At 33.6% G+C, this 59041-nt stretch overlaps 5 protein-coding genes across 12 annotated transcripts; 3 read left to right on the forward strand and 2 right to left on the reverse strand.

The window, feature by feature from the left end:
- Nucleotides 1–4113: 4113 nt before the first annotated feature.
- Nucleotides 4114–6783, reverse strand: LOC112734913 (probable serine/threonine-protein kinase PIX13). Its single transcript, XM_025784437.3, has 6 exons — nucleotides 6470–6783; nucleotides 6009–6388; nucleotides 5757–5892; nucleotides 5534–5673; nucleotides 5186–5309; nucleotides 4114–5100 (listed from the first exon to the last, which is right to left on the reverse strand). Exons 1-6 carry the CDS (start codon nucleotides 6558–6560, stop codon nucleotides 4700–4702), a joined length of 1272 nt encoding a protein of 423 aa, XP_025640222.1. The 5' UTR covers nucleotides 6561–6783; the 3' UTR covers nucleotides 4114–4699.
- An 11252-nt stretch (nucleotides 6784–18035) lies between these two features.
- Nucleotides 18036–28881, forward strand: LOC112734915 (uncharacterized). Of its 5 annotated transcripts, none has more exons than XM_072233746.1 (16): nucleotides 18088–18220; nucleotides 18816–18977; nucleotides 19703–19762; nucleotides 20280–20455; nucleotides 20688–21888; nucleotides 22148–22357; nucleotides 22494–22720; nucleotides 24004–24078; nucleotides 24894–24965; nucleotides 25043–25141; nucleotides 25217–25288; nucleotides 25369–25483; nucleotides 26526–26594; nucleotides 26811–27165; nucleotides 27661–27790; nucleotides 28042–28881. In XM_072233746.1, the coding sequence occupies exons 4-16, from the start codon at nucleotides 20315–20317 to the stop codon at nucleotides 28471–28473; spliced, it is 3198 nt and encodes a 1065-aa protein (XP_072089847.1). In that variant the 5' UTR covers nucleotides 18088–18220; nucleotides 18816–18977; nucleotides 19703–19762; nucleotides 20280–20314; the 3' UTR covers nucleotides 28474–28881. The 5 variants fall into 5 exon arrangements, with proteins under 5 accessions (XP_025640225.1, XP_025640224.1, XP_072089847.1 ...); XM_072233745.1 differs by having other exon boundaries at nucleotides 18094–18220; nucleotides 18847–18977; XM_072233747.1 differs by having other exon boundaries at nucleotides 18160–18743; nucleotides 18847–18977.
- A 651-nt stretch (nucleotides 28882–29532) lies between these two features.
- On the forward strand, nucleotides 29533–33414 carry LOC112734916 (glutamate receptor 3.2). The gene is made up of 6 exons (XM_025784441.3): nucleotides 29533–30134; nucleotides 30257–31584; nucleotides 31681–31958; nucleotides 32080–32111; nucleotides 32209–32603; nucleotides 32680–33414. The coding sequence occupies exons 1-6, from the start codon at nucleotides 29867–29869 to the stop codon at nucleotides 33220–33222; spliced, it is 2844 nt and encodes a 947-aa protein (XP_025640226.1). The 5' UTR covers nucleotides 29533–29866; the 3' UTR covers nucleotides 33223–33414.
- Nucleotides 33415–34349: 935 nt separating this feature from the next.
- LOC112734917 (monosaccharide-sensing protein 2) lies at nucleotides 34350–38034 on the reverse strand. The gene is made up of 5 exons (XM_025784442.3): nucleotides 37478–38034; nucleotides 36820–37386; nucleotides 35620–36560; nucleotides 35208–35395; nucleotides 34350–35122 (listed from the first exon to the last, which is right to left on the reverse strand). The coding sequence occupies exons 1-5, from the start codon at nucleotides 37554–37556 to the stop codon at nucleotides 34678–34680; spliced, it is 2220 nt and encodes a 739-aa protein (XP_025640227.1). The 5' UTR covers nucleotides 37557–38034; the 3' UTR covers nucleotides 34350–34677.
- A 4710-nt stretch (nucleotides 38035–42744) lies between these two features.
- On the forward strand, nucleotides 42745–49081 carry LOC112734920 (calcium-dependent protein kinase 26). 4 transcript variants are annotated; one of them, XM_072233749.1, is made up of 9 exons: nucleotides 42745–43072; nucleotides 43214–44073; nucleotides 44415–44558; nucleotides 44666–44818; nucleotides 45492–45607; nucleotides 46072–46239; nucleotides 46356–46580; nucleotides 47111–47242; nucleotides 48094–49081. In XM_072233749.1, exons 2-8 carry the CDS (start codon nucleotides 43317–43319, stop codon nucleotides 47225–47227), a joined length of 1680 nt encoding a protein of 559 aa, XP_072089850.1. In that variant the 5' UTR covers nucleotides 42745–43072; nucleotides 43214–43316; the 3' UTR covers nucleotides 47228–47242; nucleotides 48094–49081. The 4 variants fall into 4 exon arrangements, with proteins under 4 accessions (XP_072089850.1, XP_025640230.1, XP_072089849.1 ...); XM_025784445.3 differs by having other exon boundaries at nucleotides 48644–49081; XM_072233748.1 differs by having other exon boundaries at nucleotides 42769–43015; nucleotides 48644–49081.
- Nucleotides 49082–59041: the final 9960 nt, after the last annotated feature.

Genomic DNA, 59041 nt, shown 5'->3' on the forward strand with positions numbered 1-59041 from the left:
GCACTATTTATTGACAAAAATATATACATGTCCAACGTTTATTATCTTAAAATATTTAATTGGTATTTTTTTTTCTTTGAGAGTTAATTAATCCCAAAGTCAACATCTTGAGTTTGAGGATGTAGTTATCACTTTACTCATAATTAAATTAGTAGCTCGTTCTCAAAATTAGTTTCTGCAATTTTTTAATTAATTTTAAGTCATCTTAGTCTTTTCATTTATGTTATTAATAGTGTCAACATTTATTGATGTAACACGTTCATTACAACAAATATTTAGTATTTTTAATTGACGGCCAACATAGTAAATTTATAAAATTAGATCAAATTAACTTTAAATTAAGGAATTTCAATGCCTCAAATTTTTGTCACAATTAGGTTTTGATTTGATCTAATTTCATAAATTTATCATACTAATAATCAATTAAAACTCTTATATGTGTTATAGTATCATATTAACAAAATTTGGTACCATCAATAAAGAAAATGACAGAAGGATTCATGCGTTTAATTTAAAATCTTTGAAAAGAAAATTTGATTAAAAAATTTTGTTGAGAACTAATTTAAAAAATAAGTGATCTTTTTAGAATATAATTAGGATCAATTAACATTATTTAGCATATTTGAATATTTATTATAGGATATTACGTCTTTATTATTACAATTCTCTTAACACCTATAAATACCCTGATATATTGTATCATTTTAAACAACTTGAATACATTCAATAACACACAAATATTTTCTCCATTTTAGTCTCTTATTTCTAACGATACTGAAAATCTGAAATCCCATCTAAAAAGAAATTAAATTTATTATTTTGTATGTAGGTTCTTTGTTTTTAATAAAACTATATTTGAGTATCCATTGATCTTTATTTAAGGTAGTCCTTGATTTTTAAATAATTAAATTAATTTTTAAATTTATAAATCATAAATCTTTATTCATTCATAATTTGATTTAACTGTTATTAATAAAGTGTTGACATATAAAGTTAGGAGACGACTTTAATAAAGACACTAAAAATGTCTTTTTTTAAAGACGTTCACACATGTCATGTTATTATTGGACATCCTTATTAAATTGGTTAATAATTTATTTTTTATTATTATAAACTAGAACAAAATTGGTTTATTATAGCAATAATAATAAACCCAATTGTCTGCATTATAATTATTAGACTCGATTTGATCTGATCGAATTATACCATCTAAAACGAATATCTTTAAATTTTTTGATAAAAAGACAATTATATCCCTGACTTTTTGTTTTTCGGACATTTAAATTCCTAAAAATTTAAAAATACAATTAAATCCCTAAAAAATTGGGTTTATTGTTATTGTTATAAAAAAATATCAATTTTATTCTAATTTGTTAAGAAATTCAAAAATAACCGATTCATTAATACGTTCAATAATAATACGACATATAAATATCTTTATAGAAAGACGTTTTACGCATCTTTATGGGAGCATTCCCCGTAAAGTTATAGACTTATAGTACTAATATGACAGTACTAAAAAGATATGGCTAAGACTTATTAATTAATTGTATTTTGAGTAAAATATTGTTTTTGTTCCTAATATTTTGGGTAAGTTTTATTTGTGTCTTTAACGTTTAAATCGTTCTATTTGTATTTTTAACATTTGTAAAAATAATTCATTGTTATGATGCCGTCAATTACACATTATAAACTTTAATTAGAGTTATGAAAAATCTCTTTTTGAAGTTAGAATACAAATATCTATAACAGAACGATGATCTACTCCAAATAATAGCTCATCAAAAGTTGAATTAATTCTTGCAGCATTTACATAATTAACTTTTTTAGGGACATAATTGAACCTAACATAAATAGTAGATACAATATTAAAATCGAATACATCCAAGTGAGACCTAATTGAAAATAAATACATCCAAGTGAAAATAATTGAAAAATACAATCTGATCTGTTATTATAATTGACGGCACATTGAATTACTTTTATAAACATTATAGATATAAATAAAACGATTTAAACGTTAGAGATATAAATAGAATTTATCCTAAACATTAGGAACAAAAATAATATTTTACTCTTAATATAAAATTAAAGTGAATGCTTATGTATTATTGTTTTAATGTGAAGTTCACCGTTTAAAGACATTAGATAATAATTTGGTCAAATATATCAAATTATCTAACAATTTTTAATTAATATCTTCACATAAAGACAACTGCATGTGAATTATCATCCAAAATTAGTTAACCAAAATAAGTTTAATTAACAAATTTATAATATTTGTTTGATCATATTAAAAGACCAATTAGAGATATCACACTGGCATTAAATACTATATTTCAATGCTTTTTAATAATAGTTGAATTAAAAACAAATACAGATGTATAATTTATAAATTTTAAAATTAATTTAGTTATTTCCAAAAGTTTAAAACGTTTTTTATGAGTGTTGGACATTATTTCATTGGTTTTTTTTTTTTTTATCTAAATTTAGATTCTCTCAAATAATAAAAATAATAAAATGATAAAATGAAGAATAAATCATTATTAATTTATAATTTCCATGAAATATATATTCACTATTTTAATTTAAGAGCAATTAATTTTTTACTTTTATCATTTTATCAACTTTTTTATTTTAAAAGATCTCAATCCCTTTTATATTGATCTATACATATAGTTTTTAACAAAAGAGGATGATTCCATGCTACTAACAAAAATGATGCAAAGAAGTAAGCACTATATAATGCTAAATTAGTATTCCAAAATATGGAAATACCCTTAATTGGCAAAAGTTAGTTATAAGTTATTTATCTATTTTTCTATAACTTGTTAGTTCTTACTTTTAGTAATACATAATACTTTTTACTTTTATCATTTTATCAACTTTTTTATTTTAAAAGATCTCAATCCCTTTTATATTGATCTATACATATAGTTTTTAACAAAAGAGGATGATTCCATGCTACTAACAAAAATGATGCAAAGAAGTAAGCACTATATAATGCTAAATTAGTATTCCAAAATATGGAAATACCCTTAATTGGCAAAAGTTAGTTATAAGTTATTTATCTATTTTTCTATAACTTGTTAGTTCTTACTTTTAGTAATACATAATACTACCTTCATGCACCCCAACATAGTTTAAATGATTAAATTGCATTGAATAACTTAAATTATCAGAACTTAATACACCACACAGTAAAACTATAAAAGTATCGTCTGTATATCAATGAGTTAGAGGATACAAAGGGTGTCTTTGTTCACAAAAAAAAAATATTAAAATATAAATACAAAGACATAAAATTGTATTTAACATGTGAGATATTAATAGATATATTATATCTTAAAATACTAGAGTAGTATATTTTATATTTTTTATTAGAAAAAACAAAAAAACACTTAACAAAAATATAACTTTTTTTTTTATTATCACAATTAAATTTTTATAATTATATTTTGAACAAAGTATTATTTTCATATTTTGGTTCCAAATGTTTGAGCCGAATCCTAATTTGATTTCAAACGTTATATTTTAATTTCAAAAACTTTCAAATATTCTATTTCAATCAAAAAAATTTTGAAACGGATTCAAAGTTATGTTACCATTAAATTTAACACAAACAAGAGAAAGCTTAGGAATAAATACTTTTATTAAAATTTGGCCAACAATTAACCAGTAAAAAAAATGAATAATTTCACACCATTAGATGTAATTTCATACTATTAGAAACATTAATGATAAACTAATTGATGGCTATAAATTACAAAACTTGCTAGTCCCCTAGCATTCATCTACAAACAATTTGCATATTGAAAAGCCGATTTCAGTATGTAAGTAAAATCAAATCACCAACAATCACTAGTATAAAAAATTTTCCTTTGATTTTAGAGCATTGACGATTGATTGTTATGATTTGAATTTTTATACGAAAAGGAAATTAAAGAAAAGGGTGTAGACAAAAAAAATAGCCGGAACTTTCCTTATTTAGCTTTTATTAATTGTTGCGACAATTAATGAAAGCTAAATAAGGAAAGTTATGACTGTTTTTGGCTAATATTTTTTGGTTACCAAACATTTTCCTAAAGAAAAAAAATGTTAAGAAGATTTTGATTATGTTTTTCTAGTCCACGAAAGAACTTATGACTTAACTAGTAACCTTAGTCTCTCTCGAAGAGGAGATTTTCTTGTACATTGACGCGCTTACAACAGACAGAGCTTGAATAATACTGGTCTCTGGAGCATCCTTATTATGGGTGGGTTCTAGTTGCCACAAATACTCGATACAAAAGAAATGTAGTAATGAACAAGCCCCTTATACAACATTAACCAGGCGGCGAACAAGTTTAACTCCAGAGGGACTACCTATTCACCTATTCAGCAAAAATCATAACTCAGCGAAGCAACTTAAAATGTTACTTCGATTACAACACACTGTCATTTACACTTTACAACATCAACTATATATATATATATATATATATGATTTACCAGCAAAGTGTCTTTGCTACTCAGTTTCGGACTAGAGAGCAGGAAATAGAAAAATGAAACAAGTGGCAAATCCTTCAATGAATAGACCCATGACACAGCCTAACATCGATTGGCCAATGGCCTCTGACAGTCTGACCACCGACCCTGCAATTCAGTGGAATGAGTTTTGGAAGGACCAACAACAACTAGTAACCTGCGTCCTGCTACACTATGGATGGAGTGGAGAACGATGGTGCACAGCTTGCTGACCTCGACGGCTATGAGTATGATTAGAACCAGATTTTGGCTCCATAGGTTTCTCATTGGCAGCATGAAATCGCTCCAAGCTCTCCAAAACTTCCTTCATTGACGGCCGCTGTTTGGGCTCAGTTTCAAGACATCTCAGCGCAAGCTGAGCTATACGAAATGCAACTTTGGATGGATATTTTCCTTCCAACCGAAAATCCATAATGCTTTTCAGCTTTCTTCTATCATGCAGGTATGGTTTGATCCAATCTGTTAGATTATGTTGCCCACTTGGGCGGTTTGGGTCAAGTGCTCGTAGCCCTGTTAGCATCTCCACCAAAACTACTCCAAATGCATACACGTCACTCTTCACATACAGATGCCCTGTACAATAGTAATAACATGTCAAGGCTCTACATTAATCAACTTGATTCAGTTTCCAAAACCTCCTCCAAGTAGATCACCTCACCTGTAGCAACATATTCAGGAGCTGCATAACCATATGTGCCCATCACCCTAGTTGTCACATGGGAGCGACTAGCTGAAGGACCCAGTTTTGCCAAGCCAAAGTCTGATATCTTTGCATTATAGGCCTGCAGCATAACAAGAATTTAAGTTATACACCCAATATATAGTGCATCCTAAAGTAAAAGATGTATTTTGATGTTCATCACAAAAAATACTAATAGACAACTCATCGTGACAATAATTCCCCAAATTATATGGCTCAACTATCCACCATTTTTGCTAATAACAATTTGTATTGTATGAGTTCATCTTCATGTTATTATATATATAACTCAACGACGTTACTCACCCCATCGAGCAATATATTGGAGGCCTTGAAGTCTCTGTAAATTACTTTCTCGGATGTATGCAAGAAGGCCAGGCCACGAGCTGCTCCGATTGCAATCTTAAGCCTAATATCCCATGGAAGTGGTTGAACAGCAGAGCCCCCTGTGCAAAAAATTAAAATAATTTAGCTTCAGTCACACTTCTCGACAGAGTACTCCAATAGCTTAATTCAACAGAGCACTCACTTCCGAATAGGTGGTTTTCCAAACTGCCTTTCTGCATAAATTCATAGATGAGAAGAAGTTCTGCTTCCTCCAAGCAGTATCCCAACAACTTAACAAGGTTAGGATGAGAGAGGCGTCCCAGAAAATTTACTTCTGACTGCACCGTTCGATCCACATAAATGAATTATCAAATGTATATGTGTATCAGCAAATTCTCAATTAAGTTTGTTGGTCCTGCAAGGTGTTGTAGTTGTAGGATTTAGGATGGATTACCTTCCACTCCTCAAGCCCCTGTAAGCTTTCGGAGTTCAATTTTTTGACGGCAATGACGGTTCCATTTGCATTCTTGGAGGATGGCTTGTCTTCGAGCCACCCCTTGTAGACCTTGCCGAAACCTCCCTCGCCAAGCACGGTGTCAAGTCTGAAATTCCTAGTGGCAGCCTTCAACTCTGCGAAGGTGAAGATCCTGAGATTTGCGGCAGGTAGGATCTGGCCGTCGGGATAATGATCATCGGAGAACTTGCTTACGGAGCTGATGTTCCCACTTCCCGACGAAGTCGTGTAGCTGCAGCTGCTGCTCGTGACGCGGGATGTCCCCGTTGAGGTTAACGTTAACGTTGACGTTGACGTTGACGTTGACGTTGATGCCGTACCTGCATGCATAAATTAATTATTCTGACAGAAGATTAAACAAAACAGCAGCACACCAAGGAAAAGTAATGAATCCTACGTACCTCCGCTGAGGTTACCGGTGGTGGTGGTGGTGGTGGTAGTTGGGTTGGAGTTATGGGGTGGTAATTTTGGAGAACCCCAGCAAGTTCCCATTTGTAATAATCCAGAACCCTTGAGTTTGAGCCTGATCTGATGACAAGACGGTACTTTCCCTGTTCCCTTATTAATTCCTCCCCTCTTTCAGCTCTCACCACAATACAGCTGACCTCCAGGCTCCAGTGATAACTGTCGTCAAACTCACCCACCCACCCCCGTTTTCTCTTTTGTATCTTTTTCTCTCTCTTCTTTTCTATTATATTAATATATATTATTATACAAAAATATTATTTGTACACGTTAAAATTAATTATTAAAATTAATTTATATCAAAATCTATAATTTAATTTATTTTTAATATATATTTTATATTTTTATTTTAATATATATTTTATTTTAGTATTTGATTTTTTAGTATTGATTTTCATCTATATTTAATATAATTTATTATTATATCTAATTTAACTTATTTTGAAGGACAAATGACCTAGGATGTTAATGGGGCAGGGCGGGGGCGGAGGATGTCTCCCTGCTCTCCATCTCCGCCCTCAAATTTGCTCTCCATTCTTGTCCCATTCTCTGTCATAGGGGAATATTGCTCTCCATCCCCATTTTCCATAGGGTCATATTCCCCGCGGGGATCCCATTCCCCATCTACATAATAATTTTAACTAATTATTAATTTCCATATGAATAGAGCTGCAAGTATCTATCTTATACAAAAACTGCAAGATTTTATACAAAAAGTCTAAATGACACGATGGTGAATTCTTTCGAAATAACGCAATGGGAGGACGCAACGACGAGCCAAAAGGAAAAACAGTAGACGAGGTGGGAGATGCGGCAATAGAGAGGAGAATGGACACGACGGCTGAGTTATGAAAAGGAACGCCGCAAATAGAAATTACGACGCGGTAAGGGTGATGGCATGGTGATGTGTAACGATGCAGTGAGAAGAGTAACGAAGGGATGGCTGTAGAGAGGTTGGATGGAGTATGAACAGCCTTAGGGATTTCTGAATTGAAGAAGGGTTATGCAAATAAAGATTAGGAGTTTTGGGTTTCTGTATATATATGTGTGTGTGAGAAATGACTAAAAAACATATATGAGAAATAAACTATTAAGGATAATTCAAAGAATTCATAAATTTCGGGGAATAGCGGGGACGGGGCGGAGATCCCCGCTCGGGTCCTCCGCGCCTGCTTCGGAAAAATTTTGTCCCCCATCCCATTCCCACGGAAAAAATTCCCCACAATCGGATCCCCATTCGGGACAGTTCCCACAGAAATCTCCGCATTTTGGGAAATTTTGTCATCCCTAAAATGACCTAAAGAAACGAAATGACAATAAGATTTACATAAAAACCTTAAACACAACTTTATGTAAATTCATCGAATTAGATTATACGATTTATGAAAGTCAATAATAAATCAAATGAGGCTGAGTTGATTTACTAGTGGTATAAAGTATATCTATAATAAATTGAATTTCGGTGCTTTAAATTATATATGTACCCCTAACCTTATAAATCGAATCATTTTTGTTCAAATTGCATGCATGAACGTCTTTCTTTTTAAATCGACGCAATATGTTTTGAATTGCATGGATTTACTTTATTAAACATATCAATTTGGGTTCATTCGATTATATTAAAAAGGTAGTAGCTCAAATTGGGTTGTTTCGATTTATATTATCTTAAGGTAAATTGATATAACTTCATTCGATTTACATAAAATTAAAACAACTACCTAACGCCTTTTATTTTAGAACTATATAATTTTTTATTTCATTTTATTTTTTATGTGAATTGTCCTATTTTTAACATGTATTCTAATTTAATTGATGTTTCTATTATTATATATTATAATTATTAAAATAAAAAAACAAATAAATATTTAATTATTTAATTCATAATAAATAAATTTTTTAATAAATAAAAATATAAAAATATTCATTTTTTAAAATATGAAACTTCTAAACTTTTTATTCTAAATATATAGAGATGAATAAGTCTCTTAAAAAACTTAAATATTTTATATTTAAAAAATAAAAAATATTTTTGCATTTTTTATTAATAAAATTTTATTTATTTTCGAATTGAAATATTATATCTATTTTAATGTTTTCTCTTATCAAAATTTATATAAACTATACTAAAAAAAATTAAAAATAATCAAAATTTATTATTTTTAGTAATTATTTTTAAATAAAATTTTTAATTTAATAATTTAATAATATATTTTAATTTATATTTTGAAATATTAATAGTTATTTAATAACTAAAAAAATAAATTATAATAAAAAAATTATAAGTAGACAATGAAAATACTAAATAATGTGAACAATAGATATGTCGAATGTTCAATTTAATAGGTATGCAAATGATTATATTTATTATTTTTAATTAAATAGTTATTTCTTTTGATTTAATTTATTCATGTATAATTAACAATGGCTGAATGTTTAATTCATTAGATGTACAAATAATTATTCTAATATTAAAATTTATAAGATAATTTGAAGATAAAATATTTTTTTATTTTATTATGTCAACTCTAAAACTCATTACATTGTTTACAAAAATTTTTGTCTACTTAATAAATTTTATTATAATTTTATATCAGTATGGTAGACTGGCCATACAATCAGCCACGCGATACGCGAACAGCGGACAGCGGACTCGGTCCTAACTGTTACGGCCTTACGGGAGTTTCCCGGTTAATTGCTACCCGTCAATGGTTAATAATAATAATAATAATAATAATAATATAATTAATGCTATTATTCTAAAGTCAACTTCCGTGTCGATGGGATTGGTTAGTCAAGTCAAACAGAAGAATCAACAAACAACCCCATTCAAATAAATCGGAAAGGAAAACGAGAAAAAACACATCCACAAATAAGATCACTCACACACTTTTTTTTGGGTAAACATTCACATTTCTTTTTTTATGCTATTTTTTAATTTGGTAAGTTATTGATTAATTTACTGTAATATTGAATTTTATTTATTTTTTTATGTGTTTAAACATGAAAAAAAACAAAGCAAACACTATTCTATATTCGAACGGATGATTTACTAGAGATCAACACAAGACTCAGACCAAATAACGTTATTAGAGTTACTCTTGACACCATTTCTAGCCATCCAATCTGCAGTTCTATTTGCTTCTCGGGACACCCACTCAACGTGAACAAGTCAAGGACGAGATAAAAGTTCCTGAATCTTGTGAACTAAATCTGTTACTTCAGACCCACTTGTAAGGTCATGCATGATGGGCAGAATGTCAAGACAATCCGTTTCATATATAATATCCCTCAAACCGCAATCACAAGCTAAAACCAACCCCTCAAAGCAGCAAATAGTTCACATCTAATGATAGACCAGAGGAAAATATTTTCAGAGCAGCCCGATATCCAATCTCCCTTAGAATCTCTAATAATACACCCAAATCCCGCTAAATTTGAATCCATATATAAGCTTGTATCACAATTAACTTTAAAACTGTTGCCTACCGGTGGTTCCCAAAACAGGCAATTTTGGAGAGACCTAAAGGCATTGTTTCGATTCTTGTAAACCTGTAAGTCCTTGGCGGTAATTCTGGCCAAGGCAACAACCTTGTGGTCTGTCCAAGAGGTGTCAGTATTGAATATGTCATTACATCTATGTCTCCATACCCACCAAAGCCCTGCACCAAAGGACGCCTCATTGTTAGCCAAGGCCTTTCGAAACCACTCTTCAAGAGCAGTACCAGCCGTCGAGTCCAGGATACTAGGATCCAACATATGCCAAATTGCCTTTGATCGTTCACAGTCTCAAGGCAATGCTCCATAGTCTCCTGTGCCTTGTTACATCTCTTACACATATCTAAAGAAGCTAAATGCCGCTTGAATCGAAAGGTCTCAGTTGGTAGAGCATCATGTAAGTCAAGCCACATAGTAAATTTGAACTTCTCCAGAATATTTGTATTCCACAACCAGTTCCAGTTACTATTGGCATTCCAATTTAATGTTTTCTCTAATAATTATCTATAACCCTCTCTTGCACTATACTTTTTTGTTGCTGCAGGCCACCACTCCCACTGTGGCTCCAACTCAGTCGAACTAGGATATCTCAGACCACAAATAAACTGCTTAATCTCATGCGGAATAGGCGTGATAAGACTATCAACCTCCCAAGACACCCCTTTCCACAAGTCAGCCATTATGAAATCTGATTCAGAAATCTGTACATAAGGAACAAGGTTTCAAAGCTTACCAAAAAGAGTCCACTCATCATACTAAACTGATTTGTGGACATCTCCAATATTCCAATGAAGCATTTCCTTTAGATACTCATAGGTACTAACAATGTCCTTCCAGGTAGCCGATGAAGAAAACTCATACTAGATTGATTCCTGAGATATTTATGCTTCAGAACCTGCACCCACAACTTCTCACTATTATATAGACAATCTCATACCAACTTTTTCAGAAGCGCCATGTTAGCACAGGAAGTATCCCTAATACCCAATCCTCCTGCCCTTTTAGGAGTTATGGCGACCCCCCACCTGACCAGAGGCAGCCCTTTGCCGGTCACTTGCCATTTCCACAAGAACGGTCTCATCAAGGAATCAATTTTATTACATGCATACTTCGAGAGAAGATAAATTTGCATTTCATAAACTGTGATAGAGGCCATAATCGATTTAACAAGACAAAGCCTCCCTGCCTTATTCAGCAGGCATCCTTTTCAACTGGAGAGCTTCCTCGAAAATTTTTAATAACCTCTTAAGTCGTCTTCCTGTAAGCTCTGGCATGACCGATGTTAATTCCCAAGTATTTACCCAAATCATTGTAGAACCGGATGTTAGAGACCCCTGAGATAACCTCTTTTCTTCTCTCCGACACCCTCTTGAAATGTTGGGCCTTTGACTTATGAAGATTTACCTTTAAACCTGACGCTCTAGAAAACAAGTCCAGGCAATGCATAACCTCTATTACTTGAGCTTTCGATGCCTTCCAGAAAAGTAAAAGATCATCTACAAACATGAAATGAGAGAGTCGTGGTCCGTTCCTAAAAATCGCTACCGGGTTTCACAAACCTTGGGAAACTCTATGAGAGATAAAGCAGGCAAGCATTTCCATACAGAGTACAAATAGATAAGGAGACATGTGATCTCCTTGCCTCAACCCTCTCTTTGGATTGAAATTTTGGAGCCTGTTCCCATTCCACAAAACTGCTAACGAAGAGGAAGTCACACAATTCAATATAAGATTAATGGTAGCCTTTGGAAATCCAAACCAGACCAAAGTAGCTTCTAAAAAACGCCAGTCTACCCTGTCATAAGATTTTTCCAAATCAATCTTGAACGCCATGGTCCCTTTTTGAGACTTGGTGTTCCTCATAAAGTGCATAATCTCCTGAGCAATGGTAATATTCTCTGTGGTTCCTCTTCCTGGAATGATCCCTTCTTGCAAATAACCAATGATCTCCGACAGGAAAGGTCTGAACCTGTTAACTAGAACCTTTGTGACAATTTTATAAATTACATTACATAAGTTAATAGGCCGAAACTCCCGTAAGGAAGAGGGAACTTCCACTTTAGGAATTAGAACAACGAGAGTATTGAAAATAGCCGCATTCATTGGCTCACCCTCAAAAGCTCGCTTGACCAGTCCACACACATCATTGCTAAGAGAGTCCCATAACTCTTTGTAGAAAATTGCTTGAAATCCATCTGGCCCTGTGGCTTTAAACGAACTCATGGTCATCACAGCTCTTTTAATCTTTTCAGACGTCACTGGTTCCACTAGCTTTTGACAAGCCTCAATATTAAGAGACGGGCAAGAAAAAGGCCTTATGGCATCTAGGTCAATATCCTCCCTTGTATAAAAGAGTTTTTGAAAGAAAGAATTTTCCGCCATTTCTAGAGTCGTAGTCTCCGTGGCCCAAGACCCATCCTCTAAAAACAACCCATGAATTTTGTTCCTCTTTCTCCTAATAACTGTCTGCAAATGAAAAAATTTTGTATTTCTGTCTCCACATCTCACCCATTGTTCTCTAGATTTTTGATACCACAACAGCTCTTCTTGAAGAAGGACAGCATTCAGTTCCTGATGCAAAACTTGCTCTTTGATCCTAAGTTGTTGATCCTCCCGACTCTCTAGAGTAATCTGAACATCATTCAAAAGCCTCTCCAACTCCCTTTTCTTAACAAAAATATTGCCAAAAACCTTTTTATTGAAGCTAGTTGCATCTTTTTGAACCTCTAACAAATATTTGACTACATACGGAGCTCCTTTATTCCAAGCTGTATGAACAACATTCCTAAAAAGAGGATGAGTCATCAATGCAGCTTGGAATCTGAACGGACGATGGCCCTTGGTAGCCCTCTCTGCCATCTTGCACCTAGTGAACAATGGGTGATGATCAGAGTGAAGGCGCGCTAGCACCTCAGTATAAGCCTCTGGAAACATTAGTCGCCAGTCCTGGTTGATGACTGCTCTATCAAGCTTCTTAGCCACCTGCACCCCACCTTTCACCTTCCTGTACCAAGTGAATCTTCTCCCAATAACCCCCATATCAAACAGCCCACAATCCTCCAATATTTTCGCAAATTGTTCTGTTCTGGCAAGTCTAAACTGCCCCCCTCTAACTTCACTCTGCAACAGAACATCATTAAAGTCCCTTAACACAATCCAAGGTCCGTGGATCATATTAGCAATCCTTGTCAACTCACCCCACAGTTCTTTACGCTGATGTATATGCGGATTAGCATACACCGCACTGCAGTAACTAGATATATTGTCCATAGTGATTTCAAAACTGATACATTGATCAACTACATCCAATACTCTCACAGAAATATTTGAATTAGAACATAGAACCCAGATACCCCACTATGACTATTAGCCTCAACAATACCAACACCCTGGTAACCTAGATTATTCCAAAATGATTTCATCCTCTCGAAAGCAATACAAGTTTCAAACAGAATGAAAAAATTTATTCACTAACTCCTTACTATGAACCCGGGCCAATTTATTAGAGACCCCTCTAATATTTCAAAATAGAAAGATTAAATCTAAATAATCCATAAAAAATTGTACTGTAAAAAGGACTAACTTCAGCCGAAGTCCTTAACAAGATGATGAAGATCCACCATCATATCCCCCTGAGACTTGCTTGTCCTTATCCGGTTGTTGTCCGGTTTGTCTGTGTCCCTCCACTGACAACCCTTCCAATTTGCTGATTTGCTGCTTGCTGGTGTTGCCAAGGCAGTCCAGAATTGACAGCGAATTCTGTAAAGAAGAAGGGCGCAACCTCTTGTTAGTCAATAAATTACTACATATATAAAATAAAATTTTAATTTCTAATATTTATTTAAACAGACTAATAAATTAACTACTAGACCAATTTCATAATAAAATATTCATACTATTAACTATTTAAGTATTTCGTATCATAAATGCAACCATGCAAACTTATCAGACCGACCCTTTAAACCCACCAAAAAATAAATCGAGCTAAAATTTAAAATTTGCCAAATTTTTATGGGACAAAACGGGTCTTTTTGTTGGACCAAATTTTTTTAAAAAGAAGAGTGATTAATATTATGTAAATATATACAAAATTTAATAATTATATAATTTATTAATTTTAAATATATTTTTTTTACTTTTTTTAAATATATCTTAAAAAATAGAAATAAAATAAATATTTTTTATATTATCTATATGAATCATGTTCAAAAAATTAATGTGATTACTAATTTGACCACTACGTAAATATTTTACATACAAAATTCGGTTGTTTTTTTTATATGAAAATTATTGTTGTATTATTTTTTTTATAAAAAGTGGTATATTTTAATTTAGTATGGAGGTAATAATAAATTAAAGGGTTTAATTTGCACATTTAAAAATTTTTTAATACTGAAATATAAATCAGATGATAGGTTTTGCGTTTTAAAAATTTAAAAAAATTAAAATTCACAAATCAAAAGTAGTTCACAAATCGGAGTGTAGATTTTGTATGAGTTCACAAATAGGAGAATAGATTTTGACATTTTGTATCACTCCACAAATTGGAGGATAGATTTTATGTTTTAAAAAGTAAAAAAAAATAAACTTCACAAATAAAAAGATCATATTTGTGATATCCATATGAAAAAAACAGCAAATCTTATACATTATATATTAAAAAACACTATCATATACCTGTTCCTATATGGATACCTGGAGGGGAGCTCGGCTTCTAGAGTCGGCGCCGAGTTGTTATCTTTCGGTACCGATCTATGAGCTTAGAGAAAGTCCGAACTTCACGTATGGAGAAATGTCCAATCGTGCAGAGTGTGAACAAGAAACAAGGGGGATTGTACCTGCAAAGACACTCCAAAGCTTAAGTTAGTATTGAGAATTCAATGTGTCTTTAGGATAGAAGATCATACCTTTTATAAGTGAGAGTACAAAGGTCGGCTACCTTCCTACTTTATTGTCTGAATTGAAGGGTAATAATAAGGGTGTAGTTGACCTATGGATATTTCATAACTAATAACTCTCTCAAAAATTAATTCATTTATTTAATTATTTAATTTAATAAATATAAAAAAATCTTAAACAGGACTGATCAACATGAAGAAGTAATGGAGATACCAAGTCAAGATAATGCCAACACAAATCTTCAGAGTAGAATGATTAGAAATTGAATAAGTATCTAAGATCTAATGGCTATACAATGAGAATTTCAGAGACGAATTTAGGGAGGACCGCATGGGTCATGCCCCCTAAATTTTCAAAACGTAAAATATATTACATATGATGTTTAAAAGTTTGACAAATATATTTTCTAATTCAGTGGTTAAAGGAAGGCATTATATACTTCAAAATATAGGTTCAAGTCTCATGTCATGCATTTAAAATTTATTTTCTTTTGTTCTAAAAATACTTTGGTTTTTATATTAATTTTTAATTGAATGTAATAAGAAAATATATACATAAAAATAAATTAGATTAAATTTTATTTTATATAATATTAAAATTAAAATATATTAAGTGAATCATTTATTAATATAAATATATCTTATATATTATATTCATTAATTTATTTTAAATACATATATTAAAAATATTTAAAAAAATAAATTTATATTATTTATGTTATATCTTTTATAATAAGAATAAAAATTCAATTTTTTTGTAATTTTTCCATCTATTATTATATAAAAATATTTTAGTCTTTATAATAATTTCTAATTGAATGTAATAAAAAATATATACATAAAAATAAATTAGATTAAATTTTATTTTTTATAATATTAAAATCAAAATATATTAAATAAATTATTTATTAATATGAATATATCTTATATATTATATTTAGTAATTTATTTTAAATACATATATTAAAAGTATTAGAGAAACAAATTTATATTATTTATGTTATATCTTTTATAAAAAGGATAAAATTTAAAATTTTATGAAAAAAAAACTTTGATATAAATAATTTTTTTAAAATTAATTTTAGTTTAAAATAATATTAAAATATACAATTATTTTTTTTTTATTAAAAATTTTAGTTTTAATATGGCACTTTTAGTTTTTTTATTTCTGGTCCCTCTTTATAAGATTTCTGGATCCGCCACTGAATCGGATGATCATATATGACAAAAAAAAACTCACAACATGCATCATACATTCATACTTGATAACATAAATTGAATATTGGAATAGAAAAATAGCTTCACAATTTTAGCAACTATAAACGAAATTGATGACAAATTTGGATGGAACTATGTTGAATGTGAAAAGAGTCAAAAGAAAGCATATAAAAAAGAGACAACTACATTTGTAACACATATAATCAAACACCACAATATTCAACAATAAGATAACTCTATATGCAGTGGCGGAACTTGAAACAAAATTTTGGGGGGGGGGGACAGATAGAAGATAATTATCAAGATGCTTTTGATATGGACTCCGTTTAAGATAAGCTCGTCTAACCTCATCTCTCTGATTTGGGTGATATTGCCAAATTTAAAGCCATTTTCCAGGGTCTTGTTCCAAAGAATTAAGGTCAAACTCATCAGATGCAACTCTTTGAACTTTTGGAGGTTGTATCTCACTTTTTTCGTGATTCATTAAAGTAGAAAAACTATCTACAGATATTGATATTGTAAAAGTTATATGTTCTCCTTCTTAAATATTAGCCTTCCTCTTAAAAAATGTATCAATTCTTTGATTTTTCATGATTATTTTATATAAAAATTTGAATATATATCCTGTAAAATATGTAAAAAAGAAGTTAGAATGATAAATATTAAAATTTATAATATTTATTGAATTTTTTATCAATTTAAATTACAATAATATCAATACTTATTAAATATTCTAATATTTTTTATGATATAAAAAATTAAATTAGATAAACAGTAAAATGTAAAATAATACTAAATTACATAAATAAAAAATACCTAATTTTTTATATTTGAACTCAAAGGTAGAGAAAGTATTGCTTATTGAATAGAGAAGTGCAAAATACGAATACACTTAGTTAAGTCCAAATCTAACATGTTTTGAATATTTAAAACTAAAAATTATTGTGCAATAAAAACAAAAGATGAAGATTGAATTTTGGTATTTTAAGTCATAGCAAAGTATTTGAGCCAATTGAACTAATTTTTTATTTTTTAAAGAAGTATTACTAATTTTTTTACCAAAAATTTGGGGGCCATGCCCTCTTGTCTTAACTAAGCTCCGCCCTGTTTATATGCTTTTCTTAATCTCATTTATCAAATTATTAGTTACTAACTCAATACTTATTTTAGGTTCAATGTGCTACAACAATTTTTGTACTATTTAATGGCGAAGCAAAAATATTGTTAGGCCCAACTAATTCAAATCTAATGACACTCCAGTAAAATAATGACATTAAAGCATCACCTCAATTGAAAAATTTCTGCAACCTCACTTATATTTAAAGTCAAAATAAATAATTTTAATCTTAAAGAAGATTCTCAACAATACACAGTTACTAAGACATTTGTTCCAACAAAAATACTGATTCTTAACACCCACTACAACAAATAAAAACATGTAATACTCCAAAAAAATCACTTATTCAAGACATCATTTTTATTTATAATTTAAATTATTCATTGATTATAGAAACTAATTTCGCCAATATTAATATCATCATATGAAGATCACATACATGTCTTCACAAGAACCTACGACAGAAAGAAGAAAACAATAACTCTAACAACAACAAATAAAAAAAACGAGTGTCACATAAAAAGATTAAATTTATCAACTAAAACAAATATAAAAATTAAACTACTAAATAAGAATATAATTTTATACAATTTCAACATCTAATTTTTTTTATTACAAATTATTTTAAATAAAATATCTTTTAAATTTAATTTTAATTTATATATATTTAATTTAATTTTATAAAATATAACTATTTTTACTATTTATTATATACTATCGTTAATTTACTATCCATTGTCCGGTCTTATTTTAGTTAAAGAAAAAGGGAAAAATGAAAATAGTAGTGGAAATAGTAAAATACAATTAACAGGCAGTGGTATTTTTGAAAAAATGGAAACGTAAAAAGGATTAAAATTGTCCGTAAGCTCAAATGGAATGTTTTTGCCATTGGAATCGAGGGAATCAAGATCGCAGGTGGAAAGTGGATTGATCTAATGAGACTGGTTTCGGGATCCAAGGTTTTTATGCTTCGCTTTATTTATTTTTTTCACCCGCCAAATTCGTGTTGCTGATTGATGTCTCTCTGTTTTGGGGTGGTGGATCTAACATCCTGTGCTGTTCTTCCTTTGATTTTGGACACTTCTGATGTGGGTTTTTGTTGGGGGTGGTTGGAACTCCAAAAATATCAAATGACAAACTGATTTTAAGTTTTTGAAAAATAGATTGAGCAAGGTAGTAGAAGACAAACTGATTCCAATCTATGTTAGTAGAACCAAATTGCTGTTGTTCTGTGTTCCTATATGTATACGTGTAGTGTGCTTAGGCAAAGATGTGAATAGAGCTTATAGAATTGACATTATGGTTTCCCTCCGCGCTCCCCGCCGCCGGTGGCCCGGGGGGGGGGGGGAGAGTTCATTTACTGGCATAATGCTAGTGTCTTTTTGGAGCAAAACAATGTGTTAGATTATTTGGCATGTTCTTGAACCAGTGTGAAACCGTATGAACCTATTAGCTTTAACTACCAAGTTATGATTCTATGAGGTACAATAGTTATATTCTTTTGCATAGAAATTCTTTATTGATTTCAACTGTACCTTAATAACCTTTTTCTAGTACGAACTGTTCTTCTCTGCCACTCTTACAGTAGCCGCATGGGCAAGGGTAGCTGGATTCCTTTCCAAATTTTGCAGCTTCCCTAGTGTATCTTTGAATAACAACAAGCTTGATCATACCCCCTCTGGAAGAACTTGAAGAACCATTAATACGTCTATTTGAGTAACTTTTACATTTGGTTTAAGCAAAATTTCTTGAGCTTTGTGCAACTTAACTTTATTAATGTTTCTTGTCCTGTCAGCTCTTCTATTCACACTGGAACTTGAATAGCAATTTTTAGTGAAACACAATTTTTCTTTCTTTTTTTTTTCTTTTGGGTATAATGAATTTGATTATAAATATCATGAAATCTTACCATTGTGCATAGTTCTCTTCTTAATTCTAGTGTGTTTTATTCATAGAATTTTCTTTACACATAATGATATCCGCATGATAATTCAATGAAACGGAGTATTGTTATTGATAATTGGATTATACGTTATTTTAAACAGTTTTGGGGTTCTTGAATTGATTAACTGAAAGGATTTTACCTTTTTCTTTTAGCACTACATATGTAAAATAGATAGGCTTTTCTTCAGTTTTAAGATTGTTATGGTCCAGGCTTTGCATTGACCAAATCATCAAATGAATTGTGTTTTGAGAAAGTTGTGCTCTTGAATATTGGTTCTTAAAAATGTTTTCCAAGTTATTCTTTTGCCTGTTAGCTCCTTTGTATTAGCTGTGGGAGTGGAATTTTTTGGCATTCTGGTAGTCTCTTTTGGGAGTAAAATGATGTATTTTAGAAGATGCAAGAGCTGCCTCTAAGCACTAAGATTTTGAGTGCATGCTTTGACATTTCCTACTAATACACGAATGACCATGAATCTTTCACTGCTGCACTGTGTTAGGTACTGAGATTTGTGAACCAGATTTATACAACATTCGGTTCTTACTTCTGAGCTTGATTAGTGAGTATCATACTATCATTATTACTTTTTCATTCATCTTGATGAAGACTAAAGGTTATATAGATTAATCTTTGTTTCTTAGATTTAATTTTTGATGTTGTAACGAACATTTAGACATATAGTTCCGTATAGATTGGTTGTTAATTGGTTTTAAAAACAGAATATAAGACTGTAACAAAAATTGGATTTGCAATTAGAAAAAAGATTTAAAAACCAGATTTATTATTGGATTTTCAGTCAAAACCAGATTTGCAGCAAAAACTGGATTTAAAACTGGTTGACAACAAAAACCAGTTTGAAAATTCAGAACCAGTTTTAAACATGTTTATTTTTTCAAACTGATTGAAACCAGTTTAGTCTATAAAACCAGTTATGGTTTGGATTTAGAACCATATAATTGGTTTCAATTTGGATTGGCTTTGGATTTCTTCAAAAGTTTTTGAAATCCAAACCATGCACACCCCAATAGTGTATGGCACAATCTGTGAATTCATTTGAGCACAAAATTCTGGTGCAGCTTTGTGTTGATTGTTGATTGCGGTCTGTGGAGCAATGGCATCTAGAGCTTCTAATGTCGATCTCTTTGATGCTTATTTTCGGCATGCTGATTTGGACCACGACGGCCGCATCAGTGGCACCGAAGCTGTCTCCTTCTTCCAAGGCTCTGGTTTGCCCAAGCAGGTCCTCGCTCAGGTAAGAGAACCTACAGCCCCACCAGCCATATATTATTGTTAAATGATTCATTCTTTCATTCATTTATTTCTTAATTCGTCGTCTGCCTCTATTTGTGCTTTGGTAGCTGCGCTTTAATCTTATTGGTTTAGAGTATCCTGTTTGCTTTTCTCTGAACTTGAGTTAGTCCTCTTATGCCTACTTGTGAGTGCAGTTACTGACTTAACACTCACTTGCTGGCCTTCTTCTGCAGATTTGGGCTTTTGCAAACCAAAGCCAGAGTGGATTCCTTGGTCGGGCAGAGTTTTACAATGCCCTTAAGCTTGTCACTGTAGCGCAAAGTAAACGGGAGCTTACTCCTGAAATAGTAAAAGCAGCATTATATGGTCCAGCTACATCTAAAATACCTGCACCTCAAATCAATTTTAGTGCCACAGTTGCACCCCAACTGAATTCTTCTGCACCTACGCCTTCACCTATGCCCACCACCACAGCTACACCTGCATCTGCACCTGCATCTACATCTGCATCTGCATCTGCATCACAGAGTAATATTAATTCTATGCCCCATCAAAATGTTGGACTAAGAGGGCCACTCCCAAGTTTAAGTGGAAACCAGCAAAATCTTCCTTACCCGGGAAGCCCATTAGTGAAGCCAACACAAAATATCCCTGATAGTGCTTCTAATCTAGCACCTGGTATTGCCAATCAGGGAATCCGTGGAGTGATGGCTGGTGGAGGACCTCATGCTGAAACTCATGGCATACAAAGTGATGGGTCCACTCCCCAGATGGTTGGTGTTCCAGCGGTAACATCCTCTCTAATAGCACCTAGAGGAAGTAGTCCCACATCTACTCAGGAGGTGTCTGGGCTTGCAACATCTGGATCAAATGTTAGACTGGCAGTGGGACAATATCCTGCCTCTGGCACTAAGTCATCTGATCAAGCGGCTAAGGATTCTAAGTCAGCGGATACTTCTGGGAATGGTGTTGCTTCTGATATAGCCTTTGGAGGGGATATGTTCTCTGCAAGCTCGTTTCAGCCCAAGAAAGATTCTTCTACACTAGGATTTTCTTCTGGAAGTTCACCACTTTCATCAGCTACTGTTCCTGTATCTGGAGGGAACCAGCAGTCTATTAGGACTAGCTTGACTGAATCTTTGCAGAGCCCAATTGCATCCCAGCCTGTTGGTGCACAGCTTCCACAGGTCCAACCAGTGGGGAAACAGAATCAGCATGCCTTGGTCCAAACACATAATATGCCAAATCCACCTGGACATCCAGTGAGGTTGCAGGATTCTGCTTCTAGTCAGCCTCAATCTCCATGGCCAAGGATGACTTCAACTGATATTCAGAAGTATACAAAAGTATTTGTTGCAGTAGATACAGATAGGGATGGGAAAATCACTGGGGAACAAGCCCGGAACTTGTTCCTTAGCTGGAGATTACCACGGGGTATATTTTTCTTATACTTCTGTTCTTGCTTCGACAGGAGGCTTTAAATGCTTTCTTTATGTTTTCTTCTTCTCCATTTCATGGGCTGTCAGCTTAAGAATGATTGATTTGCATGGGGTATCTTGTCCTTTTTATTTCTGGATTTGTTTCAGGCAATGCCTGTTCTATCATCCTATTTTTCACATGTTCCATGTTTATAATTTTTCAATGGCTAGCTTATTCCCTGATCATGAGTTCTACATATGATTATATTTTCCAGAGGTTTTAAAGCAGGTTTGGGACTTATCTGATCAAGATAATGATAGCATGCTTTCTCTCAGGGAGTTTTGTATTGCACTGTACCTAATGGAACAACACAGGGAAGGACGTGCTCTTCCAGGAGTACTTCCAAGTAACATTCTCCTTGCTTTACCACCTTCTGGCCTACCTGCCACTCAGTACAGTTCTGTAACTTGGGGAAATCCATCAGGTTGGTGTCCAAGAATTACTGGTTCTCCCCCTCCCCCTTTTCCTCTCACTCTCACACACACACGTCCGCACAATCATTTGTATATATGGAAAATATTTAAACTAGTATTTTTCTCTATACCCTCTATTTTTGGAAGGTTTTCAACAAGAGGAAGGGATGAGTGACCCTGGTGCTCAACGAGTGAACCCAACTACAGGCCGGCCACCAAGGCCAGCTTCTGTTTTTCTGTCTGATGAAGGACTTCAAAAACAGCAAAAGTCCCAAGTTCCAGTGTTGGAGAAGCACGTCATTAATCAGTTGAGTTCAGATGAGCAAAATTCAATTAATTCAAAGTTTCAAGAAGCATCAGAAGCTGATAAGAAGGTAACCATTCACTTTTTGTTTCTGTGCTTAATATTGTTGTACGATAATTTGCATTTGTTTGAGCATATTTGGAAGTGCATGATCTTGAACAGTGACATTGGCAGTTGAACTACAGCTTTTTGACTGGTATTTTTGTATTTTGATAGCTCTACTTTTGAATTTTGTATTCCATTAATGCCGCTGCGGATTCTTTGTTGCTTTTATGGAAAAGTTAGCACAAGTAACCTATTGCCAGCTGTATTTTGCCTGTCTATTATCCGACTACCATTGTTTAAAGATTAATTTTAGTTTCGTAAAAGGTAACTCTTTCTGATTGTCCATGGTCATAAATAAAACCAACTTATTTTGGGATGTGGTGAAATGACAATGTGAGTTGTATTATAATTTCAAAATGAATGCTTATTCCCTTAATCTATTATGCTGATACTGGTTGTAATATGAAAATTATTGGGTGTCAGTAGTATCTCTGAAGGCAGAATGGAAAGTTCATATTCTAAATAGTCATTCGTTGAATGCATATCATTATGTCAGCCTGTTGACGGACCTAAGGGGGGGCGAGTGGAGGCCTCGGCCCCCCCAACTTTTTTAAAAAAAAGATTAATAGTAATAAGTTATTAAGTATAATTTAATTTTTTAAAAATTTATTTAGTATTTAGTCTAATATAAATAAAAGTCTAGCCTAACCTAAATATTAATGATTTCTAATAACTAAAAAAGTAAGTAACAATATTAAAAATCTGAAAAGATATTATTACTAATATTTTTTAATTAAATAAAATTTTTCAAATCCCATAAAGTATATTTTTTTTTCTTCTTGTGAGCGTCCTTCTTGATTCATTTGCTATTAATTCTCTCTGTTTTAACTATTACAACTGAGAGATCTTTTTTAGCGATGAATTATTGTGAAGAATAACTCATAAACAAAATAAAAGGTTAATTTCTTACTAATTGTCTTTTAATTATATTGAAAAGAAAATTGCTGAAAAATTTGACACAAATTCTATTATCGATACATTTTATGATACGAAAAATCGACCACTTCGTTAATAAAAAATACATACATATTTTTTGTACTTTAAAATATATTCTCTATCGATATATTTTTGTAATACATTTTACATTATATAATTTTTTGTATAATTTTTTAATATTATATATGTTATTGGCCCCTCCAAAATAGTATTTCTGGATCCGTTCCTGCCTGTGTATACCTGATTATACTCAATTGTGTTCCAAATTGAAGACAGTTAATTATTATGTCTGTATTCCTTTGTTAACTGCAGGTGGAAGCACTTGAGAAAGAAATTGTGGAGTCCAGAGAGAAAATAGAATTCTGCCATGCAAAAATGCAGGAACTTGTGAGTATTTTCTTGGCTTACCTTTATCTCTTATTAAAACTCCGTAGTTTGTACCTTTTAATATTTACTTGTCTCCTTTCTAGATTTGACTGTTCATTCCATTTGAGGCTGAGCTATATACCATTTTATCTAAAATCTAATTTGGTAGGAAATTCTTTTGATACCATGGTTTCTTAATCACTTAAAGAAGGGATCTTGCTAAGAAGGATATTTTACTCATTGTGATGATTTTAGTATTACGTTTCTCATTAATAGGTGTGACTCCCCCTTATGTCAGCCTTTGGTTACTTCTCTAGATAACTACTGGCCAAAAATAAAAAAATCTCCCTCCATCCTTTTCATCTGTAACTTTAGCCACATGCATAGGGACCAATAACCCAAAACCAATGTATGATTATGAAATATTCTTCCTAAAAGATCCTTGTTCAGTTTTCAGCTTATTAATTCATTCTATTAATATCTCTCTACATTTCTTGATTGTTGGTGTGTTTGGAATATTATGAATGGTAAAACTGGAAATTTAATCCCAAATGTTTCATTGATATGTTATATTTGGATTGTGGAGATGACGGATATTACGTATCATTTGCTTCCTCAAAATATCAGATGACAAGAATGGTGTGAATGTCAGGTTGCTCTCCTTTGTGTCTATTTGAAAAATTTGGATACTAAGAACAGAAGAATTTGTGAAAACTCCTTCTTCCACTTTCACATTCTATTTGTGGTTTAGAATTTAAGATAAATGAAATCTTAATTTTTCTTTTTTGCTTTTGTTTCCCTTTTTGAAAAGATTTCTTGTTCTTTTTCTGGCTAAGGTTCTGTACAAGAGCAGATGTGACAATCGTCTTAATGAGATCATAGAAAGGACATCAGCTGACAAGCGTGAGGTATCTTACTTTAGAATTACCTGTGTTCTTTTTGCCTCCAAACCATATTTATCATTTTCTCAATTTATCATTCATAGGTTGAGATCCTCACAAAAAAGTACGATGATAAATATAAACAAGTTGGAGATGTATCATCCAAGTTAACTACTGAGGAAGCCACATTTCGTGACATACAGGTGCATATGTTAAAAGGTTGTTATTTCCAGCCTGTTCTTAAGTACTCTCAAATTATATATTTATTTGATTTGCAGGAGAAAAAAATTGAAGTGTATCAAGCAATTGCCAAGATGGAACAAGATGGAAATGTAGATGATTCTTTACTGGTAGGTTTGACGTTATCAAGCATTTATATCCATCCTGAGAAATTCTAATCATATCTAATAAAGTCATCCACAATTTTCAGGCTCATGCTGATTGTATCCAATCAGACCTTGATGAACTGGTAAAATCTCTAAACAACCGGTGTAAGAAGTATGGATTACGTGCAAAGCCAACAACACTTGTGGAACTACCCTTTGGTAATTTTTAATTTATATGTTATTATTTCGTTTCAGGAATCCCTAGTCTTTTGGATGCCTATAGCTTTGTTATTTGGAATTGCTGCTTTTATTTTGTTCTTTTGTTGTTGTATCAATATTAGAAATGGTTTTAGTTGTTGAATACTGTTTTTGGTTCAGCATGAGTATCACATAAATCATTGAGACTTAAATAGGTTTCCCAATCAAGTGGTATTTAGCATATATTTTTTCAGCTCTTCTTGTGTATCCTTTATCAATATTGTTGTCATTGATATGCATGGACAGATTACAATATAATCTCATTAAACTCTCATTTGTTGTAAACAAAAATGTTTTCTTGTGTTTTGGTTGTTTTTTAAACAAGAAATATGATGTGTTGCCACTTTTGTGGTTCTTTGTTGTAGTTGCGGCTGTAATTGTTGTCAAATGTTGGATAAATGCATTCATTATATGAAAAGAAGGGCAACTTGTAACCCACTAACTTTGCTGGGACAACATGCAAGATAAGCTACACACCTTGTATTTATTTCTCTTAAAAAAGCATCAAAACACAAACTAAAAGTAGCATAGTGACCCTCTATTTGGTGCAAAGCTCATGACCTTTTATAAAGGGTTTATTTAACAGATGCTGATTGAGTTTGAAGCTTTGTTGCACTGACTTTCTCACTTGTACCAATTTTTTTCAGTGTTTTCCTACTTTTTCACGTGTAAAGTCGTGTCCTGCTCATCCTTTGTATTTCTCTGAATCTTTGCAGTTGCATTTCTCTTTTGCTATATTAAATAAGAGTAGAAAACTGATTCCGTCCATGTTGAAAAAAGTTGCTAAGTTTTTGCTGTCTTACTTAATTATTGTTGGCCTATTGATACATAGATAGTATTAATCTCCTTTTGTTTGCGTCCTGTTATTTCTCCTCGCTTTGTGGTTGCCAGGAGTTCCGTGTGCTTTCTTCAACTAGATTTTTTATATCGAAAAACCAATTGCATTGCGTTCATGTTATGTCATTCTTATATTCTCTGGCCTCATGCAATTTTATCCCTTAAGGCTGGCAGCCTGGTATCCAAGAAGGAGCTGCTGACTGGGATGAAGATTGGGATAAGCTTGAAGATAAAGGTATCCACAATGACCCTATATATATTGCTGTCTATAACGTATAACACCTTCCATTAAACTTTTGAGAATTCTTTACATAACGTTATTAAAGGTCATTGCTGATTGTTATTTTCTCTGAGGGGTGTTCGGTGGGATTAATTTTAAGCAGTTATACAGTTCAAGTGACTGCAAATAGAATTATGGTTTAACGGCTATTACTGTATTTCTTCATTGCAGAATTCGCCTTTGTCAAAGAACTCACACTTGATGTGCAAAACATCATCGCACCTCTGAAACAAAAATTGCCATTGGCTTCGAAACAGAAAGATTCAGAAATTGATAGTTCCAGAATTGCAGCTTCACCTAAGAGTGATAAAAAGTCTGAAAATCCCCAGAACACAGATGAGCAAGAAGTTGGCAATATTCATAATAAAAGTGAAGATGGGTCTGCAAAAAGTGTTCCTAACAGTCCATTTTCTAGGAGTTCTATTGGAAGTCCCCAGAGAGACTTTGCTGACTCTGGCATGGGGATGATTGCTGCTGGCGAAGATCGTTCACCCCGTGATCAAGATATCATACAAGGAACCCAAAGGTATGGTTTTGCATCCTAGTTTTCCGTATGTTGGTCAGTTTGTGATTGGTGATTGGGTTGTAATATTAGTGGATGTATCCTTAATTTCGATGATTGTGATGGTTTTATGCCTTTGAAGTTCTTGGTAATTGCTATATAGACAATTACTACTACCATCATCATCCTCATCATCACTATGTAGCAGCAAAATCGTGTACATTATTGTTAGCTCCATGGACTCCAATTAACAACTAGGTCATGAAAGTATTCTTTTGGCGTAAAACCTTCACTTTTTAGCCTTGCAGTTTTTCAGGCTATTTCAATTTGCATTCCACCTCTTACAACATTGCTAATTGCTGTGAATTTTATTAACATTTTGTGCGTTATGGACTTTAAATCCAACAATATTATTTTTCAAACGGATACTTATATGGGTTATTTCATTTTTTCTTTGTTTCAGTTGATACAATGTTATGATCTTGTAGAATAATTGCTTATATAATGTTGCATGTGCAGTGATCATAGTGGAGTCAAGTCTGTCTTTTCTGGTGAGAAAATTTTTGACGAACCAAATTGGGGAACCTTTGACGCTAATGATGATATTGACTCAGTTTGGGGATTCAATGCCAGTAGCACCACAAACGAGGTATGAAAATTCTCAACTTATTTATTGTCACAGCAAAATTCTTTCCTTTTCAAATTTTCATTAGCCGTGCAACACGTGGTTTCAACTTGGATATGATAATTACCTTCTATTCTGCTGAATTCCCGTCATCTCTATGTCTACTTGTTATTTCTTATATTTAAGATTTCCATTTGCTGCCACATGTTTGAGCAATGGAGATTTTTCCTCTAGCAGTCTGCTGAGTGCTGATTACACTGTGTTTTTGTTTACAGGAGAGAGATCTTAAGGGAGCTGGAGATGACTATTTCTTTGGTTCTGGGGATCTGGGCCTTGGCTCGATTAAAACAGGTTCACCACAGGGTGGTGATCCCTTCCTGAAGAGTGGCGGATTCAGTTTTGATGATTCTGTTCCAAACACACCACTTTTCAGCTCCAGCAGCTCTCCACAAAGGCCCAAAGAGTGGTTGGACAGTTCTTTTGACAACTTCTCTAGATTTGATTCTTTCCGTTCAGAGGATAGTGGCACTTTATCTACTCGGGAGACACCAACGCGGTTTGATTCAGTCCGCAGAGATATGGACTTTGATCATCTTCAAGGCTTTCCGGCATTTGATGACTCAGATCCCTTTGGCTCTGGGCCATTTAGGACTTCATCAGAAAACGAAGCTCACAGAAGAGGTTCTGATAAGTGGAGTGCTTTTTAGTTTTGTGGTTCTTTTCCTATTTGCGGTGTTGCCTCTGATGGAATGGGTTGTCTGTCACATTGTTGGGAACCTGGCATTTGTATTCATTGTATTAATCCTGTGTATTCCTTGTTATTCTGAACCTGTTTATAATTTTGCCATGTTGGTTCGTAATTTTTCCGTAGGGTACCTTTGTCCACTTGAAGAGGATTGTGGTCCCGATGACTATCGGATTGTTGTCTGGTGAGGGAAGTTTCATTGTGATTCTTTGTTTTCGGCTTTTTTGGGGTAATAGATTGCGTTTTATTTGTTTACCCAAAAAAAAAAAAAAAAGATTGCGTTTTATTTCATACTGCTAAATATAATTTGAACTCAAATCCATCTAATTGAATCTAACTTTTTCCAAACACGGTTATATTTTCTTACTCTCCATGCGCTTCATATTCGTCTGGATATCGCTCCGAGAAATATAGCTCCTTCCTCTTGTCAATTTCAGGAGCTATATCTTCCGAGCCATCATGCCCATATCGATCTATTTGCATTTTTGCATTTTTTTGAATAAAATTGAGAAATTTTCTTTTTTTTTTTGTTTTTGAAAAATTTTAGCAATAAATGATATACAAGAATGGATTTTTTTCAAATTTTTTTTCAATTATTTTAGAAAGTGTGATTTTTTATTTTACATTCTTTGAATAGGACTAAGAAAAAATATATAAGAAGATATTTAATGATAAAAGATTATATTTTACCGAGAAAAAAAATTAAGAAAATCTACTCCTATGATATACCAGTAGTCAAATTAAAAAATTACTGTTGATAACGAGAATAAAAAAAATAATAAAATGAATTTCATCTATTTTATCCAATAATGTTGTTATATGAACGGTGGTCTCTATAGCATTGTGGATGAAAAGCATAGAATCCGACGTCCAATCGTCCATGGCAGTCACATAGGTATTTAATTTGTAGATACAAACAGCACTCCCACGTGGAAATCGTGAAAAATGAAATGAAAACATGACCCACTATCCAACGCGCATGTATTGGATTTTATTCATTCATATATTGCTCCTACCTAGTGAGAGACTAGAAAACATAGTTCCAAGTGGTGCGGTCCACTCCATCTCCAAGTGCGACTTGCCAGTGCCTCACTTACTGTAGTGGTGGTGGAGTGCACGAGCAGAGTAGGTCCTGGTGGATAGGTGGTCCTCTAGTGAGCACTATTGAGTAGTAGAGTAGTGTAGACTATTATCTTCTCTTTTCTGTCTTTCCTTTTGAAAGGTCAGGTGTTGTTAAATACTTAAATTCACTATGACCTATCCGGCTATCACAAACCGAACCCCTGCCTCCTTCTAGCTATAATATAATCATCACTAATTTCCATCGGAAACAGTGCCGCCTTCATATATCATCGATGAATAATCATCTGCCACAATGCCATGCATTAACAACATTACTACTGCTTCTATTATTGCATGGAGACGGAGCATCCAGCAGTGAGAGTGAAGTCGTCAAAATCGGTGCCATCTTCACATTGAAAACCATAAACGGGAGAGTTTCCAAAATTGCGATCCAAGCTGCTGAGAGGGACGTCAATGCAGATCCTCGCATCCTGGGTGGACGTAAATTGTCTATCACCGTCCATGACTCCAACTTCAGTGGCTTTCTTAGCTTCATTGGGGGTACCGTACCACCAATCTCTTGCATCTTTATTTTTCTTCACTACTACTAGCTAGCACTCATCATCATGATTCATGATTCATGCATCATTCACAGTTGGGTAATTGTGTAAAATATATGACAGCCCTCAAGTTGTTGGTGACGGACACTGTAGCAATAATTGGTCCGCAAAATTCGGGGATGGCCCATGTGCTTTCGCATCTTGCAAATGAGCTCCACGTCCCTCTACTCTCCTTTACGGCTCTTGATCCCACTCTGTCGCCTCTTCAGTACCCTTATTTCGTTCAAACTGCACCCAGCGATCAGTTCCAGATGACTGCGGTGGCAGACATGATTAGCTATTATGGTTGGAGAGAGGTCATTGCGGTGTTCAGCGACGATGATCAGAGCCGAAATGGCATAACTGTGTTGGGGGATAAGCTTGCAGAGAAACGCTGTAAGTTGTCTTATAAAGCAGCACTGCCCCCTGATCCAACAGCCAGCGCAAGCGATGTATCCTCTGAGCTGGCCAAGATTCAAAGCATGGAAGCTCGAGTGGTTGTAGTGCACACCTTTGCCCAAACAGGTCTCTTGGTTTTTGATGTGGCTCAAAGACTAGGGATGATGAGGCAAGGCTATGTTTGGATAGCTACTACTTGGCTTTCAACTGTCTTAGATTCAACTTCAAACACCTCCAACTCTCTGGATATCCGGGGAGTTCTCACGCTTCGCCCTCACACCCCTTTGTCAAGACCAAAACAGGCATTCATCTCAAGGTGGAAGCACATTAGTAATGGCTCTGTTGGGTTAAACCCATACGGACTCTACGCTTATGATGCTGTTTGGACCATTGCCCACGCATTGAAGCTATTCTTTGCTGATAATGGGACCATCTCTTTCTCCAATAATACAAATTTTGGTGGTATGGCTGGTCTTGCTTCCTTGAGCATCTTTGATGGTGGGAACCAGTTACTGGATAACATACTTCGCATAAACACGACTGGATTGACAGGGCCGATTCAATTTGTTGGCTCAAACAGATCCCCCCTGCATCCATCCTATGACATCCTTAATGTACATGCCACTGGCTACAGGACTATTGGATACTGGTCCAATTACTCTGGCCTCTCTGTCACAACTCCCGAGAAACTTCACAGAAAGACATCCATCCGCTCTGTTTCAAACCAGCATCTATACAATGTGACGTGGCCTGGAAATACAAGGGAAAGGCCTCGTGGATGGGTTTTCCCCCATAGTGGGAGGCAACTCAGAATCGGGGTCCCCAACAGAGCCAGTTATCAAGGCATCGTCTCACAAATAAATGGCACCCATGTAGTTCAAGGATACTGCATAGACATATTCCTCGCTGCCATCAAATTGCTTCCATATCCAATTCAATATAGGTTCATTCTGTTTGGAGAAGGACATAAGAATCCAAGCTACTATGATCTTGTCAACATGATTGCTTCGGATGTGAGCAACGCTGCTTTTTTTTTTCCGGCATAGAAGTTGTCATAATTTAAATATCCTGCTCTTTATTGATAGTATTGTGCTTGCGTCCTTGATCAGGTGTTTGATGCTGCTATAGGTGACATTGCAATTGTCACTGACCGAACAAAGATCGTGGATTTTACTCAACCATATATAGAGTCAGGTCTAGTTGTGGTTGCTCCGGTTCAAAGATTGAAGTCAAGTTCTTGGGCTTTCTTGAGACCATTTACTGCACCCATGTGGGGTGTCACTGCACTTTTTTTCCTTCTTGTTGGAGCAGTGATCTGGATTCTTGAACACCGGACCAACGATGAGTTCCGAGGGCCTCCAAAGACGCAAATAGTCACTGTTCTTTGGCAAGCACGCTTGGCTTTTAAATTATTAGTCATACATTCCTTCCTCCTTGTACTAGTCGGTTCAGTTTGTCAACATAACTCATGTAACTCCTCCTCACCATATCTTTGTATGTTGTTGCAGGTTTAGTTTCTCAACTATGTTCTTTGCGCACAGTAAGTCCACTTGATGAATCATATCCAAGATATATATAGTGCATGAGTCTGTAATTAAACTATAGAAACAAACCAGCTAGCTTGCATATTGTTTCAGGAGAGAACACAGTTAGCCCACTTGGTCGTGTTGTGCTGATAATATGGCTTTTTGTGGTTCTAATAATCAATTCAAGTTACACGGCAAGCTTGACGTCAATTCTAACTGTGCAGCAGCTGTCCTCACCCATAACGGGCATTGACACCTTGATAACAAGCAACAAGCCCATAGGATTCCAGGTAGGGTCATTTGCTGAGAATTATCTCACTCAGGAACTCAACATCCCAAAACATAGGCTTGTTCCCCTTGGCTCGCCAGAAGAATATGCTTCTGCCCTTGAGAAGGGAACTGTTGCCGCTGTGGTAGATGAACGCCCATATGTTGAACTCTTCCTGTCAGAACACTGCCAATTCTCAATTAGGGGCCAAGAGTTCACCAAAAGTGGATGGGGATTTGTGAGTATCTATCTCTATCTCTCTTGTTATTCCCTTGGATTTAAAAATTGTGATGAGAGCTGCTATTGGGTGGCAGGCATTCCGGAGGGACTCTCCTTTAGCCATTGACATGTCAACTGCCATTCTGAGTCTATCCGAGAACGGTGAACTTAGCAAGATCCATGATAAGTGGCTTTCAAAGAAGGCCTGTGGTTTTCGCGGTGCACAGGATGAGCAGCTTCAATTCAACAGTTTCCGGGGCCTATTCCTGATCTGCGGGATAGCGTGTTTGGCGGCGCTCCTTATCTACTTGCCCTCGGTGGCATACCAATTCAGTCAGAACTCCCCGGAAAGAGAGAGAGGCAATCATCCTTTTGGTCATTCCAGCACCTCACGTTCTGCACGCATACAGACATTTCTAAGCTTCGTTGATGAAAAGGAAGACACATCACGCAACAGCAGCAGCAGCGGCAAGTTAAAAAGGAAACTTGAGGATATCTCATCTTCCAGATCCAGAACCAGAATCAGCCGTTTAAGGACCATGGCCATGCCCAAGAAATTACACATACACATAGGCACTTCTCAACAGTCAGGACCAAATGCCGGCTACTCAGGTTCCACCGATCAAGCAATCAAGTAGAATAGATAATGGATGTCATTGTGTGTTTCTTGCTCCTCTTTTCTCGATTTCTTATGTAGAATTATATTACTGTGAGACATCGCAGCAGGGTAGCAGACTGGCAGGGGTTGTATACTAATTTTAATCTTAAAGTGCACCCAAGTAATGTCTATTCTTCATATTTTTCCTATTTTATCTTTTCCCTTCACTTAACTTCCAATCTTCCATGTACTTATTTACCAAGAACCTACTCTTAGAAGGTAGAACAATGTTCTCTTTAGCTTCCTTTATATTTTAGGTCAATCTAGCAAAGCTTTTATTTGTTTCCACTAGAGAGATTTTCTATAACTAAAACTTTGTGGTTGATAAATTTGCATAGGTCTTACTTGATCTAATACTTAGGGAAGGACTTTGGGTGTGTATAGGTAACATGGATAGCGTTTGTCTAGTGGTGACATGCACAACGTGGTCATTTGTTTGATGAGACACAAAGAGTCTATATATAAAATACATATATTTGGAGTCTTTACTCTTAACTATAATTTTTATAGAATTTTTTGTCTTTTCAACTTGTTTCCAAGTCAATTAATTAGTCATCAAATTAATTATTATATATTTATATATAAATATGTATTTTTAATTTATTTTTATATGTATTCTATATAATGACCGATTTAGTTACCGAAAACATTAAGATTTGTAATTTGTAAACATGACGTTATTGACTATTGAGTAATTTTTTACGGTGGTTTAACTGTGCAAGCATTATAGATCAAATTATTCCTTGTATCAATCAATGAAATTATAGGTTATCTCCGATACAAATAGTTCATTCCCATCCACCGCTTGTTCTTGGCTAAAATATGTGAAGGCTTCCGAAACATTACGATACCCATTGCGCTTTCCCTGGTTGGTCGATCAAGAAATTTCTTTTTCATTTTGTTTTTGGGTTTTAGACATGTTGTGGATTTTTTAAGATGTGACGTTTATTTTTGGTTGATATGAGAAATTAAAAACTAGTCAGTTTGAATTCTTATAACAATTTAGTTTTAAGATGATCAAATTACCATGTCCAAGAAAATATCAAACTAGTACTACTACAGTACTACTACTATTATAAAGAAATTAATATAAATTAAAAAAAATAATAAATCAAACATTAATTTAATATAGGATAATGAGATAGGAACCTATCAAATTTTTGTTTTTGGAGGTAAATTAATTTCTTTTGGCAAACAAAATCACAATTTCGGGAACTAAAAGTTGTATTCAAATCTCGTTAAAATTCTTTGTTGAGCTAGTATGTTGATGCCTACAAGGCCAGAAAAATAAAATGAACGCTTTGAAGATGAACATACTTTCTCCTTTGTGAATCTGATCAACTCATGGAAAATTGGGGGAAGTCCTTCTCTTTCCACTTTCCAGCGTCCGCAAAAAAAGGGAAGAAAGAAAATATGAATATGCGGTGATGGGAAGTCAGATATTATTGGCAGCTTGTGCCTGCTTTGCCCCGACAGAGAAGAACTCTATGATGACTTCTAGTGGCATGCCCTTGGTTTCTGGGACTTTCAAGAAGACAAATACCCAGGCTATAGTGCACACAACCGCATAGATACCAAAAACACCTACAAGGCCTAAGGAGTTGAGCATAACTGGGAGAGAGTAGGTGACGATGATATCACAAATCCAGAAGGTAAGAGCGCATATGGCAATGCAGAGACCCCGAACTCGCGTGGGGAAGATCTCCGCGCAGAGGATATTTGGAATCGGTCCAAATCCCATCACAAAGCTGCAGAAGTACACAACCACGCTTGCTGTTGAGATTCCTGCATTCACGGCACTCCCCAAATCCACAAAACTCGCTAGCACTAATATCAGAAGAGATGCTATCAAGACCGGGATTGTGCTCAACAGCAAAGCCCTAAACCAATATTCAACAGTAACCTTATCATTTAATTTAAGCAAAACAAAAATGGACAAACCATAAGAATACCATGTCGATATACCTTCTTCCCGATATATCCATGAGCCTCATGGCAACAGCTATACAAGGTAGCATCAACAAGGTTATCACAGTGCTAATAAGAAACGACGCAGAAGTGGAACTAAGGCCCAAGCTTGCAAGAAGATAACCAACTCCTGCCTGCTCAAGAATCTGAGGTGTGTAGTAGAGAACCCCATTTATACCAGAGAACTGCAATGTTCAAAGAGTAGTTAGATGCTTTTCACTTTTCATTACAAACACACAGTATAACTGGTTAGCCATGCATGTTCAAGGAGCGTCAAACTGCGCTGTTGAAGCATCAGTAAGCGTGATTTGGCTACAAAACAATGTAATGTGTAATGCTGTCGTATCAAGGCAATTGAAAAATATAAATAAGTAAATAACGGCAGTGAGCACCAAAATGATGTCATCACCTGCTGAAGAATTTGAAGCCCCACACCCACAATCAACGCCTGCTTCACTCCAGGTTCGCAAAGATCACTCCAACTAGGCCCATTTGCACCTGTTTCAGATGGATGAATCATAGCTGGTCCTACTGGCTGCTGATTCATAAGCTCTTTGTTGTAAAGGGCTTGCTGACTGACCAGAGCAGACGCATGAACAACCTCGCCATCTGTCAGCCCATCAGCACCACCTACAAGTGAAAGGTGAGACTCGCGCTTGGATCCAAGGGTCCCGTCTTGGTGTAAATAGACTCTCTGAAAACCACCCTGTTTTGACCCATCTGGCCCTTCTCTTTCAGAATACTTCCATGCCAGCTGCCAACCACCACCAATGGCTGTACTACCACCAAGGGGTTCTCCAGCATTCCCCTGCAAATTACTGCCTTGCCTCATGCTTAATTGGCTACCATGGGCAGGAGCAGGTGCGTCCTTATCCATACCACTTGTTGGTTGACGTGAGATGAGTGGACTGTGCAAAGAGTCGTCGGCATCACCAGCAGCAGCATTGGACACATCATCACCGTCTCTGGCAAGGCTTTCTTCTACATCCCAATCTTCGTTCCTAGGTTGATTTCCTCCAACATTAAACATACTTCCAAAGTTGGAAAAAAGGGTGTTTCCTGTTTCTGGGATGTTTTCATGGACACTACCAAAGAGCTTCACTAGAGGATCTACTAGAGCACTCTGATTTACTATGCTTCCCTTTCGAGATGCAAGGCCAATGGAACTTTGTCCAGATGCGAGTTTCGCAATCATGGATGGAGCTCGATCTGGCCCATACAATTTGATATGCTCTTTTCCGGCTGAAGGATCCTCCACATCACTGAATTCATTGACTGGACCAATTACGTATTCCTCTATAGTCGTATCACCCCCCACTCCAAGACCCTCAACCAATAAAGCCATCTCACCTGGTCATGGAAAAGGACAAGGAAGTTACCACCAAAATCGTGCATATAAATAACCCTAAATAATACTACTCTGGAAATATAACAACTGAACGTCCAGCGTCGGCCGGGATGAATGTAGAGTTTAAGTGACTATAAAACATCCTACTTGGCTTAGAAGGAGGAAGGAGACGTAAGGGTGATTTCAGAAATAATTCATAAAAGAATTTTTTTTTTAAAAAAAGAGAGAGAGAGAGAGAGAGAAAGAAAAGCAACAACCAACCGGCAACATCATCCCTGCCACGAAGCCGCTGCAGAACCTTCTTGGCCTCAAACATCCGGCCTTTGGTGACAAGCCATCTTGGAGATTCGGGCAAGAAGAAGAGTGTGAGCATAAAATAAATGAGAGAGGGAATCCAAAGAACACCGAGCATGAGTCTCCAGCTTGGCGCCTTGGTAAGTGACATGGCAAAGACCATACAATAGGAGAGGAACATTCCGCTGGAGCCAGTGAACTGGGGAAGCGTGTTGAGTAGTCCACGAATCTCTGGTGGAGCAGTCTCGGATATGTAGAGAGGGACCAGGGTGACAGCCAAACCAATGCCCAGGCCATCTATGAGCCTTGCAAAGAGGAGAATGTAGACATTTGGAGACCACAACATAACGAGAGAGCTCAAAAAATAAAAGAGAGAGGAGATTATCAACATAGGACGGCGGCCCAACATATCCGACACAGCTCCAGAGCATGTGGTCACCAGTGTCGCTCCAATCAGTGACATGGCCACGATTAGACCTTCTACCGTCGGCTCACTTTCCAATTTGAACTCCTTCTTTATGTACAAAAGGGATCCTACATGCATCAATCCAATCCGCGTTTCAATTTTTCATTATTATTATTATTATTATTGCAAGAAGGGAAAGACAAGTTGAATTGAGCTCACCTGCAATGGTAGCATTATCCCATCCTTGTAGCATGTTACCGATAGCAGCAGCTATGGCAACAAGAACAGCTCCACTCATTTTTTCACTTTATTTGGTAATTAATCGATCAGCTTCTCAAGGGAACTAACAGAAACAGCAGATCAAAATAATAGTAATAGATAACTAGGTTGATGGATCAATATCAGAAACCAATTCGGGATGGGGTTAATGCTAAGGGGATGATGTATAAATGTATGTAACCATGTAGACAGATTAAGAACACGATAGTAACAGTATGAGCTCAGATGCTAAAAAGTATGAGCTCGCTCTTTTAATTCAATTATTATTATCATTAACTAATAACTAATAGCAATAGAAATCATAACAGTAATACTGAGTGGAGCAGAGCAGAGCATTTCCACACTAGTGCTTGTGCAATGAATAGCATAAAGGAAGAATAGTAGTATTAGCTATGGTATTCCTATTTGGCAGCAAGAAAGTAGAACTGGGAAAAAGTAATGAATTCTATCGGATGAGTCGCCCTGTTCTTTCTGCAACAGATGCTCTAGACCAGATACCTGCCCTTGTTACTCGCTTCTCAATCGGCATTCATTCAGTTATTAGCAATACGACAAAGATAGATCACATCACATTCGCGCTTCCCCTTCAAACGCAATTTGCTTTTTACAAAAATAGTAAGTAATAATAAAATAATAACGACCAGAAAAGATTAAAAATTATTTTATATCTTTTAATTATTGTTAAAATAATTAAAAAATTTTAGATATAATTAATTTATAATTATTAAATATTAAATTGAATAAAATAAATTTAGATTATTTTTTTATCATTACTGCAAATAACACTTTTTAAAAAAAAATTATTTGCTTTATTTTAATTTAACTTTCTTTTTTCTTTTTTACCGTCTTCTTGAAAATGTTAAGAATATTTTATTGTTTATAGCATATATAAATTGCATTAAACATTTTTCTTTCCTTCATATCCTTTATCTAATTGCGTTAATTAAAGAATCATGTTAAATGTACTTATTTATTTTGTTTATCTAAAACTTATAGTCATGGTTTCTTTTTTTTCTTTTGGTTACAAAAGTATACCTATTTCGTCATGATTGACATTAGTAGTTAATTTTTTTTCATGATCACTTGATAAGTCCATGAATTGGAGTGATTACTTTTAACTTTGAAGATACTTATCATGCTCTCAATTAAGTGTTATTTATGAATTTTTTATTTTTTTTAGATATTGTTCCCAAGTGAATAAAATTAGGTTGAGTGGGTGATCTAACAAATAATACTATATTAATATACTATATTAAAACTAAGTGAACCTATACATTTTTTTTTGTCTATATTTTTAAAAAGTATGAACTTTATAATATAGTCTAAAAAATAAGAATTAAATTAAAAAGAAGGAAGGGTGTGGCAGTTTGTGACTAATGATTAAAGAGTCATTCTGAAGTGTTTTCAGAATAAATAAAAAGTTCATTCTTTTTAATTAATTTGTATATTATACATTAAAATATTTTTATTATAAATATCAATTAATAATTTACCATACAATTAGTAAATTAGTACAAACATTATAATTTGCATTTCGAGCACCTAAGCATTCTCATATGTGATGGGGAAAAGTTCATCGGGATGAGCGGATGGGGTCAGTCTAGGTTGGTTGGGTTTTGTATTTTAGTTTTTTTTTTTTTTTCTGTTTTGTTAATTTTTAGCAAATCGATGGTGGTTTGATTCTAATAGTCTAGGAGCAAAATCTACTTCTCTTTTATAAGTATCAGTTCTATAAGTACATCAAAAGGTTCTTGGATTAGATGAGTATCAAAACAAGAAATAAATTAAAAAAATGCCAAAAAAATATAAAAAAAAAGTGAAAAAGAAGAGATTCGAAAAATAAATTGATTGAAATCGAAATGTTTTACATTGAATTGAAACCAAGCAATAAAGTGCCTTCGATTGAATTAAAGGTGTTGGAATATAAATCTGACAAGGAAAATAAATGGTGCTGAAAAGATAGATTTGCAGGAAAAGTAAAGTTTTACAGAAAATGTAAATGAAAAATTAAAGACGAGTGGAAGGAATTCTATAGAAAATTGACTCGAAGCAGACTCAGAAAGTCACTGGGATGTGAGTGTGCGTCAGTAATTTCTGAAGTAAATTCCAACCCTTATTTCCCAAAACTTTCTAATATTTATAATCTATTCCTATAACCGATCATTAATTTCATGATGTTGTCTTGTATGCACACTTCCAGATAACCGTTCCCGCTCGTTTGCTAATAAATTTTACCCATAATTTCCTCACATGGTGAAAGTCTTCAACTTCTCCTTTTAGTGTAACCGTCCGATTTCCCTTTCAACCTCCTATTCGATTCCCAAAAATGGCTAAGCCGAGTCTATGTAAAATAACTTCTAATAAATACATGTACGTGCATTATTCTGACCTTTGTTCTCACCCTAATATCCCTTCAATATCTCGAATTGGCTTATTCTAGTCGAAAATATTTTTCGACTAACACTTTCATATCATCAATCTCAACAGTACGTAATAATCCTCATTTGTGTTCTTTTTCTAATATTTTTTTTTTTGACTTATTTACTGTAAAATTATGAGCAGCTAAACTTGAAAAGATTTTCATAGGACCCAACTTTAAATCTTTATATAGGAGAACAAATTACCAATTTTTTGTTTTTGATATTGGAGTGGTAATGGTATTTTTTTAAAAATTGTTGGAATCGTTTAATTAGAGTATAAAAATCGGACTATCTGATTTATAGAGGTATATAAATCGGACGGAGACATCATCTCATTTGTGTTAAACAGAAATTAGACCCTCCAATTTGTGTACCTCAAAATTTTTTATTTTTTTAACACAAATCGGAGGGTCCTATTTGTGTATCTTTTATAATTTTATAAAATACTAAAAATTACAATGTTAAAATATATCACGTATCTCATTTTTATATCTAAATTTTTTAGTTCCCATATGCAAAATAAATGTTTTAAACTTTATAAAAATATAATATGTTATTTATATGCCTATATTTGTTATTAAATAGTTTAGGATTTAGAGATGAGAGTTAAAAACTATGTTAATTAAATCATGTTATTTTATTTATATAATAAAAAATTTTAAATTTTGCAAAGTGTTTATAATAATTAAACAAATACATATAATAAAAATTTTGAAATTTTATCAAGCTCAATTATAATGATTATAAAATTTTTAGTTGTACTCATTATTTTACTTGTACTTGATGTAACTTGTATAAACATAGTAAAAATCTTTTAAATTTATAAAAGTGCTTATAATAATTTTTTTTTTTTGTGTTATTTGTAGTTTTTATTATTTATGCAGGAGTGTGCCTTAGAACAATTTATATAAGCATCGGTTATCTTAAATTATTTTGGGTTAGAATGATTTATGTTTTTTTTTTTTAAGCTATAGTGTGCACACCTATTGTTAAATCATTATAGATAGAAATGATTTACAAGAGACATATATATAATCGAGTTCAATTTAGGACAACTATATAATATTAAAGAAAACATATTTTAATTTTAATATACTATTTTTTTTTTACCAAAAATAAAGAGATTCGAATCTGTGACTTCTTAGATAAGTATGGGGAGATTATACCATTTGAGCTATAGCTCATTTGTTAATTTTAATATATTATTAGTGTAAAATAGTTTTACACGTATATTCAATTATGTAACGATACATTAGTAACTATTTTTCATATTAATTGCGTAAATAATTATCTAAAAGAATGGATGTAATTATACGACTTTGTAAAATATTTTACATTATTAAACCTATTTTCAAATTATAAATATTTAATTAAAACGTTAATAGAATTGTAAAAACAATAACATAATTAAGCTTATAATATACTAATTGCCATGAGCCAGTGGAATATAATATACTTATAGTTTATAAGGATTTCAATATTTTAGGATAAAAATGTGTGAGAATAAGATAGTGAAATAACTTAATACTGTTATACATGACATAATACTGTTATACATGACGGTATATATCACATGGCTAACTGTATAAAATTGAAGGCTATTGCTATTTGGAATATATGTTCAATTTTAAAATTTTGATATTTTTTCTTAATTAGGACAACCATGGTTAAAAGTTAAACTTTAAAACATTCAAAAGAATGCCATTTCCATTATTAGAAAAGTAAAACGATAAATACAACTCGAATAATGTTGTTATGATTTCACATTTTTCCGAGTAAGGAGTAAAACACAAGTAAGTTAATTTTTTTAATAATTATTATTTAAACAAAAAATAACATGTTAGTATTTAGTAGTATTATGTCTTTAAATAAAAAATCAAATAATTTCTAAAAACTAAATTATCATTTGAAAACATATTAATATTTATGAATAAATTTTATTTAACTATTATAAAAAAATTTGATTTTTCTTTGATATTTATTTGATTGTAAAAAATAAATTTTTATCATTAATTATTTTATTAAATATATAATACAACAATTTGTGTACACATTGCATTTTTTTTAATAAGTTGTTGTCTTTAAAAACTAATATAAATACATCACAAATTTTAAAAATTAATCAAAATTAGATTAACATAATTTTGATCATAACTGGGTGAGGTTCACCTTTTTTTTTCACTCCCAAAAATAAAAAATATTTTAATATTTAATATCATTTAATTTGTTTCTTAAATAAACTTTAAATTTATTTGAAAAAAAAGTGATATAACCAAATTAATATTAAAAAAATACAAACTAGACACTTGGTCTGAATAAATTTTTGTTATTTTAGAAATTTTAAAAAATTAAGATACATTAGTCCGAACATAAAAAAAAACTAGTGTATCTTATAATAATATTCTATTGACTCTCCATACTTTCTCTTTTTTAATTAAATATTTTATAATAAATTTATGATTTTGTTAGGAAAATAGTTATTTTAGACAATAATTAGCTAACAAAATGATAAGTAAACAGAGATTAAAGATTTGAGTTGTGATTATAAAAAAAAGAGAAAATTATTAACTGATTATTGGATGAAAAATATTAGTTTCTATTTTTTTAATTTATTAGGAACTTATTTTTCAACGTATATATTAAAAATTTTGTTAAAAAGAACGAAAGAATTAATCTATCTCAGAAGAAAAATTATCTAAATTTTTATAATAATAAAAATTTATTAAAAATAAAAGTATTCTACCTAAAAATTATAAATTTCAACATTTATTTAAAAAAAATAAAGACGGGGACAAATTTTTCTTTTAAGCAGAAAAAGAAAGACGCGTGATATTTAATTGAAAATTCTACAGTAGACGCAGCTGGTCAGCACTGACCACCTCCGATGTTTCTCGGCAGGAACCGCTACAAATATACAAATAGTCAAATACCATATCCATCCTAAAATTAACAAATAACCCAAATATAAAAAGAGAAAAAGAAAAACTTATTTTCCGAAGATCTGTCGGAGCTGCAGGAGAGAAATGAATTGAATTGAATGGAAAACAAAGCATGAGAGGTTAATATTATCCATTCGTCCTCTTTCCTTTTCCATCCTCACCTTCTGCCTGTTCTGGTACGGTTATTTGGATTCTGTTTGTTGTTGATGTTGCTACTGCTGCCGTAGTTTTTCCTTTATTTATTTATCTAAAAATCCAGCTACGTGTTTGAAAATGAATTGATCTCTGATTCGTATGGTTGTGATTGTGATTATTAGGATTTTGATCGTGACTCGTGAGCACAGCAGCTTAGCGCATAAGAGAAACTGATGAGAGATTGTTGGATGAGGAAACGGGCGTAATACAGAATCGTATTGTTTGATGGGCAACACATGCCGTGGATCTTTGAGAGGAAAATATTTTCAGGGCTTCAGCCAGCCCGAAGACCCCTCCAGGCGCAGCAATCCTTCTGACCCCTCCGACTCAGAGCACCTCCCCAAGCAGAATCCCAATTCAGCAGACAACAACAACAACAGCAACAACAACAACAACATCAACATCAACAACAACAAGAGAAATCTACCCTTCAAGAAGGACACCATCATGCGCAGAGGCCCCGACAACCAAGCTTATTATGTCCTGGGTCATAAGACTCACAACATTCGTGATCTCTACACTCTTGGCCGCAAACTGGGTCAGGGCCAATTTGGCACCACTTATTTATGCACCGAGAATTCCACCAACATCGAATACGCATGTAAATCCATCTCCAAGAGGAAGTTGATTTCCAAGGAGGACGTGGAAGACGTTAGGAGAGAAATTCAAATAATGCACCATTTAGCTGGTCACAAGAACATCGTCACCATCAAGGGTGCTTATGAGGATCCTCTCTACGTCCATATTGTCATGGAGCTTTGTTCTGGGGGTGAGTTGTTTGATCGCATCATCCAAAGGGGCCACTACACCGAGAGGAAGGCTGCTGAGTTGACCAAAATCATTGTTGGAGTTGTTGAGACTTGCCATTCCCTCGGGGTTATGCATAGAGATCTTAAGCCTGAAAACTTCTTGTTGGTTAATAAGGATGATGATTTCTCTCTTAAAGCAATTGACTTTGGCCTCTCTGTTTTCTTCAAACCAGGTAACAACCAGTCCTTTCTGTGCCTTTCACTTTATAATATCATCATACTGAAACGTTTTTCCATCTTTATGTATCCTTCTTATGTTTCTACTTATCTTTTTGCAACATTACTTTTGTTTTATTGCAAAGATTTGTACCTTAGGCAGGCACATTTAATATATCATAAATGCTTGTTTCTTTTCATGCTGCTGAGTGCTGACTATCCTCAAGTGTGCCCTGATGTATTTAAATACCAATTTGTTATTTACTCTTTTCTCCAACTTACCTTGCTCATAATTATTAGTAGGTTACTGACTGGGGAACACCATAACATAACATACCCTTCAATCTTAATGCCTCAGGTCAAGTATTCACTGACGTGGTTGGCAGTCCGTACTATGTTGCTCCTGAGGTTCTCCTCAAGCATTATGGCCCCGAAGCAGATGTGTGGACAGCGGGCGTCATTCTATACATACTACTTAGTGGAGTGCCGCCGTTTTGGGCAGGTATTTGGTGCTTCTGAGTGGTGACACCTTTGTTTATTTTATTTTTTATCTCCTCTCCCTCAGTTTATGATCTGTGACACCACTGAGTTTCTTCTTTTGGAATTCAGAAACCCAGCAGGGTATATTTGATGCTGTTTTGAAGGGGCATATAGATTTCGACTCTGATCCATGGCCTTTAATTTCTGATAGTGCTAAAGATCTGATTAGAAAGATGCTGTGTTCTCGGCCTTCAGAACGGTTGACAGCTCATGAAGTGTTATGTATGTTCACGTATTGTTCTGCTAAAGTACTATAAATTATAGACAAGGTTCACCATGATACGCATACAATAGATATTGTTTCTTTTTAGTAGATGCTCGGTGAGTGTTATTTCTTAGTAGATAAAGTGGAGGCTAAGCACAAAAAATTGGTTTTTCCCCATTATTCATACTTCCAAAATTGTTTCCAAACCTTATTTGTGTTATTTTAGAGTTACCTATGAAGAACTACACCTTTTTAAAATATTTGATACTTGGAAGTTTTTTGTTTCTTTGAAACCAAACTTCAATTTTACACGAGCCTAATATTTTTGTCAGGTATATAAAACAAAGGAGAGGAATAAATTTGCAAATAATGAGAATATAATGGCTTTTATTGTTTCCATGCACTTATCTACATGATTAAAACTGGCTGTTGATTTGCTTTTTAATACTTTTAGAATAAAATATATGATATTTAAGTTTAAAAAGTTATTATAAAAAATAGATATCTGGTTAGATTTTGTAGATATAAATAGATTTGAATCGTAAAAACATTATTATGGAGAAGATAAAGCGAAGGACATTTTTGAAAAAGAAAAATTGGATTTGAAACCTCCCAATCCCCTTAATGTAATAGATAATAGATGATTTGATATAACATGTAGATGAGATGATGTTAATGTTACTTGTTTAGGTCATCCATGGATATGTGAAAATGGAGTTGCCCCTGACAGAGCATTGGACCCTGCTGTTCTTTCCCGCCTTAAACAGTTCTCTGCAATGAACAAACTAAAGAAGATGGCTTTGCGGGTAAGTGAAGCTAATGGATGCTTGAGTATTTGCTTAGTTATGAATGTATGCTTGTATTTCCTTGTGAAGTAGATAGAAAAGCACATTCTGGTATATAATGTAATTTTGGTTCTTCGCTCATGTAGTCAACAAAAATTTTATGCACTTCTTCAATAATGAACCTCACGTTATACTTCTCTACTCACTCTTCTTTTTCTATGGTCTTTCATCTGTTATCATTTTGTTTTATTAAAGCTACATAATTTCACTTATCATTTTAAATACTCCTCTTTCAGTTTTTATATCTTGGTTCTGAGATACAAAGTTGTCTTTGAGCATTACATGCTGCGTCACTAATGAAGTAATGATTAATGAGCAAAATCCAAAAGGAACTAGAATTTTTGGCGCAACTGAATACATTTTTTTATCAGAAGATAAGTATTTTGGATAAACTGTTACAATTGCTTGTTATGCTGTCTTCATAGGTAATTGCTGAAAGTTTGTCCGAAGAGGAGATTGCTGGTTTGAGAGAGATGTTTCAAGCTATGGATACTGATAACAGTGGTGCAATTACTTTTGATGAGCTTAAAGCTGGTCTAAGAAGATATGGGTCAACCCTTAAGGATACAGAAATACGTGATCTTATGGAGGCGGTAGGGCATAGTTCTATGAAAATTATCCCTCTGTATTTTGTGTACCTACCCCCTTCTTTATTTTCTCCCTTTTGTTCACATTGTGTTCCATCCAGCTGAAACATTTGTTATTTCAGGCTGATGTGGACAATAGTGGGACTATAGATTATGGAGAGTTTATCGCTGCAACAATTCATCTCAACAAGCTAGAGCGCGAGGAACATCTCATTGCAGCATTTCGATATTTTGACAAGGATGGGAGTGGCTATATTACAGTTGACGAACTTCAACAAGCTTGTATAGAACATAACATGACTGATGTTTTTCTTGAAGATATTATTAGGGAAGTTGATCAAGATAATGTAAGTCATTTTGACTTGTAGTATATACTGGCTTAGGGAATCGTTGGCTTTTTACTCTTCATTCTTGACCAATCCTTGTTTTTTATTTTTGAAATCTATTTTGGATGTTCTGCGGAGTAAAGATGCTTGCTTGTTATAATCAATACAAATATCTTTTTATGCTACATTTCTGGACTTTCATATGAGAATTTAGTATATCAAAAAGAAGAATGTTATCTGAAGTCTTAATACAATATTTTAGTTTAGATTCCTAAGTTTTGATGAAGCAATACAAGTTTGTATTATATTACATCTAAAAATTTTTTGGTAATTAAATAAATATTACATTTCAATTTCTTACACTTGCAAAAGTAGTTGATTCATTACTTCTTTCATGCGTTTAATACATTTGAAGTATCATACCTGAATTCTGTGGATTTGGCAAGCATGATTCTTTTTTGCATCTAATTATTTAATTTTTAAGTTGCTTCACTCTCTTTTGGGGCAATATTTAATGGCTTTGTCTGCCCGCCCTCCTTTTCACTTTTTAGGATGGAAGGATTGATTATGGTGAATTTGCTGCCATGATGCAAGGCAATGCTGGAATTGGAAGGAGGACTATGCGCAACAGCCTGAATTTAAGCATGAGAGATGCACCAGGTGTCTGATTCTCATCGGTGCAGGTACTTTTGGCTTTGATTAAAGCAGAACTTAGTCTCCAAGCTTATATGCCTTCCTTTATATACTTCTTCATATGTCTTTTAATAATCAACAAACTTCTGTATTTGTGAATCAATGCCTTAGATGGATAACATAGTTCCCCTCATTGTTTGCTACATCCCATTGCTCTGATTTCTCAGTGGTAATTTGGCACTTGATGTTTTAAATTAATATTCATACATTGTTGTCATTATGAGTGCATTTTACGATTGATGTGTTTAAATATCTTGATAAGTGTTAATGATGTTATCAATATAAATGGAAATAACAACTTCAGATTTGCAGCAAAGAAAGAAAATCAGGGGGAGGTACAAGATAGGATTTGAAATTTACTATATTATGGGTTAAATTATTTATAAAATAGTGTTAGAATTGGTAATCAGAGATGATAGAAGCATGTTGAGAAAACAAAATATTATTCCCAGATCGATGTAAACAGAACACAAGTAGGAACCCCTAATTCAAGAGAAGGTCTCCGATTGTCCTAATTCATCTTAACAAAAGATAAAAGAGTCCCTTCTCTCTACCCTTCTCCTTCTGATTAAGACTAACAAACTAAGTGGTTTAACCTTAACAGATTTAACCAGAGAGTGAAACATTAATAATTGTTCAGTCTCTGGAAGGTGGTTCACATAAAATTGGTGATGTCAAGCAGAAGTTCGGCATAAACTTAGGGTGTATATGAGTCAAGTTGCTAATAAACCTTTTTGCAATTTGTTATATGGTAGAAACAAGTATATAAAAGGGCTTATATCTTAATGACCAAACTTTGGGTGCGTGTGACTCACTTATCCTCCGATTTTGTTAAATATAGGCAATTGGTTCTGCACCTTGTGGAAAGTTCCAAAATCAGTTTCTCTTCAGAACAATGTATTAGAGCATGTCTTGATGGAGAAGCAATTTGAACAAGAGACTATGTCGCACTTTAGTTTGTATGCTGACAGTTAGCCCAAATAAGTGTTAGCTTTGTATTGCTGATAGAAATGAGTAATACAGGATAATGTTTTAGGAGAAAATAGAAATTCTTTCATGCTTCTGGTACACATTTGATGTGAGCTCCAAGAGAAACCACCACTACGTACTTTTATTTATAATAGTTGGAAATCACATAAAAAAAAAAAGTCAAGAATGACTGCTTATAGTTGTTCCTACTAGAACATGCATTAAATGGTTCTTGTATTTTAGAGAGATGATGTGAATATTCTTCAATATTTTAGAGGGAAGTTTTTAGTTATAGTAACACTGGGAACTCCCTCCATAAATTTATGGATATGAACAAAGTACCAAAGTGACGTTGCTTGTGATTTCACTCACATGTTCCATGCTTGTGCCTCATGTATTATTATTACATGCAATTTTGACAGGTTGTACAGCAAAATCCAGAAAGAGAAAAATAGAGCATGAATCTTTTATAAAGAAAAAGATTTGTTGCTATCCTGCACAGGGATCCACTCGCATGCAAGAAGAATGGGGGATCATAGATGCTGTCCCATGAACACTCCTCAATTGTTTGCATTTATGTGCTGTATGAATGATTGCAAAAGTTATTTTGATCTTTGTAAACTCCAGTTTCAACGTAACAGCTGTTTCAAGTTAGTCGTTATTTTTCTGTACTTTCATGTAGGGGAATTCTGTTAATAGTCGAAGTAGAAGGATTTGAAAGGTTTTGATTTTACGGATGTAGAGTTTTACACGAGTGAAGTTGATGGTTTGGGCGAACTATGAAGCCTATTTGGATGTGTTGACTGTTGAAGTGAAAGTAGACACATAATATATCTCAGCTGGCTTGTTTTACAATTAAATTTATGCTTTTATTAATAATAGTTAATTTTCCATACGTAATTTTGAAATAGTCATCTAATCTATATTACGAACTACTGTACGGTGTTAAACTGGACTTAAAAATTTATAATTTTTTATAAAAATTTGTATGGAGTAATGTGTATGCTACTATGGTCTACGCGACTAAGCAACGAGACAACGAGTAATGAGGAGAAACATCAATTTACTAGAAATAATACAAATCTGTGATGCAATGGGATGAGTTTATTTAAATTTAAATTTGACTCATTTAATTTATGAACTTAATTTCAGGTTCAAGTTTGGCTTATCAGTTCACGAGTTTAGCTTATCGAACTATTAACAAATCAAATTCGAGCTAGTTTATGAGCTGATTTGACTCACTTCCAGTCCTAGCGGTAGCACTGGAGGAGCTTGGAGGCGAGTATGTGAGATGCTACTGATGAAAGGGAAGGGGATTAGGGTTCAGGAGTTCACCGTTTTCGTTTTTTATTATTAATAAACAAAACGACGATGTTTGATGAAAAAATCTGAAAACAGTCTCAATTCGGTTTGACTGGGCAATTCTCGATAGGTTCGGCGGTCTAATAATAATTTTTAGAAAGGGCGGTTATAGTTTTTGACCGAATTAAAATCCTTACTGATTCACAGTTCGATCAGTTCAACCGACCAATTCAAACCGGTTTTTAGAACATTACAAAATACATATAGTATGAAAAATTTGGTGCACAGCACACAACACAAAAATTTTTTATGAACAACATAGAAAATTTGGAAAGACCACAATTGATTCACCCAACCAACAAAATATATTTGCAGCAAAAATTTATGTGCTATGTTAATAAGTTCCTGTGCTTTCCAACAAAATTTTCTATGTTAAAAAAGCGTGAAGACGGAAAAGCGGTGACACGTACATGCTTTTTTGGTTGTTGAACTTATGCTAACTTGGTTACAAAAATGCTTATATGTGTAAAAATGTCATAATCAATTAATACTAAATAAAATAATATTGGGTTATTTGGACTGATTTTTTATTATCTCTAAATTTTTATTGTAATTATGATGGGAGGACTAAATCCCCAAATTCACTATATTGGTCTCTGAGATCCAACTTCGAGCACCATATTAATCTCTGGACCTTTTCTAGCGCTGAATTAGCAAGTGCAGTGTTAAATATTCTCTGACTTGCCCCTTTACATAGAGGACTAAACAATGTTGTTTTATTTTGGCGCTTAAACAAGACAAAAATGAGAAGACGAAGAAAAGTTTATATAATGTGCAAATCATTTTATCTACTTTCATTTTTCAAAAAAACTTTGTTTTTGCCTTGTTTAAGCGTCAAAATGAAATAACATCGTTTAACCATGTGTCTATCATGACAAGTTAGAGTTAACTCAGTACTTTATTCGCTGACTCAGCCTTAAAAAATTTCTAGGGACTAATATGGTACTTGAAACTGGATCTCGAGAACCAATATATTAAATTTTGGATTTAAAAAACTAAAATCGTGAATCTCAAAGAGTATTATGAAAACTTAATCTAATCGGAAGACAATGACATAAATTATTTTGTTTAACTTAATCTTAAAATTTATAATTTTATGTATGTAATGTTTATTACAACTAATATTACTCAATTATTTTAGTAATAGTTAAAAATATAAAATAAAATAAACGATAATTCAACAATGCAAAATAAATTAACTTTGTACTGCTTGAGGCCAATTTTTTTTCCAAATATTTTTATTTTACCACATGCTTAATACTTTAATTGGGATTAAATTACCATCATTAAATATTAATTGAGAGAAGGGCAAGGTCCCTAAAATTTTATTGCGGGAATAATTAGCACTATTGAGAAAAATGAGGCATATAGGTTTTTTTTAGAGATATAACTGTAAGTTTTTAATAATCAAATTTAATTTTGATACACTTTTATTTTATAAAGTTGTGTAATTATAATTATTTTTTTGGATAAAATACATCGTTAAACCAAACTATCTCTAATATTTTATAAATGTCTCAAAACAAAATCGTTATATATATCAAAGTCTCATACATATATCTATATAAATCGAATTAACCTAATTCGAATTAAAAATCACGTGTATATATTAGTTCAAGTTTTGCATAAGAGCCTCAAATTAATTATTTTATTGGACGCGTCATATGTTATCATGCAACAAACAAAAAAAAAAGTAATTTAACTCAAAATTATATTTTTGGAAATATTTGAAGGTCAAAGTTTAGAGTAAAAAATAGTTATAATTTATCATTTTTATTTTTGTTTATATTTATTATTTATTACTGAAATATATGTATAATATTATATTTAATAAAATTGTAATTATAAATGTTATATATATAATTATAGACGTTAAGTTAAATAATATAACTTTAAATTATTATCTTTTTAACGTTTATCTATAGTTTTCCAAAACTAATTTAAAATGTTTGATATTTTGATAATCAAATTAATATGTATAAGTGATCTTTCAAAAATCATTTTAACTATGAACTTTATACGTATATGTTCTTAAATTCTTACTATATCATTGTTTTCTTTTTTATAATTAATAACACTTGCTTTTAAAAAGAATAAGTTAAAGTTATATTCTCCTCAACAATATAATGTTGAATCATATTGCTAAGTTGTTGTTGTTATAAAGTTATTGTTTACAAGAAATAAGTACTTTCTTTTTGTTTATTTTTTTGTTCAATATACAATTGTATCCACGGTTATGTAATTTATCCATATCCTCATCAATGTATGATTAAAAGAAATTTAATTATCATTTGACATTTACAGAAATGCATTTGTACAGAACTTCAAACTGTTGGATTCTAGGCGCCGACAGAAACGATAAAGTAAACAAATAAATTAAAAGACATGAGAGGACGTGGGTGGACTTCAATCATCGGAAACGCGGTCCCATATTTAGGGGAAACGGAAATAGAAAACCATTAATCTAAAGTCTAAACCCTTTACCCTTTCCAGCCAGTAATATTTTTAGAACTAGATAACAACTAGCTAGGTTACACCAAAAAGAAAAGAAAAAGGAGAGAAAGACGAAACCAAACCGGCAAGCTAAGGTTGAATGATAGAAACGAGTTTGCAATGAAAAATCCTGTAACTGCAGTTTTGTTCAACAACTCCATTATACAACAGATAAATATAATGCATATAATCTGGTACAGAGCTTTGTGTGAGCCAGATATTGGCCGGACAAGAATGAAGAAACAGAGAATTATTATACATAGATGAAGCGAATGATAAAAGAAAGAAGAATTAATAACATACAGCAAGAAGAATAGGAAATAAAGGAATCGCACAAGCTAGGCAAACAAAAAGTAATTCGAATTATGGAGGGATCTTCAAAGACTAATTTATTGGAAGGATAGAAGGCATATATGGTTATAGGTATATGTGGACCAGGCAGGAGTGATTCCGGTTGCGGATGGAAGATAAAGGTAACTACGAAGATTGAGTTGTGGGGCTTGCAGTTGCAACAGAATGACGATGATGGGACCTGTCAGATTGAGGAAGGCCTACGGGATCAGAAACAGAAGCGACGAGCCTTCGGATCTCAGAGCGGAGCTTATAGAGAACGTGCCTCCAAGTGCCCCTATCGTGGGAGCCAAGGATCTGGGTTTCTTGCTTGTTCATCTCAAGATCTCTGGCGAAGACGGGCTTCCTGGATAGGATCCAAGCCCATCCCCACTCCCACCATTTCCTGATGGAGGTGCCTGCATAGTCACCCACCGACAAGAGCGACTTGGATCTGGGGAGTGACCAAGACGATGCAACAGCTGGGCCGCTGGGTTGGATCCTCAGTGACATGGATGAGAGGCGTCTGCGAATTGATCCTGATCCTTCATGGAAGAGTTTACACTTTGTCTGCGACACTGGAAGCGACGCTTTGAAGCTCATGATCTCTCTCTGTATGTGTGCCTCTCTACTACGTAATGCTGAAGCCACCCCCACCACCACCACCTACGCCTATTCCGCTGAATTGAACCAGATTCCTCTAATGAGAAAGCACAAAGCAGCTAGCTAGGATATCATGTGGCAAGGAGAAAATAAATCATTAAACATACATAACAACTCTTGAGCGGTGAAATGTAACCTTCACAGCTCCATCACAGCCTGTTTTATTCTGTTTGTGGGGTCAATGACGTTTACGCCCGTCTCCCCCTCTCTTCGTTAGTTGCTTTGGTTTGGTTTATGCGAAATGTTATATTTACAATTACAATTTTGGTAAGGAAAAGTATAGGTAACAAACAAGATTTTTTAACAATGGGCAAATAATGTGAATTAATAGGGTTAAAAGAGTAAATTTAATTAATAACATTAAATTAGGATGTAGTGTATTTTCATTTAATTGGTAGTTGTTTATATTGTTCAAAATTTTCATTATCCCCCTAGCACTCCCCGGTAAAGGAAACGTTCTTCTTTTGTTTTTAAAAATAATTAATAAGTGAGATAAGATAAATATTGTAAAAAAAATATTCACAAAAAGTGATGTAATATAATTTTTGTTATTTATTTGTTTTTGTATTTTTAAAGAGGTAATGAACAAATCAGTACCCGAAAGATTAAAACGCTGACATATGGTTATTGATGTACTATACAAATCATACTATGATAGGTTTTAGATTTACAATGAGCCAATGACCTTTTATTTAGGGGTGTAAGTTATCGAACTGAATCGAAAATTACTGTAAAACCAAACTGAAAATTATAACAATGGACTTGAAAAAAAAGTTAGGGTCTTTTTGTTTTTTTTTTTTCCGATAAAACCAATCGGTTCAGTTCGATTTTCGATTGGCTCGATAGAAACCAAACCAAAAATATGCATACATTTCAATGCTTTAACCATTTTAACATTTAGCCTAACAACAAAAATCCCCAACCCCCCAGCCCCACATCACTCAGCGTCGCTCTCAGTGCCTCCCCTAACCCTAACCATAACCCCTCATTTTTTGCTTCTGAATTCTCCATTTTCTGTTCCCCTGCTTGGCTCCTCCATCCATATCGCCTCGCCGCCTCCCTCCGACAGTCCGACCCTCCTTCATCCGCAGCACCTCCCTCATTCGCCGCCTCCTTCTCAATTCTCACACAATCCAAGAAGCGGTTCCCCTGCATCGTTCTTCGTCGCGAGGCCCAACCACAACAGTCTTTTCCGTCGTGGACGTCGCAGTCACCAAGTCCGGGAAGTCCTTTCCGTCGCCAAGTCTCTGTCGCAACAGACTATCCTCGCCAAGCAATAGCAGAACTTCAGAAGTGGAAGCTTTCTCCTGCAACTCAACAATGTCTTCTTCGGAGGTTAGTACATTCTCCACTTTTTGCAGTCAAATTTGTGATTGTTGATGGTTCTATTGATGGTCACAGTAAAATTTATTGTTCAGTAAAATTTGTGGCTGCATGTTGTTGCTGGTTAGTACATTATTGGTTGTTGTTGCTGATTCTTTGATCTAATTTGTTGTTCAATAAAATTTGTTGTAATTCTCGTTGTTGCTGGTTAGTACATTCTTGGTTGTTGTTGCTGTTTTTTTTTATTTAATTTATTGTAATTCTTATTGTTGCTGGTTAGTTAGTATATTCTTGGTTGTTGTTGCTGACTATTTGATCTAATTTATTATAATTCTTATTATTGCTGGTTAGTACATTTTTGGTTGTCATACCATGAAATTATGGGAAAGGGTGATAGAACGGAGGTTGAGAAAAGAGACACAAGTAACAAAAAACCAATTTAGATTTATGTCAGGCAGGTCTACCACTGAAACGATATACCTATTAAGAAGGATGATGGAAAGGTATCGTAGTAATAAAAGGGATCTACATATGGTGTTTATTGATTTGGAAAAAGCGTATGATAGAGTACTAAGGGAGGTCTTATATAAGGTTTTAGAAAAGAGGAGAGTAAGGATTGCATATATTCGTGAAATTAAAGACATGTATGATAGGGCCACAACTAGTGTGAAGACTCAAGGTAGTGTGACAGAGGAATTTCCTATTGGTATAGGATTACACCAGGGATCATCCTTAAGTCCATACCTTTTCACATTAGTCTTGGAAGTACTCACAGAGCACATCTAAGAGCCTGTACCATGGTGCATGCTTTTTGCCGATGATATCGTCCTTATGGGAGAGTCAAGGGAAGACCTAAATAAGAAGTTGGAGTTATGGAGAGAAGCTCTAGAAGTGTATGGTCTACGCATAAGCCGTAGCAAGACGGAATATATAGAATGTAAGTTCAGTTTAAGAAGGGAAAACCCTAATATAGAGGTGAAGATTGGAGAAAACATCTTACGAAAAGTTAAAAATTTTAAGTATCTTGGGTGCATCATACAGGATAATGGAGAGATTGAACATGATGTAAATCATAGGATCCAAGCAGGTTGGTCAAAATGGCAGAGTGTATCTGATTTTATATGTGACAAAAAAGTGCCTTTAAAACTTAAAGGTAAATTCTATCGCACCATTATAAGATCGGCTATGCTTTATGGTACGGAGTGTTGGGCGGCTAAAGGAGAGCACGAACATAAGCTGAGTGTGACAGAGATGAAGATGTTGAGATGGATGAGTGGTCATACGCGATTGGATCTCTAAGTTCCAATACTCTCTAAAACCTGCTAAAATCATTTGCTAACTTAGACATCGGAGTGTCTTTGCAGGTACCACCCCCATTCTTTCACATACACAACTCGGACGATAGCTCCCAGATGCAAGTCTAGTCGGAGACTACCTCCACTCAACGTGTGGGCCAGTTTCACAAGCCCAACCTACTAACTTCTGGTTACCCACGTAACATTACTCAAATACAATAAATGGAGAATAGTTATATTCAAGTTTTATTTGTATTCTATATAAACCATTACAGGGCGTAAAATTTTTTGAAAATACACATAAATAAATATAGGCTATCATGGTTTATGTGTATCGTGGTTTATGTGAAGAACGAAACAAATAATAAATTGCTACAAAATATAGCGGTTTACGAACAAAACACTAAAGACAAAAACCGCTACATGATATCGCGGATCATGAAGAAAACTAGGGCCAAAATCCACAAGCATCAATTGCGGTTTATGGAAAAAAAATAACCGTGAAGAAACTACGACGGATTGTAGTGAATTACTTGAAAGATGCTATATAAATCGTCATAGTTGGCCACAAACTATTCATTTGGGCCATTTTCAAAGTTTGAATTTGAAAATTTTTTAGAAAACATCAAGAATCAAACACGAGTGAGTAGCCAAAGTAGCAATGATTCACCATTGGTACCATTTCAGAATCAGCTATAGAGAGAGAGTGAAAGAATTTGGGGAGTGAGCGTAGTTGATGCGGGAAGCACATATTGAAAATTGAATGGAATTGAGCATAGTTGTACGGGGGCACAATTTAAAAATGATCGAAGCTAATAGGGAGACATAATTTCTTTTAGGGAGAGCGGATTTGGGTGGGTATTAGGTTTGGTTCCTCTTCGGTGTGGTCGGATTGCCAGGTTCTCACCAAGTCCAAAAAAAAAAAAAAACACGAGTGAGGTCATAAAGAAGAAGATCGTGTCTATTGATTAGACGGCATTATCTATGTTGTGGAAAATATCAATGAAGAGGTTAACGTAAAAACTTGTTCATTGTTAGATTTAAAGAGAAGTAGTGCTATTATTGATTAGAAGTAGATTTGATTGTACAATTGATGGTAGTATGTTATTGTTTGTTAGACATGCAAGTTTTATTGTCTATTAGTTTGATTCATACAATTTGAAGTTGAATAGTGAGCTTATTGATATTGCATTTGGATATTTTACTGAAGATTAAATGGTATTTACCAACTTAAAAAAAATTTAAATTTATTAGTTGATTAATGTTATTAGAATTTTCATTAAAATATGATTAATGTCAACTTTTTATTTTGTGATGCAGTTGACTAGGTGCATATATAATGTTAGGAGGCAACATAATATACTTCTACATGACTGGATTATCTCATATTTGGAGTCTGTCGGGTTGTACTACCTGGTGAGGATGAACAATCAGGTTCAGGTTGGATGAGCTGTTGGTCAGTACATTCATTGAGAGGTGGCGCTTGTTCTATGGGTTACCTGAAACCGGATGATTGGGCTTGAAGGAAAGGCCCAAATTCTGAAGGATGGTGGTCTCCGACTTGTTTGCGTCCGGAAGCCGCCGTCTAAGTTATATGAATACGTTTGAATAGGTGGGGGTACCTGCAAGACACTCCGATGTCTAAGTCAGCAAAGGGTTAAGCAGATTTAAGTGTATTGGAACTTAGATGTACCTGAGTGTGTCAGGGTATTTATAGGAGATGAGCCAATAAACACTGTTGAAGTAGTTCCACTTCTGATGGTGGATAACCGTCCCTCTATCTTAGGATTTGTTGAGATCCCTCTTCTAGAAGTGAGTGAGAGAATTTAGGAGGCGATTATTACTCGTTTGGATAGGTATTAGTTGCTTGCTTACGTCGAACCCGACCTCTTGGAGGAGGTCGGACAAACGGTGAAAGCCAATATTTTAGATTGGGCCTTTTAACTTGGTTGGGCCTGGCTTGTGTCTTAAGTCAGGGTATGAACAGCGCCCTAAAATGCGGGAGTGAATACTCTCCAATGGAAAAAAACTGGATGGTGTCCAGTGTTTAATCTCACCCTTCATTGCTCTCTCTTTCCTATTTATTTTTTATCCCACTTATAGAATTAAAGGTGAGAGAGATCACACTTTATTCTCTCAAGTGTTAAAAGATATGGAGAGGATCCATTTTCCTAAAACGCACACTTTGCATATGCCATTTGGAGAATACATAATTATGCTACAAGACATGACGTATTAGTTGAGGTTGTCTACTGATGGCGAGCTGGTTAGCGAGTGCCTTACTCATTTTGTACTATTTATTCCTGACAAAAAATTATCATAAGAGCAGTTTAAGGATTAGGTTTTGTGCATAAACCTCGAGAAATCATATCACGGTTAACTAGTTAATTTTTTTGGTTAATAAACCGCTACCCCCTAATGACCCTATAATGATTTATATAGAATAAAAACAAACTCATATATATTTTTTATTTGATGTATTTGGGTAATATTGGCTTGTGTTTATTTAACTATGTAAATTTATCCTAAAAAAAACTATTTTTTATCTATAAAAATTTAAAAACTATAATCTTTCAATAATCCAAAAACTAATTTCAACGGTATAAAATTACTCTACAAAATTGACTAAAAATATATAAAAATTTAATGTTTTCTAATTTTTACACACATTAAAATTACTGAGTTAATGAGTTTAAATAAAAAAATCCCGCTATATAACACTATAATTTTGAATGATATGTGTGTGTTTTTCTTAAGTAATGAAATTTTTTTTGGATCAATTTGGTAAAATTTATTCTTTTTAAAATAATTATATTAAAGTTGGCTTTTGAAAAGACAATTTTTATAAATTATAACACCTATATTAATAAATCAATTTAAAAATAAATTTCAATAAATCCAAAGCAATAATAATTATATTTAGTAAAATAATTTTTAAAATTAAAAAATTATAATAAATATAAAAATATAAATAACTATAAATATTTATTAATATATAAAATTATATTATGCATTTTAATTTTACTAAACATAAATTAATTTTAAAAATTACACATTTCAATACTTTTAAAATTAATCTTTTAATTTATTATTTTTTTAATTTATTAGAAGATAACCAAAATTTATTATTTTTAACCGTTAGTTAGTTATCAATGTTTAAAAATATGAGATAATAATATGTTGTTGAATTATTAAACTAAGGTAGCGTTTGTTTAAAAGTATGGGGTAAAAGTATGTTGTTGAATTACTAAACTAAGTAGGGATGACAACGGGGTAGGGCGGGGGCGGGTATGCCTCCCTGCTCCCCGTCTCCGCCCATAGATTTGCTTCCCATTCTTGCTTCGATTTTCGCTG

The sequence above is a fragment of the Arachis hypogaea genome, chromosome 3 (assembly GCF_003086295.3).
Source record: "Arachis hypogaea cultivar Tifrunner chromosome 3, arahy.Tifrunner.gnm2.J5K5, whole genome shotgun sequence".
Classification (NCBI taxonomy): Eukaryota; Viridiplantae; Streptophyta; class Magnoliopsida; order Fabales; family Fabaceae; genus Arachis; species Arachis hypogaea.

Excerpts from the sequence above, each read along its gene's own strand:
- LOC112734916 (XM_025784441.3), top strand. The coding sequence starts at position 29,867 with ATGAATAATCATCTGCCACAATGCCATGCATTAACAACATTACTACTG. Across the intron at positions 31,585-31,680 it reads TCAACATGATTGCTTCGGAT|GTGTTTGATGCTGCTATAGG; the intron begins GTGAGCAACGCT and ends GTCCTTGATCAG. Across the intron at positions 31,959-32,079 it reads CAAATAGTCACTGTTCTTTG|GTTTAGTTTCTCAACTATGT; the intron begins GCAAGCACGCTT and ends ATGTTGTTGCAG.
- LOC112734920 (XM_072233749.1), top strand. The coding sequence starts at position 43,317 with ATGGGCAACACATGCCGTGGATCTTTGAGAGGAAAATATTTTCAGGGC. Across the intron at positions 44,074-44,414 it reads CTCTGTTTTCTTCAAACCAG|GTCAAGTATTCACTGACGTG; the intron begins GTAACAACCAGT and ends TTAATGCCTCAG. Across the intron at positions 44,819-45,491 it reads GACAGCTCATGAAGTGTTAT|GTCATCCATGGATATGTGAA; the intron begins GTATGTTCACGT and ends TTACTTGTTTAG.
- LOC112734913 (XM_025784437.3), bottom strand. The coding sequence starts at position 6,560 with ATGGGAACTTGCTGGGGTTCTCCAAAATTACCACCCCATAACTCCAAC. Across the intron at positions 5,893-6,008 it reads AGGGGCTTGAGGAGTGGAAG|TCAGAAGTAAATTTTCTGGG; the intron begins GTAATCCATCCT and ends CGAACGGTGCAG. Across the intron at positions 5,101-5,185 it reads TCCTGAATATGTTGCTACAG|GGCATCTGTATGTGAAGAGT; the intron begins GTGAGGTGATCT and ends ACTATTGTACAG.
- LOC112734915 (XM_025784440.3), top strand. The coding sequence starts at position 20,315 with ATGGCATCTAGAGCTTCTAATGTCGATCTCTTTGATGCTTATTTTCGG. Across the intron at positions 21,889-22,147 it reads TAGCTGGAGATTACCACGGG|AGGTTTTAAAGCAGGTTTGG; the intron begins GTATATTTTTCT and ends TATATTTTCCAG. Across the intron at positions 25,142-25,216 it reads CCACATTTCGTGACATACAG|GAGAAAAAAATTGAAGTGTA; the intron begins GTGCATATGTTA and ends TTTGATTTGCAG.
- LOC112734917 (XM_025784442.3), bottom strand. The coding sequence starts at position 37,556 with ATGAGTGGAGCTGTTCTTGTTGCCATAGCTGCTGCTATCGGTAACATG. Across the intron at positions 37,387-37,477 it reads GGATAATGCTACCATTGCAG|GATCCCTTTTGTACATAAAG; the intron begins GTGAGCTCAATT and ends TGATGCATGTAG. Across the intron at positions 35,123-35,207 it reads ATGGATATATCGGGAAGAAG|GGCTTTGCTGTTGAGCACAA; the intron begins GTATATCGACAT and ends ATATTGGTTTAG.